The sequence below is a fragment of the Trachemys scripta genome, chromosome 6, assembly GCF_013100865.1.
Source record: "Trachemys scripta elegans isolate TJP31775 chromosome 6, CAS_Tse_1.0, whole genome shotgun sequence".
Classification (NCBI taxonomy): domain Eukaryota; kingdom Metazoa; phylum Chordata; order Testudines; family Emydidae; genus Trachemys; species Trachemys scripta.
The window spans coordinates 115,953,698-116,010,965 of NC_048303.1; the positions used below are offsets into that span (position 1 = coordinate 115,953,698).

Here is a 57,268-nt window from a genome sequence, read left to right on the forward strand (position 1 = left end):
AGTCTGCAGACAGCCTGAAAGAGTAGCTCTGAAAGGCATGAACTGATAGTATTCCTCTGAGTAGGACGTTGATTCTGAAGCGAAGCTGAATGATAAGTCAACTATTTTGCTGCTGATTAAAACATACCAAAAAGCAAAGGGGTGCCCATATTATGAGGATCTGGACAATTTATTGTGAGTTGCAACTTGCTTTGGCACTGCGTGTGAGTAAACCAGTGGGTTATCATCAAAATTCAGAAAAGTATCCCACCCTTTCAATTTTTTCCTTTTCCCTGATCCCTGATCTTTCAGAAGGGACAAACCCGAACCAAAACCTCAGATCCAAACTCTGGGGAAACTTGCACCCCGATCTGAACTTCTGTGGCTTGGGTCCGTGCAATGCTTTCATAACAGACGTGGCAAGCCCAGACGTGCCGGGGCTCTGAACTGCCAAGCCCAGATGTCCCACGGCTAGGAACTGCCAAGCCCAGACATGCCGGGGCTCTGAACTGCCAAGCCCAGACGTGCCGGGGCTCGGAACTGCCAAGCCCAGACGTGCCGGGGCTCGGAACTGCCAAGCCCAGACGTGCCGGGGCTAGGAACTGCCAGGCCCAGAGCTGCTGGAGCTCAGTCCTGACACAAATTAAACTCTGGGTCTGTGACCATCTATAACTCCAGAATCCAATATGCGACCTTTTTGTTCTGAGGATGTGCTCTGAAAGAAACCAAATTAGAGAGAGCCATTCATTGTGGCTTCAACACAAATGGTGAGTCCAGGGTCACGTCCCATATTAAAGTTATGTTGCTACAGTTAACAAAAAATGTTATGCAACTTACCCCAAAACAGAAAAGCTGCGGAGTAATAATAACTGGCAGAAAATGAATGACAGAACATGTAAGTGGCCTTCGTATTTGCTTGTTAATCAAACGTCAAGGGAGATTTTTCTCCAGTAAAGGGAATCGGTGGGGGGGAAATGGTGAATAACTCTTGTTTAATGGAAGCTGGCATCTCTTTCACTTCTCAGAAGCAAGGATTTACTGGAAAAGAATGCTCAAAGGTGTAATACAGGTCTTCATTTCCTGGCCCCCATCACATGATATGTTTGTTCTTTAGCAGCTAATAGCATCTCCGAAATCTATACAGGGAGCTGCATTCCTCACACTGCTGTGTGTCATCTAGGGCTTGTCTACACGAGCCTTCTTTCCCTAATGTCTCGTGCCAATAGCAGTCGCAGTGGGAGCACTAATCTAGACCCAGTGTTAGCAGCCACTGGTATTCTAACCACCCGGCTGGTCTAGGCCTGCTCTGAGCAGCTTTACATGACACAATGGTTAAATTGCCCCCAGCACCTTGTCTACACTAGAGCTCAGTTGGTAACAATGGTGGAAAACTTTAGCGAGAGGAAAGTTTAGCGTAGACATGGTCCTGTGGTCGCAAACACTGTTACCTTCGCTCACTTCTTAACAGATGAGTGCGGGAGGAACTGAGATCCAGATACTTTGCTTCAAAGTGTATATAGCTCTAAATGCTGGGTTTTATGTACGTGGCCTGTTAATTCTTTAGGCACCTGTGCCGGTAGAGCTGGCAGTCACCATTCCCGAACCATAATTGCTAGGGGAATGCTTTCTGCCCAGTCGGAGATGTCCTACAGCGTAAAGTCCAACATTTTCCAAACGCTTTTTCTGACAGTCCGTGGCAGACATCCTGTCTTCGCCTAAGGTTAAGTGTGAGTGAGTGATTCTGCTCCACTCGGACAGCCCGTGGCGGGTCAGTGACCCTGATAACATCTGCCATCTGGAACAAGGACTTGTGACTGTATCATTCGAGTTGCTGAGGTGGGCCCTGTGCTGCCTGTTTCTGCACTTTCTTCTTCATCAGCTTTGGAAGACCTTTCGGTTTGTGCTCGAGAATTCACTCCGCTTTCTCGCACTAGTGAAAAGCAGTCAGGATTCTGCTGCACACACCAACCTGCTCCACAGAGCCGCCTTCCCAGGTCCCAGCTCCTTGCAGGACTAACTAGAGCGTGTGAGACTTCGGCGTTTTCCTAATGTGGACACGAGAACGAATGGATATAAACTGGCGGTGGGGAAGTTTAGGCTTGAAATTAGACAAAGGTTTCTAACCGTCAGAGGGGTGAAATTTTGGAACAGCCTTCCGAGGGAAATGGTGGGGGTGAAGGACCTGTCTGGCTTTAAGATTAAGCTAGATAAGTTTATGGAGGGAATGGTTTAATGGGATAACAGGATTTTAGTCAAATGAACAGCGTGCCATCGCTGGTAAATAGTATCAATGGCCAATGAGGGTCTGGCTGGAGAATCTTGCCTACATGCTCGGGGTTCTACTGATCGCCATATTTGGGGTCGGGAAGGAATTTTCCTCCAGGGTAGATTGGCAGAGGCCCTGGAGGTTTTTCGCCTTCCTCCGCAGCATGGGGCGGGGGTCGCTAGCTGGAGGATTCTCTGCTACTTGAAGTCTCTAAACCACAGGATTTGGGGACTTCAACAGCAGAGTCAAGGGAAAGGGGTTGGGACGGCTTTGTGGCCTGCATCATGCGGGAGGTCAGACTAGATGATCATAATGGTCCCTTCTGACCTTAAAGTCTATGAGTCTATACTTGCAGCAAAATGATTTGCCCTCTTGGTTGCAGGGAGCCTGTGTCCTCAGATTCTCCAGCATTGTATCAGAAGCAGTGGAACAGCACGTTTGTGGCCATTAGAATGAGCAGCAGCAGAATCCTCGGAAGCAGAAGGTGGATTTGCAGCAGCACTAAGATTGGAAATGAGCTCTGGCAGAAGCCAGCAGCCCCTCCCAGGCTACATTGACAGGTAGCAGGATCAGGCCCCATTTGTTGCATATTTAATAAGCTAAACAGGAAGAGTTTCTCCAAATCTATACCCAGTCTCAACACAGGGAACTGATAAAAAGCCTTCTCCTGACCTGTAGGTGGTGGTATTGGTGCATCACAAATGGTGACAAGGAAGACTACCCCATATCTTGAGCCAGGCAGAAAATCCATGGCAAATACTGGGGAAATGGGCATGCAATGAAGAGAGATGAGAATAGGCTTGTTAGTCTCTAGAGGGTTATGCTCTCCCTCGTCCACCCCCTGCACTCACTGATTTATGAGTCTGCAATTGCAGTGGTCTAAGAGGCAGCCAGATGTCTGCATTCCAAGCTAAGGGGCGAGGCACAAACTCAACAGCTGCAGACAGATGCTCTTCTTTGCCCTAAACCCATTTTACATTTAAAATGGAATGTGTGAAAATTCACAGGTTCCCTTGAGTCAACCTTATCCCCAGTCACTGGAGTTCAGAGGCAGAGTTCTTGGGAGCGATGAGTTCTGTAACTCAGAGGAAAGCACCAATAAATAATAAGAAGAAAATCATCCCTCCATCTCCTCACTCTGGCAGGTTTACAGCGCTATATATGAGAGCACACTTGGTGGCAGAGGGGCTTTCATGCTGTAACATTCAATTTTCCAGCCAGCAAGCAGGAACTTGCTCGAAATTTCAGCTCCTTCAGGGGCAAAGGTTTGATCCTGCATTCCTAGCATACCCTCATCATCCCCCACTGACTTCACTGGGGTATTTTGATGCAGGATTAGGTCCCAAGTGAGAGTAGCAAAAAGGTGCTGTTAATATTTGCAATTGGATGTGCAGTGAAGGGACAGCTCGTTGAATGTCACAATAAAACACTGTGGCTACCACAATTGCAAATGTTGCAGATATTTAATAGACCTGTCAAAGAAAGAGATTTATTTTAAATAATGTGGTCCTGATTTGCAAGAGGGCTTCAATCCATTTTGGGCAGGTATGTCGCTAAGATTTATTTGAATGGATATCTAAAATTAATTAGGCACCTAAATAAGCACCAGCAGCTTCAGTGTTCAGTACAGTGTTCGGATAGAACTACAAAAATCTCTGAATATGACCTGAAATAGTTTTTCTATACCTAAAAAGTCACATCCTTAAACTCTCTTATGTCATGGCCTTTCAGAGCAAAAGGCTGGCGAAATTTTTCAAGGCACTGATACTATTAGCAACTTCAGGTCAAATTCACAAATAGTTTGGCCAGAAAAAACATTTTTGTTTTGGCCATTTTCATTTCAAACGGGTATTTTGTTTCAAAATGTAGCTATGTAAAAAAGTCAAAAAGCACTTGAGCATTTGCAGAACTATAAGAACCTGACTGGTCCTGCTGATTGCAGTAAGACTACTTCTGGGCTTAAACCCAAATGAAACCGGTGAGAAGTGAGAGTGCTTAGCACTTTGAAGGCGTCTCAAAGCAAGGAAGATTTGAAGTGTCCACGCTTCCTGTTCTTGCTCACAATGATATATAGCTCAATTGTGGGCTATTCTCTGACTGCTAATGACAGTGAAATATTACATTTTGATTTACATGGAATGGGAATATGTAAATCACAAAATCGTGGCTTGTGCCTCGTCTGAGTTTTGACTTCTTTTTCACTTTCAAATCTTTTACCTGGATCTGAATACAAAAGAATTAAAGACACAGTTACAATCCTGTATGTGAAAGACCAATATAATATGATACAGAAAAGTTAATGTTAGCGGGTAAATAATGTATTATAGTCCAGACAGGGACGATCCAACGGAGACTCACAGTGTTGGCTTTATGCCTCACAAAAACGTTCCTGGTTTGGAAAAGCTGACCTATTTACTGTGGGACTATAGGATGCCTTTTGCAACTCACTGTAATTATTTACAGCGATATTTCTGAAGTCGGTGTGGCTGTCAGATTAAGGACTACAATTTACACTACACTGCATGCATTAGGAAAGCCCTGAGGCATATTACCTTCTGCTACTTGAAATCAATACAGCAGGAAATAGATCAGAGGAAATAAATTTTTAAAAAAGTGTCAGGGGGAAAGAAGGATGGGGTATAGGCTTCCATTCTTAAGGTTATTTAAGAAAAGAGAGGGACAAAATATTCCCCGTAGTGTTTGCATCCTAGTGATGGATCTTTATAAGGACGTATATGCAGCGTATACTGAATAGACACAGAGGAAGTAGCATATAGTGAACCGTGATATAATGCAACTCTGCTTCTCGTGCAGGGGGTTGAAAGTCCTGAATTGGTTCCATGCTTAGCAATATTCACTTGGCAATGTGCGGGTGAAATTCACCCCTCCTTGCACAGAGCTGGTGTTATCAGGCTTTGTGTGGGGCACACTGTGGGGTAAGAGGGCTGAAGTTCACCACCCTTCCGGGCTATGGGATGGGGATGCCCTTATGCTGCCTGGTTCAGTCTATGAGATAGAGGAGCACGGCTGCCTCTGCCATCCCACCTCACACCCTGTGGGTTCACTGGATCCTGTGTAAGCCACTAGCTCACTTTACCCCTGGCTCCGCCCAAGTTGTCCCTTCGACGCAGTGGCACGCCAGGGGAAGGACAAGAGTGGGGCCAGTGGACCCATTAGTACATGAATCCACCGTCAATTGCCTTCCACTGAGCTGGGGAAGGAGAATGAGTCACAATACACCTCTACCCTGTTATAACGCCACCTGATATAACATGCTTTCAGATATAACGCAGTAAAGCAGCGCTCCGGGGGGGCGGGGCTGCGCACTGTGGTGGATCAAAGCAAGTTTGATATAACGCGGTTTCACCTATAACGCGGTAAGATTTTTTGGCTCCCGAGGACAGCGTTCTATCGGGGTAGAGGTGTAGCTACTGGGCACCAGGGAACAGCTTCTTCATGCTGCATGGCCTGTGGAGAAGGATTCCTCCCCACAACCAGCACAGAATTCTGTGTGCCAAGCCCGATAACTTATGCTCTGTGTAGGGGAAAAGGGAGGACTTGGGATCACGATGCATATAATAACTATTCCTACAAGAGACCATGCCTTTGTAATGACCGGAAGCGTTGTCGCTTTTACAATTGCTTCTGATTTATGGGAGTCGTTCCTCTGACTTCAGTGGTCTTTGGATCAGGCGCTATAAGAATCAGTCTGCATCTCTTTTTTCCTTGCTTTGCCAGGGTTTAGACTCTCAAATATAAAAACCTAACTGTTCATACTGAGCACTGCCAAAGACTAAATCTTCATCAGCAGCCCAGCATTAAGAATCTGGTGAGTTACCTTCCTGATTGTGTCATGAAACATTTCTGTAGCTGATCATACTTTAAATGTTCCCAAAAGGAAATTTCCTCTCCTCTCTGATCCTTGTCTTGACTATATCTCCTGAAATATATACGTGATCTCATTTATTGCTGTAATAGATCTTGTTTAATGCTCCTGGCATTTATCATTGGTGTCACAAACCAGCAAAAGTGGGAGTAATAAAAGAGTGAGACCAAGGTGAGAATGAGTGGAATTGAAAGAGAAATAAAGAACCACCTATGCGGCTCCTGCCTGAAACCGCTCCCGTTAAGGTCTGTCAAGGTCCCCAGCTCCAAAGCAGAGCAGCGTTAATAAAATGTGCAAGAAACTGCAGCATGAGGAAGTTGTACCCCAGAAAGCTTGGAGAAAGAGCTAAAAATAGACTATAAAATTAGAGAGCTAAAAGTACATGAGAAATAGGTTAGCTAGGAGGGGGAAGGGAAATAGACACATCACATTTGTAAGGGAGGGCTGAGCAATAAACCCATGCAAGGCTGAGAAACAGGTCAAGAGAAATTTTTGTTTCCATTGAGACCCCAATTCAGCAGTGCATCCCTAGGCAGGAAAGTGCCTAAGCACATATTTAAGTGCTTTGCTAAATAAGGACTGACACAAGCACGTTAAGCTTTGCTGAATTGGGGCCCGAGTGAATGAGCAACATCATTAGACATGAGATCTCCCATTTTCATATGGATTAATCCCTTGTGCTGTCCTAAACCTATGTGACTAGATTATATGGTCACGTGTTTTATCCCATGTCCCAAACCTACGATGAATAGACTGTTACTTATCTGGGTACTGAAACTCTGGCTAACTAATGCCAATCTTGTAATGTAGTTTAGAGGGGAGATTCTGCTCTGAAGTAATTGAAATCTATTACTTAATTAGCTCTCTGAACTGCTGTGTTTAGGAGTCTTCTTCAGATCCAAATTCCGTCAGACACAGGCTCAGACACTTTCTCTAGAGTGTCATGTTCGTCTGAACTACTTAATCCATCTTCTGCTCCTTTTCTCAGATGAAATGGAATATTCCTAGGGGACTGTACCACAGCCAGCCAATGGAGCTGAGTGCTGAGCTCCTCGGAAAACCAGGCCTCCTTTTAGCTGAGGTGCTTTGTAGTGGTGCAGGTAGCCCACTCCAGCAGGGGGTGGGGCAGAAGCAGCCAGGGAGGCTGTGGAAACCTGCAGCTCATTAGGGCGAGGCTCATTAGGACACAGACAGGAGGCAGCTGCTGGGGCAGCCAGATATAAGGAGCTGCCCAGCAGAGTAGGGGGGAGTCTCTCCCTGATAAGCAGGAAGGGGGACTGGCTCCCAGCAATAGCACCTGAGATAGAGCAGTGTTGGGCAGGCTCAGGGAGTGGAGGGTGAGCTCTGGCCCGTTACCTGTTAAGCTGCAGGCCCCTGCCAGAAAGAACCAAGAAGGTGCAAGGGGAAGTAGCTCAGGGACGATAGGCAGACAAGGGGAGCGAAGCAGGGCAGAGAGGCTGCCACTAGAGGGTCCCTGGGTCGGGACCCAGAGTAGCAGGCAGGCCTGGGTCCCCCCCTTGCACTGCACCTGGCTGTGGAGGAGAATGGCCGATACAGACTGCAACTTGCCCCTGAAGTGAGGGGCTAGACTTTGGGTTGTGGTTGCCCCTGTGGTGGGTGCAAGCCAAAGGACTGCCGTGACCCCCGGGAAGGGGGTGGGAATGGAGTAGTGGGCACCGCTGGAGAATAGTGTCCTGAAGAGGACACTGCCGAGAGGGGGAGCAATGAGGGTCTGAAACAGCAGTGCAGATAACAGGCAAGACACCATCTGCTCTGGAGCTGGGCTGAGCTAATTCCCAGAGAAACCAGCTGGAGGTACCGCGGTGGTGAGTCTGCAACCTGTTACATGCTTGCATGGGGTGCCTCACTTTAGGCCCCTTAACTTTGAACATTTTTTGCCTTCTTTTGACTTGCCCCAGGTTGCACCAGGAGCATAGCTGAGGGGGAGCAGCCGCTCCCCAACTGAGCATTTTCACCAAAGGTGGCGCCTTGCCGCCACCAACTTTAGGTGCTCTGTGGCTGGAGGGAGCACCCATGGAGAAAGCCCAGCCCAGCTCCCCAGTCTCTGCCCCGAGCCCCCGCCCAGCTCACCTCCAGTCTGCTGCCTCCTCCTCCCCTGAGCACCACGTTCTGCTTCTCCCCTGCCCTGGCTCCCAGCGCTTGCACTGTGAAACTGATTCGTGGCAAGCCTGGGATGTGGGGGAGGAGGGAGAATGTGGCGCACTGGGGAAGAAGTGGGGATTTGGGGAGGGGTCCAATAGGGGTGGGGAGGGGGTGGAGTCAAGTGAGGCAGAGATTTGGGGAGGAGTCCAATAGGGGCAGGGAGGGGCCTGGGGCGGGGCAGGGCAGTTCTTCGGTGACAGGACCTTGACTTGCTCCAGGTCTTCCAGGCACGTTGGTGGCAGGCCCGGAAGAGCCACCAAAGACCCGGTAGGGAATCGCCCAGTGAGTACAAACCTCCTCCCCGCCCCCCCATCAGAACCCACAACCCATCAACCCCCCCTTGTCCCCTGACCACTCCCTCCTGAGACCCCCCAGGACTGCACCCTCTACCCAACCCCTCCCTTCCCCAACCCCTGACTGCCCCCACTAGAACCTCTGCCCCTGCCAACCGCTCCCTGTCCTTTATCCAACCCCTCCTCCCAGGCCCGGCCCCCTTACCATGCTGCTCAGGGCAGCATGTATGGATGCCGCACGGCCTGCTGGAGCTCGCAGCCCCACCCCGTTACCATGCTGCTCAAAGCATCAGGAGCTGCAGAGCTGCCCAGGAGCGGTCCAGAGCGCTGGCGGCCTGGCACGCGGAGGGGTTGTGGGGGGGGGGGGGGGGGGGGGGGGGGGGGGGAGGATGGGGAAGGGGTCAGGAGAGCCTCCACAGCCAGGAGCTCAGGCGGGCTGGATGTGGCCTGCGGGCCAGTGTAACGACAGAAAAACCTCCCTCTCCCAACTGCCCACCGCTTTAACAACCGGTTCTAAACCAGCTTCTAAATTTAACAACCGGTTCAGGTGAACCGGCTCCAGCTCACCACTGGATACAGGTGCCTCCAAATAATTTTTGAGCTGTGTCATTTTCTTCTGGACAAGCTTCTGACACCCCCTCTGTGCACTTGAGTATTGAGTTTTCCTTGGCATTTGGAGTGGGGGCTGAAGGAGGGGGAACGATGACCCCTCAGGTTTGTTTCAGCAACACTAATGGGTGTGGAGGGGGGCATGCAGAGTTGTAGGAGAGCGCTTTATTGGGCATGCTGAGCCTGCAGAGTTTGTGCCAGGTGCCTGGCCCCCACTTGCATCCCTGAGCCCCTGGTGACACAGTGAACTAGGTCCTCCAGAAACATGGCCCTCTTTGGCCCAGGTCGGGGAGATACTGCTGTCTTGGGTCTGGACTAGAACAGTTCAGAAGCGTTCTGCCATTGCAGGATGTGTGTTATAGGAGCAGTCAGAGATGGTAACAAAGATCTGGACCCCCAGTATAGTCACGTGGAAAGAGACTGAGCCTGCAAATCTATGTGGGCAAGACAGGCCCAGGTTGGGAGGGGAAATGGAGGCACAGAGAGGGGAAGTGACTTGCCCAAGGCCACTTAATGGGTCAGTGGCAGAGCTCAGATCAGGGCCCAGCTCTCCTGATTCCCAAGTCCAGTGCCCCATCCACAAGACCCATGCCACCTCCCACATATGTATTGGGTTTGAGCCCTTCTTGTTCCACTCATTCGGGTCACCTTTATGGAAGGGGGCCTATATGGTCTGAAAAAAACCTTCTGGTATTAGGAAGGTAGCTCCTGGAGGCTCCAGCTTGATGAGGGCCCATTGTGCTAGTAAGAGACCGTCCCCTCACTCCAAACAGACAGAGGATGGAGTATTATCCCCATTTTACAGACAGGGAACTGAGGCCCAGAGAGATTAAGTGACTCATCCAAGGTCCCCCAGGGAGTCTGTGGCAGAGGCAGGAGCTGAACCTACATCTCCCAAGACCCAGTCTGTTGCCTTAGCTAGAAGCCCATCCCCTAAGCTGCAGATGCCCCCTAAAGAATGGGAAATGCTCTAAAGCTCATGTCTGCACCCCATGCTTTCCAGATGGCAGCTGAGTTTTCTAGCAGCAGCAGGATTGGCTGCTTTAAATGCTATATTTACAATACCCCCCGCCCCAGAGATTGTACCCTGGACCTGTAGCCCCACAAGTACCAACCCCCTTGAGCCAAGGGAACTACCTCATTGGCTGTGAGTAAGTGGAACCAGCCACTAGGGGGCACCGCACGCCCCAGCCTACCCAATGGTTACACCCATAGATGAGTGAATCTGATTCTCTCCCCCCCCCCTCACCAAAAAAACATCCAGGATCAGCCCCCCTCCCCCACGCCGGCACAGAAGATGGCCTGGTCCCCACTGAATCCCTCTCGCATATCATGCAGTCCCCCTGCATCTCTGGGTTGGTGGGGTGCTCCCCAGCACCCCTCGCCACAGGTTCTTTTATGCACAATGTAGGCTCCAGCAATAAAACCCAGACACCTAATCAGAGCTCTCAGGCATCTCTCTTGCCTCTCTGCACTAAGCCTTCAGCCACTTGGAATTGCTCACTGCCTTCCCGAATGGGTTTGTAGTTGATATTCTGCGCGTGTCACTGGTAATACCTTTGTCTAATCTTTTGAAGACATTTTGCTGCAGTAAATGAACTTGGGAGGGTTTTTTAAAGTTTTTATTAATTTGGACTGAATGGCGCACTGGAGAGAGGTGATGGATTGATGGCTCTGGTACCTAAGGTCACCTCTGTTCCTGTAGAACAGGAGAGCAGCAGGGCCAGCCAGCCCCACCATGATTCCCCAATGTTGGGCTTCCGTAGATAAATCTCTTATAATTTTCGTATGACTTTTACATTGTGCCTCTTCATATAACCTTGTAGTGAGTCTGCCCACGTGTGACCTCTGTTTTTGTGAAACTTTGTATCAAGCCTCCTATAGAAACCTTGTACTGATGAGCCTTGGTATATGGAAACTTTGTATCAAAGCCTCATGTAGAAACTTTGCATTGAACCTTGGTATAATGTTACAGCCCCTAAGGATAGAATAAGATAGAAGAAAAATGTCTCTTTGCTAAGAATAGACTAAGATTTCCCCTCACCCCTTAAGCAATTGCCCTGTTGAATGAATGCGGTGTGAATGTGGAAGGCAGGCACCTCCAGACAGCTGCAACAGTTGGAGAGGGGATGGAAGCCAGACCCAATGACAATAAAACTTGTCAAGTGGGCTCACGTACTTAAAATAAAAACACAAGAATGATATTGTTTTACAAGTACAAAATAAATATGTATAATTAGTAATTTGATATGTGGGGTGGTGTCTTTTTTTATGTGTTTGCTCCCCCTGATGTTAGAACCTGGCTATGCCCCTGGGTTGCACAGTGAATCAGTGATGGGGGCAATAGGGAAATGGAATCCCAGGAGTCCTGACTCTCAGCTCCATTCTCCAACTATCTGACAAACACTCCCCTTATAATTGGAAAGGAAAACAAGGTACAAACACTCTAAACCCGCCTTAGAGCTGTCTTGAACACAGCCGTGTGATCCTGGAGGCATGTTCTTGCTCTCCATTGTTGGTTGTTTGTGTTGCAGTAGAGATGGGAGCCCCATCACATGAGGCACTGCGCGCGCGCGCGCACACACACACAAAAAACAAGGGTCTCTATCCTAAAGAACTTGCAATCCAAGTACAAGACAAAGAGATGGAGGGAGCACACGGTAGCAGTGAGACGTTCATGATCAGGGTGATTAAAATATCTGCCATGGCTCCATGAGATCTCATCTGATGGCAAACACTAATACATAAGTCAGGCTAGAGGCATTACTATTATTAATTTGTATGCCTGTAATGACTAGGAGCCCCAGTCATACACTGGGTCCCCATTATGCTAGATATCCTGAAACCACAGAACCAAATGATGATTCCTGCCCCAATGAGCTCAGGAATCCTACTTCAGTACAGCTTGGTTCCAGGCTTGAGATGGGCAGTCAATTAGAACTGCAGCAATGCTGAAAGATAGAGGGAAGTGAATGGGGCAATGCCTGGCGGGATTGCAGAGCGGCAGAGCATTCAAAAGCAAGTCTGAAGAGAGCAGGGACATGGTTGATGGCCCTCCTTGTTGTATGTAGAGATGTTTTGCTGAAAGCCAGAAGCGGACAATATGTCTTAATTTGGATAAGATGACAACCACCTGGTGCTTGCAGAGGATGCTAAGAGCTCTTAATTCAGCAACACTCTGCCGGTTGTGCACAGTTCAGATCATGGCCATTCTGGTTCCCCGGGGCTGACAAACCATCTGTTAGGGCAAAATTTGAGACCTGTTTACCCTAACTGCCTCCGCTTCATACGGACTGTGATGATCCATGGTGGCAAACACCCAGGCCCTACAGTCCCCAGCTGGCTGATTATGGCTCCCACTGGCATGTGGAACAGAGGGCAGCTCTGACTACACAGGCGCTGACTCACCTAGTAGTAGCTCTAAGAGTTCACCCAGAAGTGGCCACCGACGGACAGTGCACTGAAAATCTGACATGATCCAACCAAGAGAGGGCACTAGTGCGCTGCTGCCTAATACATTACAAACTAGGCAGACAATATTATGCAGCCAGATCATTTTAGCTGTGCTGGCGTTACAGAGGTGTCTTTCTGCCGATTTCCCCCCCACCCCAGTGCCAGCATGGATGGGGTATCTGCTGCATCTGTGGCACCATCCTCCCTAGCCCACACCTCAACCATCAGAGTCCCAGGCTCTGCTCCCTGTTTTCTTGCCTTCAGCAACCTGGGCAAAAAGGTAATGACTCAAGAGCCAAGTGAGCAACTCTTGGAAACAGAGTTAAGAAGCAGAGAAATCAAAGAACCTTCGTTTTCTAGCCTGGAGGGGGAAGGTTATGCCTTGAACATAAAATGGAACGGAAGGAAGTGCTAGAGGATGAGGGATGCTGAGATCTAATAGCCCATCTCCAGATATGGGAACCAGCAGCTCCTGGGTTCTAATCCTGTCTCTGCTACTGACTTGCTGTGATCTTGCAGATGCCACTTGATCTCTCTGACTTTGCTTCCTTTTTTGCAAAATGGGGATAAGATAGTTACTTATGTGCCTCACATAGTTGTAATGAGATTCTCTGAAGATGCTACACAGATGTCTGTATGCATCTGATGAAGTGGGCTGTAGTCCACGAAAGCTTATGCTCTAATAAATTTGTTAGTCTCTAAGGTGCCACAAGTACTCCTGTTCTTTTTGCGGATACAGACTAACACGGCTGCTACTCTGAAAACGATACATAAATGATAGGTATTATATTTATTATTTATTATTATTAATGATGGCAAAGCATTTCTGTGGTAGGAATGAGTCCCTCTCTCCATTGGCCACTAACCTATATGTAGGCTCACTGGTCTTTAATTTACACTTTTTTAAATTAATATAACCCTTGGATGAGATCAGGCAAGCTTCAAACTGATTTTTACATATGAAGCTGGAGTCTACAAAACCTCCATGCCAACAGCAGCATCTGCTGTCACAAAAGCATCCAGATTACCGAGCTTAATGATAACAGATAGAACTCCATGTAGCTGCCTTGCATAATTCAATGCCTGGATGAGCTTGGCTAGGAGGAGTAACTGATGAGGGAGCGTAGGATCAGCAGCCTGGCATCTATTTCAGACTCCCACTGCAGCAATGATTTTTCACCCCAGAGTGACTGAAACTCTTTCCCCTGCTCTCATTCACACTCCCTGCATTAAAGGAAAGAGTAGAAATAATTTCCCCAGGGGAAAATTGTCATCTGCTGGAAGGGGCTTCCTTAACCGACAATAGGAACAAAGTGCCATCTACAGTACGCTGTAGTATTCTGTGTAAATCCAGCAATGGTGCAGAATCTTCTTGTAGGGGGCTTATTTCCTGGCCGTGTGTGAAATCTGCTTAGCCTAGTAGTCTTCAAATTGCCTTTGCTGGTTGTTACAGAAAGCTCTGTCAAGTACACGTCTGCCCTGAGAAGGATTTCCCATTGCCTACGTGAGTGTTTCACAGCTTATTACCTGCAGAATAACCTTACAGACGTGCTGGGTTTATTAGCAGTGTTGACAGGATTTTCAGCCAGCCTTTAGTGGAACATGCATCAGGCATGTTGACTTATTCTGAGCTCTGGATGACTTGAGCTTTTCCAGCGGGGTGAGGGCATTCCAAATTAGGAGCACCTCTGTAGCCACCAAGCCATCACAACAACAAAGGGGTGGGGTTTCCTGTCCCTCATTTAGCTTTTGCCCTGATGATCCATGGACCCACTCCGTTCTGCATCCGTAGTGGGATAAGGGAATTACCTTCAGCAGAGGTGGAACTACTCATTCAGGGAGCATGCCCAAGCTACTGCAGGAAAGCTGGTTGAGGAGCAATTATAAGGTCCATGACCTTGGCCTTCAGTACTTCCAACTGCTTGTCTTGTGTGGCCTTATTCAGCATGGGCTCCTGCTGGAGAATGCAGATTCTATCATCTGTCTCCACCACTCACTTCATAGAGGCTATATTGTATCTGGCACAGTCCAACAGTACTGTTAATGGCAGAAGTAGTCTCCAACAGAACCTTTCAGAGTGTTCAGTGCACAACAGGTGCCACACAGCCCCCCCCAGCGTCTCAGCCTCTGATACAGTCACCAATGCCCTCTGGGTTTTTTTTTAAGGGGATGCAGCATTTGCCAATGAGGAAGAACATCTTGTGGGCATGAAAGCTAATTTTAGCAAGTGGTTCTTGCTGGGTGGGACTGTCACAGCTGGGTACAGCTACCAGAAATGAGAGTGGAGCACTGCCAGGGTCCTGCTGCCTCTGTTGCTGCCCTGTGGCTCCATGTTTCACTATTCTAGAGTGACTGGTCTTTACTGAGGAATTGCCTTTGGTGCCTGATACCGTGCAGAAGCTAAGGAAAGCAAGGACCCTTTGTCTGTGATTAGACATTCCAAGCCACCCCTACTTATGGAAAAGCTTTCACAAGTGGTGACTCAGTTTCCCATAGCCTCTGGTCTACTGTCAATATCCTCCTTATCTTTGTTTTTTTTAATTAGGTTGACTTGATGTAATTTAGGCAGAAAATGCTGCAATCCAAAAGTGTATATAAGTAACTGGTCAAAGCATTTGTACGTGCTTCATCTTCGGAAACACAGCCAGGGATCTACTCAAATGGAATAGGTTCAGCACCTGTATCAATACACTTTGGAAATTTTTCTTCCGCTGCAAGTGTTCATGCAGATGAAGGGCTAATAGTTTTGAGCCACAACTAGACATGTCAGTTATTGCCAAATCTCTCATGCTTTCACACTGTTTTCAGCTTTTAAATTGTAGAGTATGGATCTGTTGTACCCAAGACAATTATCTGGCATTTACTTTGTTCGTTCCACTTCCAGTACATTGTCCTTGAGGAAATAGCGTGGGAAGTGAACCACAGAAGATATCAAATCATGGATGGCAGGCTGTGTGTGAGATAAAGAGCACGTCTCCATATTCCATTAACAACATCTATGGTCTAAAGACTGTTAGGGTTGCACAGTGAAGAACTCAATATCAGGAAATGCCAGGGTTAAGGCTGCACCTGTATAAAAGGCCATGGAATTTAGTTCAGCGATGGCATGATAGTCTCTTTGGAACTTTTCTGTGGTCTGAAGGACAGGATCAGGGCCAGCTCCAGGCACCATCAGAGGAAGCATGTGCCTAGGGCGGCACATGCTAAGGGGCGGCATTCCGTCCATTCTTGGGGCAGCACAGTCCAAGTGGTGGTGGTGGTTGTTTTTTTAGTTGGGGGTGGCAAAAATGGTAGCGCTGGCCCTGGACAGGATTCATCCCCTAGTTACTCAAGAAGACACGCACTAGCAGTACTAACTTCAAACTGATCCTGCTCTCAGGAATACCACATGAATGGCCATACTGCCTTGCTGCTGCATGGAGAAGGCCCCATGTGCTCACTTTCCCCTTTCTTTTTGTATCACCATGCAAGCCAGGGCACCACTAAAAACTAAGCTAGTGGTGGGCTGGTTTAAGTGCAATGCCTTGAGATGCTATGTATGGTAGGATACGTTTTTAAAAAGGTTAAAGCTTTCCTATGCTTGTATCTGGGTGATTACAATATCCGGTGCCAGAGAGGTGAACAGCCACCTACTGTGAAATATTGCTTATTAGAGCTCGGACCCACCAAAAGGGATCAAAGAGCCCTTGGCACTGGAAAAGTTCAGAAAAACTCTGAACCTCAAGCCCATCATAATTATATCTCCCCACTTCCCTTATGCATGTGGCCTCTGAGGAACTGATTTTTCAGAAGGACGGTGAAGGAGTAATTACAGTAGATGGGAGAAGGTCAGAGGCAGGGTGCAGCCAGATAGCCACCCAGGCCCTCTCTACAGCACACCTACCTGTTCAAACAGCTCTTCTTTTGCATTCAAAGCCCCACTCCAGTAGGGATGGGAGTGCACTCAGCACTCAAATCTTTAACAAATGCTCTTCAGGGAACTCTTTTGTATCAGTAGGTCAGTACTGCTGCAGCAGTGCTGGGGAGCAGCACTGTCAATAGAAAAGCATCTGGAAGGACTGCCCATGAAGAGTAAGACTACCTCCTAGGAAGAGCAGCTGAATGCTTCAGAAGAAACCGCTCCTGGCCTCAATGCCCTGGGTTTGTTGTCACACCCTCCCCTGAGATAATACACACAGGGAATCCTCCAGTCCTTCTCCATATTTATTCTCCTATTCCCTTTGGAAAGTGTCATGAGAAAATTGGCAGGGCTTCAGTACAAGAAGCCACTTTATGATGACATCAAAGGGAATAGAATGGCTCAGAGACAGGACTGGGTAGGTGGCCCCACACTCTAATGCAGGGGTCGGCAACCTCTGGCATGCAGCTCGCCAGGGTAAGCACCCTGGTGGGCCGGGCCAGTTTGTTAACCTGCCACGTCCACAGGTTCGGCTGCTTGCGGCGCTCACTGGCCACGGTTCGCCACCACAGGCCAATGGGGGCTGCGGGAAGTGGTGCTGGCCGAACCTGCGGACCGGCAGGTAAACAAACTGGCCCGGCCCACCAGGGTGCTTACCCTGGCGAGCCGCGTGCCAGAGGCTGCCGACCCCGGCTCTAATGGCTTGGCAAGGCTTCTTAAACCTTATTTGTGCTATGAGCCCTATAAAACCAGTTAAACATAAACATGAAAATAAATCTAGGCCTCACTAGGAAGAATAGATAATGATTTTTCCCCACACTACCTTTCCCTTTGAGGAAGGGTCACCTGGTTTTACTTACCTATATTTGTGTTGGACTTGATAAGACTGCATTTCTGAAGAGAAGCATGAAGGTAGCTATAGAAAGCTATTTTCTGCATATCACAGCAGGGTTGTCTTGTTTTGGTGTAAACATTTCTACTCAAGATCTGCATTGAGCAAGCAGTAAAGCCAAGAGAGACAGATCTTCAGCTGGGCTAAGTCAACAAAGCACTGTTGGCTTTGATGGAGATTTATCAATGTACACTGAGACTGGCCCTGAGAGGCAAACCTATCTGAGCAAGTTCTGGCCACACTGCCAAGGCACTGTGAGGGGAGGAAGTGATAGTGCTGCATGAAGTGTATCTGTCTGACTCCAGAATACCAGGTGACAAAACACAGGTACGGAAAATATACAATAGCCAAATTATAGAAGATCCCCAATGTAGATGGTCTAGAAGCTGCAGCAATCCTTTTGTAACTTTTCATTAGCAACTTTTGAGAAGCTCTAATTACTATGAATTTTTCTCCAACTATTATAATTGACTAGTGTCTGAAGAAAAGGAAGCATCAGAAAAAAGGGGAGAGATTTAATTGAGTTGAGAGCATGGAAAACAAAACCAGCTAAGAGAATTCAAGGCTGACATCGCCCTCTGACTCTGAGGGCTTGTCTATACTTATCACGCTGGTTCGGCGGCAGGCAATCGAACTTCTGGGTTCGATTTATCGCGTCTAGTCTGGACGGATAAATCGAACTCAGAAGTGCTCCCCGTCGACTCCGGTAATCCTGCTCGCCGCGAGGAGTACGCGGAGTCGACGGGGGAGCCTGCCTGCCGGGTCTGGACGGCGGTAAGTTCGAACTAAGGTACGTCGACTTCAGCTACGTTATTCATGTAGCTGAAGTTGCGTACCTTAGTTCGATTTGGGGGTTTAGTGTAGACCAAGCCTTAGAGTCCCAAACTTTTAGCACTGCGGCTACCTTACAGCTATTTTAAAACTTGGTGGCTCCCTAAAACCACATATTTATTTTATTTTTAACCAGCTCAGGACACTAGATTCAACACTCACACAATGCAGATGGTTTTGTGACTTTATTCAACTAAATACAGTTTAATTATATAATCCAATCTAATATGGGTTTTAAAAAATCTGAAAATATGGATTGTTTTGGTGTGTTCAGAAACAGCATGCAACTTTAGTGAGGATGGGCCTGTTTCGAACTCCATCATCATGCAATGTTTAGTTGAATCTCTGATAGCACCATCTGTAGTGGGCAGAATTGCTAATCACACAATGTTCAAGGTGAGGCTTATGCTCAGCCAGATTTAGCTCTCCTGTTGTTTTAAATCCAGTCCTGGCTGAGCATAAGCCTCACCTTGAACATTGTGTGATTAGCAATTCTGCCCACTATGTAAATGGTTCTTGTGAATGTCCAACTTTTTTTGTTAACAGTGGGGGAATTCTGTGTAGAAGTCACTCAGACATGAGATACATTTGTTTTTTAAATGATGGATCACCTGACCAGACATTGGGACTGCTCCCCTTTCCCCCATTTTCATAGACACTGTGGCCTAAAGTCTGATCTAGAGTAAATCTGAAGTAACGCTCTTGACTTACTGTCCCTGTATACCCACGTGAGGTCAGAGGTCAGGTCAGAATCTGTCCTGGGCATACAGGTAGGCAACTGGTATTGTAGAGAGTTGATTAACAGGGTTCTTGTGTAAATATCACTGTTCCAGGTATGTTTAAATACAGAGGTACATAATAGATGGAAAAACATGGCTTGTATGCATGAGTACATAGGTGAGCACAATAATAGATAGCAGCAGAACTCTGACCACTAGATTTTCCTCATGGATAGAGGCACCTTATGAAGCCCAAGCATGTGGTGTTGGTTGGGGTAATTACAACTGTTAATCATTTGAATTTGAACATACAATTTCAGTATGAGAGACTGCGGCTTAGATGACTGTACAGGTGATGTATGAATTAGTTTAATGCTGATTAATAGTGGAAAAGAAAAGGTAAGTGTGGTAAGACAAATTGAGGCATATGACACTAATTGCTAGACTCTGGTTTCACAGACAGAAGCTTCCACATACACTATTTGTATCATTGACAGTTAATTACACCTAGATGTATTACCAAGTCCCTTGCAATTACACAGCACAGTTATAAGTATTATAGCTTAAAAATACCCTTCCAGCTTCTCCACATTGTGAGCGTTTTTAAAATTCTTCCACCTTTGAGCCTAGGTTCTCTTCCTCCTATTGCAAATTCTTTTGTAACTAACTGAATGCATTGTTATCCCACAACATGTTGGGCCTGAGCCCCACCTAGTGTAAACAAGTATAGGTCCATCTTCTTCACTGGACCTATGCTGATTTAGACAAGGTGAGGGTTTTGCCTGTTTTGGGGCTTATACCACTTATAATCTGTAACCTGCATGAGACCACTGAAAAGTTATCTTTCAATTCTTTTCTATTGAGAAGCTGGTTGCTGGGGCAGGCCAACTCTCCCCTTCCCCTCCACAAAACCCCACTCCTAACTATAAAGCTAAAGCAGCAAGGAGTCCTGTGGCACCTTATAGACTAACAGATGTATAGGAACATGAGCTTCCACGTGCATCTGAAGAAGTGGGCATTCACCCACAAAAGCTCATGCTCCTATACATTTGTTAGTCTATAAGGTGCCACAGGACTCCTTGCTGCTTTTACAGATCCAGACTAACACGGCTACCCCTTTGATACTATAAAGCTAAAATCCACCTCCTTGTTTTACATTTCTGAATCCTGGATATTTGTGCCTGGTGGTTGCCATTTAAATAAGATTCTACATTTTGAGCATTTGTGATGAAATATTTGCTCTTCTGCACACTGAGATTCATGCATGTCAACTTTTTCAAAATACCCACAGCCATTTGGCTCATGTTGTAGAACAGGAGCTGGAAGTTTCAATTTGTAAAGTAAAGCAAGTTTTAAAGATAATCACATAATAGCCATCACCATGAGACGCATGTTTGGGATGGGGGTGGAAAAGGGGGATATTCTTCCAAGTTTTACCCTTAAAATAAACCCCACACATTTGAGTCATCAAAGTGAGAGTCTGCTCATCGTAGATTGTGCAGCTAGTCACAATATGACTGTACAGCTGAGTTCCACTGGGCTCCTGGAGCATGGTGTCACTTTGCTGGGACTTCAATATGCCCACTGCTTGTGCTATGTTCCTTGGCTAGGCTCCTCCTTCACGGAGATAAATGAAAAATGGTATTTCTTAGACACCACATTCTTGTGGCACCAATTTGAGGCGGCATTCGCTGCAAACTTTGCAGATCAGTGACTCTCCCTCTTCTTTCTCATACATGAAAAATGAAACATTGAGATTTAAATCATCATCACTGAAGCACCTGAGTTAACCCCTCCCTGAGATGAATAGAGCAGTTCTAAGCTATTGGGCCCAGCTCCCTGCACACTCACCTCTGCATCACTTATACTCAGTTCACATTTTTGAAGTTTTCTTTACAACCACAATAGCTACTGACTTTTTTTTTTTTTTTTTTTAATGAAAGTAAGCTGAGATTTCGGAGAATAAGATAGGCACCAGTATAGTGTATGGGAGTGTACCAGCAGATTCCAAGCCCAGATCTTCAACACACACACACACCTTCCTTGGCACCAATATCCCAGGGTTGGTCTACATGGGAAAACTGACCAGCAGAACTATGGCCGTATAACTATACCGATAAAGCTATACCAGTATTTTGCAAACTCTATTCCAAAATAAGTGTCTTTATTCCAGTATTGTTCGGCTTCCAAAATAATTTATCCAACCAATAGACTTCGTATGTCAAGCTTCAGCCTAGTGCTGAAATGGGATGCCAGAATTGAAATGAGCCTGGAAAAGAATTTACAGAGACAGAATCTAAACTTTGATTTGAGCAGCACAAACACACACTTTCAAAGGCACTGAAAGAATAACAAAACCCTAAAAGCGTGACATTTTGAATTCGAGGGCAGAACTTGAACTTTTATGGGTAACATTTTCAAAAGTGCCTAAGTAACTTGTGATAAGTTTCATGGGACTTAAATGCTTTGGGAATTTTTACCCCATATCACTAAGAAAGAGGAGGATAATTAGACACAAACAAGATTATTTGTTCACAAGGTTAATAATTAGGTTTTATATACTCAAACTGAGACAATGGCATAGTATCTCTAACTACCTGGGAAACCAGGATACTGTTACAAAGATTAACATAAAAAACATTAGGGTGCACTAATAATGTTCCTGCACAGAGTGAATGAAAGTGACTGATCTATCTAGTGAATCCATGTTTGTCTTAGGATAGACAAAGATGACTTTGTCTGCTTTCATTAAGGTCAAGTACAGTACATAGATACTATGCCAGATACTTTAGAAATGCAGATTAGAACAAACCTCTCAAATTCTGGGTGGGGCGTCCTTCCTTCCAACTGAATGAAAGAAGAGAGGAAATCAGAAAAATAAGATGTATGAATGATATGTCAGGCAAACAGTATTACTCTGACTGAGCTGACAAAAGAAATTAAGTACATAATAATCTACAGCACCTCTTCTCAGGTGAAGCCAGACTCAACCAGGGAAGACAAGCATATGAATCCAGAATGAAACAAGCTTTTTTTAAAATAAAAAGGTCAAATGTTTAAAAAACTTTTTTTTTTTTTTGAACAGCTCACAATCTGTTTTCCAAATCATATAAAGTAGTTCTGAAAGATGGCAGCTTCGACAATGGACAACATATTCATCTCCTTCATTCTGAGAAATAACATCCCTCATTCCGACTCTAGTCGAGGTAAGACAGGAAGAATAAGATTTCCAAATGCAGAGTCTTGGGTTATGAAATATCCTGAAGAATGTGCATGTGCATGCTGGAAAAAGGAAAAAACACTTGTTTAAATCATTAAACCCCCGCCAGCTCCATAATAATTCAGAGTTTAAACTTCATGTTTTGCATTTATTTTACATTTGTCTGAGCCTGCTCATAAGCTTTGGTATCAAACTTCCAAACAGATGAATTAGTCTGCTTCTAATATCCCACTGGGATTCCAATTGGGGACCAACTCCTGCTCCCATTGATTTGGGACCTCTATTGGTCTGTGGGAACCAAATGAGTCACAAACCATATGCCGAGAACTGTCAGTATAGATCCCCACTCTTGATTGTGCTTGTTATGTATGTGATGTTTCACTCCATATTCTTTATGAAAATGTGTTTATGATATGAATGAATAACTGAGATGCACCTTATGCAAGATGGGTCTTGCAAGACATCATTGGAAAGGTTATAGTTTACTGAATGTGATTATCCAATTTGCATGCCTGTATCATTTCTGATTCTGAAGTTAGGAATACTGACTACGTATCTGTATTTCAACTATGCTATTTTGGGCGATGCCCACTGCTAACACTTCAGGTACAACAATGGAAAAGCCAGACAGCGATAACGGCCCATCAGCGAGGACAATAGACTGTGAAAAGGTTGGCCTTCCTGTGGACACTCCATACTGCCACTGACTCATGGACGCTGTGATACTACAGAGTCAGGTGGTCTTGTCACCTGATACTAAACATTACCTAGGACGACTTGTAACCTTCCACTGGAAGGGAAGGGGAGTCAAGTTTGGGAAACAAAGGATTCCTGTCTTATGTAAATCCTATTTAAGGATGGGGAGGAAGGCAAATGGGACTCCTCCTCTCTATGGCCTGTCTGCGCACAAAGAAAAACTGCTAAAGCCACCTGAAGGGAAGGCCAGGCGGGAGTCCAGTCTGAGACAGAGGTCCAGTCTGAAAAGGAATATAACTGGAACTCAACTACAGAAACTTTGCAACCTGCCTAAAATAACATTTAGGGTGAGAATTTACATTTCGTAACCTTTCTTAAGTACAGTGAGCTTAGCTTGTGTATTTTGCTTTATTTGGTCAGAGACAGAACAAAGCAGATTTATCTCTTATATTCACTTAAAAGTCACCTTTTGTAGTTAATAAACTACTTTCTTGTTTATAACATAACCCAGTTTATATGATTTCTAACTGGGTGGGCAAGGAGTTCTGCATATCTCCCTCCGCATTGAGGGAGGGGGTGAATTTCATAAAACCTTTGGGTTTCATAGATTCTAGGACTGGAAGGGATCTTGAGAGGTCATCGAGTCCAGTCCCCTGCCCTGATGGCAGGACCAAATACTGTCTAGACCATCCCGGATAGACATTTATCTAACCTACTCTTAAATATCTCCAGAGATGGAGATTCCACAACCTCCCTGGGCAGTTTATTCCAGTGTTTAACCACCCTGACAGTTAGGAATTTTTTCCTAACATCCAACCTAAACCTCCCTTGCTGCAGTTTAAGCCCATTGCTTCTTGTTCTATCCTTAGAGGCTAAGGTGAACAAGTTTTCTCCCTCCTCCTTATGACACCCTTTTAGATACCTGAAAACTGCTATCATGTCCCCTCTCAGTCTTCTCTTTTTGTACCCCTTCAAGGGAGTGGGCACAGAGGGTTGGGGCAAGCCTCTAAAGCTGAATCGTTCCAGAGCAGATCTCTCTCTGTGCTTGGCTGGAAGAGGCTTGTGAGCCTAACCTAGCAAGACCAAGTAAAGGGAACCCAGGCTGGCAGAATAGTCTGACTCAGTGGTAACCCAGCACATCAGGTGACATCCCAAAGGGCCCAAACCTGTCAGTGTACTTAAGTCAGAGCTATCTAAAAAAGGCACAGGGCACCATGTGCATGCTTTCTTGGAGTACCAAGTGTTCCTAGAAGGTCAGGTTAGTCAAAGCCCCAAGCCCCCTTGCTACTTCCCACTGCCAAAGTGATGAGGCCAGAGATCTCTTAACTTCTCTCCACCGCTGCTTTTTTTTATTGTGATGCCAGCTAGAATTTTGCCTCGAGTTCATTTGTGCTGCTAGCATTTGGGGGCTTTTTAAATAGTTTTACAACAATGTAATGGGGTAACAGCAATTTGGTAGCACAGACCAACCTACTGATAGTGCATCACGGAAATAAGGAATTGGAGGCATGCTGCAGTTGTGATGGAGGGGTTGGAATTTCATTTATGTTGCCAAATATAGAAAAATCTTTCAGAGGAACCCTTCTAACGAGACTTTCTCTAAGCTCTGTAGATACAAGGTTGTTCTCTGCCTGGGTTAAAAACCAGAAGTAAAACCACATAGAGGATCCGGACACTCACCTGTAACGCTGCTTTTTGCTGTGCTGCGATGTGCTGCTGCTCGGCATGATCCCGGAAATCCTTGTTAAGGGAAGATCTTGCAAGTGCAACGCTGTAATAAAGACGAGGACGGTATAATGGAGCATCCGTAAGAAAAGCTGCATTTTTGTCATGTTGGGTCATGGGTATAATGGAGTCCAGGATTTTCTATGGATTTGGGATTTTGTTTTTAAATCCATGACTTGACATTTTGGATTTTTTTTTTTATGTGCAAGTGAGAAAATGCAATAGCAATAGGTGAACCATTTTGCTGAGAATACCAAATGTTGCCACACTAAACCCAGAAGCCTAACAGACTTGGAGCCCGATTCTGATCTCACTTTTCTTGGTGTAACTCCACTGATGTCAATCAAAATCCACTGGTGTCATGCCAGACTCATTTGACATTCAGTTGCTTAACTATAGCTTTTGCCCTTTTCACCATTGCCACCCAGTGACTCTCCTAAAATAGTATTTGTGATGAAACAATATATGTGATAAAACAATAGCACTAACCATGGGTCCATATTCTTCATGATGGGAAGATCAGATGTTTGGCAGAATGGCTGCAGAACTCTGCATATAGGAAAAAGGTTTCCTATTGATACAGAACTCAGATGAAGGCCCTTTTTTGCTAAAGGGTTAATAAGCTACAGAATATAAAATGATTGCTCAGATATCTGTGAGCAACAAATAATAATTTAGGCTTCAATTTGAAAAAATAATCATTGAGACATGAGTCCAAACAAAATATTACCTTTCCTTTATTTAAAAAAAAAAAAAAAAAAAAAAATTTAGAGCCCAATCCAGCTCACACTGATTTTGATGGGAGTCGGATAGGACCTGTAATGTCTAAAGTGCCAGATTTTTAAAAGAGCTCATCACCCGGCAGCTCCCATTAAGGACAATCAGAATTGCTTCATGCTAAACACTTCTACTGACTGGAGGGGGGGGGGAAAAAATCTCTAAAAGTAGCAGTTCTCTTGTTAAGACCTATGTGAATACTTGGAGCTAAGTAGTGACCCTCTGAACAGAAGGATTTATAACAAACACTAACCTGCACTTCTTTAAAAAAACTGGAATAGAATACTATTTTCACTTATTTTATTAGGGGAAGATATTGTTGTGCTATCTAGATTTAAAAGGGTAAATTTTGAAGCACAAGAAATAGCATATTAGCCCCAATTAACATTTTCTGGGAGCATGCTCCTTTAAGAGGGCTTGCTTAGCAGTTGTGAAGCACCCCTATTTCTCTCTCTCAAGTGGAAAGCATGTAGGTCAAGATTCAGAATCCAGAAACAAATACAATCAACATTCTTGCACTGGTTAACGGGGACATGCAACACACAATTCTAATATGTTTTTTGTTTAGATCTACAGATGATTACCTGTAAGGAAAGAACATACTTGTACATCAAAGAAAATCAAATATTGTCCAAACAGGTATATGAACATAAAGTACCTGGCTCCAGGGTGATTTGTGGAAGACTGGTTTTGCATAAGTAATTTTCTCTTCTCCTTGTCTAGTTCTGCCAAGATTGCAACCCTATTTTTATTCTGAAAACCTGGTAAGAATCAGAAAAATATTAGATTTGCCTTTTTACATGGGGCACCTATAACCTTATGGAATTAAAGTCCCTGCACAGTATGACATTATGATGAATATACTAATCTTCAAAGCTTTGCACCAATCTGAAAGGCTATTAATAAACAGGTTTTATTTTTCCTCTCCTCATTTTATAACATGACATGGCTTCCTAAAGATATCATACATATTAATATATTTTAAAATATATTAGCTATCATCTCTAGTTAGGTTTTCTTCAGGAACCAGTTTTACAGCTATAGCCAAGATGTGTATCCGTTAAATATTTGGCTTTTTGATAGTGTCAGAATACAAATTAAATTTATCTTTTTTTTTTGTGAATGGACATACAATTTTAAAGCATGACAAGAATGAATGAATGCATTCATAGGGCAGGATTCTTTATACCAGAGTCAGGGAGAACTCTGGAACTATAATGAGAGTTTTACTTGAATAATGAGTAAATGATCAGGCCTATTTGCTCTAAAATTAGACATATGACAAAATTCTCCTTTCCGATCCATCTAGTCTAGCTCAGACGCAAGTATCCTGCTTTCTCTACACCGCCATAACCTCTCACTGAAGTCAGGGAGTTCTGGCGTGACTGGTAATCAGAGTATTGCAGTTAAGTTCTACTGTATAGATCTACAAAAGTTTTGCCCTTGCTTGGTTCATTAAATGTTCTTAGGGAGCAGAAAGGAATCTTAGGCGCAAGGGATGGTTTCAGGTGACAGAATGGGTAAGGAGGGAAATATGCGTCTGATGAAGTGGCTATTCACCCACAAAAGCTTATGCTCCAATACATCTGTTAGTCTTAAAGGTGCCACAGCACTCTGTTGCATCTGTCTAGATGACTCAGTTGCCCCTGCTCTGGGACAGCTGAGCCTCGGGAGAGGAAAACAGCTGTAATTTTTGCACTCTGATCTTAGATATTTGCGATATCAGTACCATCCCAGGGACATTTTAAGTACCTCTACATATTACTCAAGCCCTGAGCTAAATTCAAAATGTCAACAGCCTATCTACTCCAGGCAGTCTTTAGCCACATGTTTACAAGTGAACACACTAGATCTGGTCAGTGGAATGGAGGCAGGCTTCGTATAGAGAACCACCCCCACTGCACTCTGATCTTTCTTAAAATACATGGACCAAATGCATACTTGAACATCAGAGCACCAGATGGGGTAAATGAGGGACACATTTTTAATTGGTATTTTTAGCTAAGATTTACATTATACTAGACCTTTAATAATTTTTGTTGCTCCTCTCTGGATTTTCTCCAATTTGTCCACATCTTTTCTGAAATGTGGCGCCCAGAACTGGACACCAGTTGAGGCCTGAGTAGAGCGGAAGAATTACTTCTCAAGTCTTGCTTACAACACTCCTGCTAATACATCCCAGAATAATGTTTGCTTTTTTTTTTTTTTTTTGCAACAGTGTTACACTGTTGACTCATATTTAGCTTGTGGTCCACTATGACCCCCAGATCCCTTTCCGCAGTACTCCTTCCTAAGCAGTCGTTTCCCATTTTGTATGTGTGCAACTGATTGTTCCTTCCTAAATGGAGTACTTTGCATTTGTCCTTATTGAATTTCATCTTATTTACTTCAGACCATTTCTCCAGTTTGTCCAGATCATTTTGAATTTTAATCCTATCCTCCAAAGCACTTGCAACCCCTCCCAGCTTGGTATCGTCCGCAAATGTTATAAATGTACTCTCTATACCATTATCTAAATCACTGATTAACAGAATCGGACCCAGAACTGATCCCTGCGGAACCCCACTTGTTATGCCCTTCCAGCATGACTGTGAACCACTGATAACTACTCTCTGTGAATGGTTTTCCAAACAGTTTTGCACCCCCAATTAATCTTGTTTTTATCATGAAACCGGTTATATGCTTCAATAGTTTTAGAGATGTAGGATAAAAATAAGCTATTTTAAACTGCAATCCAAATGTCTGAAAAGGATTATGAATTAAGTATGATTAGCAACATACTTGCCACAGTGGAAGGTAGTATTATATATTGGAAACACTACAGGGGAACATCAGGGATCTTTGTCCTTCCACTACCTCTTCTCTTTCCCCATCTCCCCAATACTAAAGCATAAAGTGATTGTTTGCTCTGAAATTATATAGTCAGGCACAGCAAAAAGGGAGGAATAAAGCATTGGCAAGGCTGCTGTCCATTAAGCAATTTGATTCAGTAATTGTAATTTTAACTGTAAGTAATCTGATTAACAGTATTCATGTAATTGAAGAGTGTTCTGTGGGGGAAAATACCCAAACATTTATACAAAATCACAGGAAAAAGGTCCTATTTAGAGAGAAACTGGCATCTTCAGTAAATCCATTCTTATCAGATCTGGCAATACTTAAGAGGAAGACAGTCTTGCTTAAAAGCACTTCATTAAAGACCAACTGAAGAAGCTAGAAAAATCCCATGCTGCAATTGTAATGTTTTTAATTCCTCTGTTCTGCCTTTATACAATTCCTATACCAAAATGTGGTTATACAAAGAAGCATATTACCACTGTCACTAAGGGCCTGATTTAAACATACAAATGCAAACGGCTTTAGACTAAGAATTCTTCTAATGAAGAACTTTCAATTCACACCTTCACTAATCCGGTAGTTTCCTTCTAATAGCACTTAGAATGTCTACACTTTACCAAAATTTAACCTCAGAACATCCCTGTTATGTAGATGGGCAAGAAGTATTATTCCTCTTTTGCTGACAGGGATGGTGAGATGAAATGATTTGCCCAAAGCCACATAACGAGTCAATGGCAGAGCTGGCTCTAAAACTCAGGACAAGATATTTACAGCTCAAATCTGCCCTTTTAAAGTTTGGCTTCTGTAACTTCAAGTGCCATGATCTGTACTCGGTGGGTGAGCTGAAAACCTACTTGCGTCAATGTGATTTTTCATATGCAAAACAAGTGTGGAACATACCTTGAATTGCATGAGAATCCACTTCAGAGAAGCAAAAAGCACAGTTTACCGAAATTGATGCCCTAGAGGGCTTAGCTTACACAAGGGGAGAATTCGTGTTCATGGAATTCTGGACTTTGGGCCCCAAAGCAAGAGAAAGCAGCATGGATTTCTTTACAAACTATCTCCTGCTTCCCCAATGCCTTTTCTTCTCCCAGAGCGAACATGACCCCTACCCCAAGGATACTTTACAAGAAAATCTGAAACAATAAAAGCAATGACCTATGAAGATTCCCCTCATAAGACTTACCAGGCTTGAACACCAAGTTACAGATTGTATAAATGTGACTGATGACCTAATTTGGCCCACAAAACCATGTTTCCCCTACTGATGAGGCTATGCAATGGGGTTGGGGGGGGGGGGGGAGGGGGATCTTGACTTTAAAAGGTGAGGTTGAGATAGCAGGCTTGGCAGCTGGAAGAATCTTTTTACTTGTAATCTAAGCACATGTGAACTGAAAAATCACTGAGAAACAATGAAACTCATAATGCCACTTTTTGGACCACTTTTCAGAACAGAGCCACACCTTGAACCCAGATGTAAATACATACTGTACACTTAGTCTCAGTGCATTTAAAACTATACCACCACCACACTGCTCGTTCTTTCTGCTCAATTCAGAATACGTTTCAAAGTAATTTCTCTATCAAAATACAAAATCATCATCATAATGGTGATCTTCATTTTATGAGGAAATATCTGAAATAGCAGAATCCTAACAACTTATGCAACATATTTTGGGTTTCTAGGCAATCTGTAAGTAATTACTCCACCATTTTTCATATGGCAATTGTGACTACTGCAATCGCAAAATACAATATAGCAGACTATAACACAATTTTTTGGTGGTAATTTACATTCTATGGTCTCACATATGTTCTGCAGCAGTTAAGCAAAATGAATATTAGTAACTCATTAAATTACACTTGAATTATTAAAGGATTATTAATATTTTATCTGTCCCTCATGACTATGACCACATATACAGATGAATATAATTTGTTCATTAGGTTATGGATGCAAAATCCTCCAGGGAATGTCAAATCTACTAATGCCCTCAAGGGCGAGGTTTTGCATTTGGATCTCTGAAGAGTTGTACAATTGCTAGATGACTCCCTCTTGATTACATCACCCAAAGCAAGAGTACAATTTTCTTTTTACACTGTATTGTGGCTTAAGGTGGATTAATGATTCACAAATTTCATAAGAGTGCACTTGGCTAACACACTCATTTTTAAACCGATCCCTGCACCCTCTATGTGAGGCTTTGTCAGCATGAAAGAAAAAATGTTTAACCAAAAATCGGTACTACTTAAAGTGAATAAATAGCAGCTAGAAGACATACAAGAGCACCTAACAGAGGGAGAATAACGGCACATAGAAAATTACACTTTTGGGCCAACATCAGTGCCTCAAAAGTTTATCTTATGTTAAATTGCAGAGCTCTGTTGTGAAGGTCAGCTGGCAGAATTTAACCCTGTGAGAGAAAAATAGGCAGAACGTATTTCTTCCATTTCTCTGAAGTGGGGCCTAGAGGAAGAGTACTTTCTCAGATAGTGCTACCATCACACTAATGCTTCCAGGAAGGTCACGTGTAGAATAAAACCTATGATGCTGTCACACAAGACAGATACCTTCTTTGTTCCCAGCTTTGTGCATGAGTATATCATCATCATCAGCAGCACCACTCCTATTAATACATGTAACAAATGGTTAAGAATGTATTACCATTTATTGCCAAGCACTCAGTTTATTTCTTGCTTTAAAAGCTTATTTTCCAAGTGCACCACAGTGGTCTGTAAACACTTCCTGAGGACACTGTACACCACACTAAAAGCTTTTCCTTTTCTTTATTAGAGGAAATTTATAAGTGCTCCATGATATAAAAGCCCCAAAGTAAGGCTTTTATTCAGAGTCCTATTTGGCTTTGCAGTCCTCCTACACATCTCACCTTTGGAACTCCAATAAAGGAGTGCTTTTATAACGTGTTCCGATGAAACTAAAATAAACCTGTTTAGCAAAACCTTAACATTTATAGTTTGAGTTCACAGCTGTAAGGACATGGAGTTACACTGCTGATAAAATACCTTTAAAAAAATGTTTGCTCAATTGCTTGGAGCAAAAATATACAAGACGATGTTTACTTATATAACGTATGCGTGTGTGTTTCTTTTGGTAAGTCTGAATAAGTTACCTGTTCAAAAATTTAGCAGAATGGGTGTGAAGTGAAGTCCTTAATCTTGTGCTTTTAATTAAGAAGCAAGGCATCAAAGAATAAATTCCCTGAATAGCACCAATATTGGTGCTATTCAGCAAGCCCGATAACAACAAGTGATGCATGAGCTAAGTGTGTCTATCAATCTGCATCTAGGCTAGTACTCTTTGGCTAGGCAGAACTAGGAGATCATTGCTGAATCCTTCTGACTCCCCATTTCTTCTTTTTGTCTTAGAATCCTGTTCTTTTGCCCATTTACCTTTTGGTTCTTTCAAGTTTTAAGAGGGTTTTTTGAATACTTTTGTTTATAATCTTTATACTATAAAATAAATATTCAGCCCCTTGAGTGATTCTTAAGGGAGTACTTGAGAAATAAAACTTAGAAAGGAAAACTGCAATTATTTAATTTTAAGCTACCTAAACTTTGGGGGAGGAGGAAGAAGAAATCATGTGGGTCAGACTTGTACATTTGTATTCAAATCTTTAGAAGTGAAGCTCTAAATTCAGCACTGGAATATTTGTTAAGTCTCTGTAATGTGGAGTTAAACTGATTTTTACAGCCAAAACCAAGGTTTATCATGTATTTACAAGGGATGGTGTTTGAGACCAAATCCTGCAAAGCTGAATCCCATTTGAAGTCAATGGGACTGTCCCGCTATCTTTTTTTTTTTTTGGTGCAGAATTCCACAAAGCTTTTTAAAAGTACTTTCTTCTCCAAATCACCGCATCTGCCCCCACCCCCAAATCCATCTATTTGATACAACAATCTTACTTTCATGTCCAATATTGGTCTGGGCTTATAAACAAGTCCTATGTTCCACTTCAGCGGTGGCAGAACTTCAGTGACAGGTGAAGCAACTTCTGTATTTAAAAGTCTGGTATTGCAAACACTTACGTGGGACAGTAGCCCCACTGCATTTAGGTGTACAGTTACTTGTGTGCTAGGGTTTACAGGTTTGGGGGCACAGGCCACTACCCTGGAAGACGTTCAGTGCAGAGGGCTGCTCTTGGGACTCTACCCACACAGGACAACTTGGAATTCGGGCCATACTTTTTAAACCACATTGGGATCACTGTGTTCAACAAACCAGTATTTCCCAATAACCAAGCACACTATTTTTTTGACTCCTGTCGCTGTTCTTTTAATTTCAATTTTTGCCATGGTAACATGTTAAAATAAGCCAGATTTTTCTTTGGGTACTAAATTGGCACTTAAACAAATTTAAATATACAACAGTTGTCATAATATAAACAAGCTTTAAAAAAATAGTTAGCATTACTTTGTTTTGTGTTTCGTTATGGTCTCGAGCTCTTGTTATCTATTCTTGATGGCTAAGATCTCCTCTCATCTTTTGTTCTCACTTGCAGAACTGTGCCTCTTTGGACCTTCAGTATGCTCCCAGATGCACAGCTTGGCAACCAAGAGTCAAATTCAGTGTACAAGAGCCGCTGAGAATAGCAAAATAATTGGAACTTAAAAAAAATACTACATCACTGTAAAGTCTCATTTGTTTTCTTTTGGGATCTGAGTTTAAAGAGACATGCACTAACTCTTTGCTCCCAGTATAATTAGTAGTTTTGTATTTCTCGTACCCCTTCCCCCCCACCCACACTTAAAAAAAGTTAAAACAAAAAAGGGAATCAAGTCCTATTGAGATCTTGCTTGTTTCCTAATCTACAATTTTGGAAACTGGATTCCTGCCTCAAAAAATGGCAGAAATTGTTTTCCCTTAAATTATACTTACAGGATGAAATCCTGGTCCCAATGACTTCAATGGGAACAGAACATCACCTCTAAATTTTCTCCTTAAACACACCTGAAAAATGAATGAATAAAACAAAAGCAAAGTGTCTGCAGTTGAATAGATATAAACAAGAATACCTAATTTAAAAATTACCTTGACCTGGAGGGTTTGCTGCCATCTTGCTACTTTCAGTAGTAATTACCCAATTACAGTTAGAACTCTCCACTTAATGCAAATCTGCAAAAATGGACAAAACATAAAATATTAACATATTCTTTGAAATTAAATCCTAGCTCTCATTCAATGTGAGTTATGAAAGAGACTACTTTTAGCACCTGTTACAATGTGTCACTCTGATTCAATGCCACAGTTGATCAAATAGTTGAATTCCCTATTACAGAAGCTCCCCGACTTACGCAAGCGTTCCGTTTTGGTACGCCTTATGTAAGTCAAATTTTGCATAAGTCAGGAATGTATCTCAGACAATTACACACACACGCGTGCACACACACACGCACAAAAAGCAGCTTACGGAACTTACAGAACTTTTTCCGTAAGTCAGGTTTGCGTAACCCGGGGAGCGTCTGTATTGTATTGTGGGCTGAGTGTTATTTTGAAATCTGAGTTTTTACAAGACAGCCTTTTGTGACAGGAACCAACAGTGTCTAATATTTGTTTCTCCTACTCCTGTCTTCTACAGGGTTTACACCAAGAGAATATTTAGGTTTATTAAATGGGGCATTAAGTTTCACTTATACACTTTTCTATTATTAACTCATTTAGAAAGATTCCAAAGTGTTATTAGCTAGACAACTAAGTTCCTAATCAACGCATCATATCCCTAAGACAGCCAGAACCACTTTCTGACTCAGTCATGAGAGACTTGATTTTGCTCCCAATGAGTTCCATGATGAGACTTGCATAGACTTCAGGATCTGTTCCATACTTTCAAGTCTGTTGTAGTACCTTAGCTGCATGCAGAAATTAATTTAAGAACTTGTACTATGTGATTTATTATTGTAAGTTATTTATGTAGCACCAAAAACATCTAACACACTTTATATTTATGATTTATTATTTATATGGGATGTCTCAGGCAACACAATAGGCACTGATCTCTTCTCACACACAAAATCCCTACCCTAAAACATTTTATTATCTAAGGTGCTGATTCTTCAAATCCTTATTACTAGGTTTAATGCTTATTATCTGTAGGGTAACAATGAGGTACTAGGGCTACACCTGGCAGTAAGTATTTGAAGTAGCAGGCCCTAAGGCTGTTTCATTAGACTTTATTCCCTAGCCCTGATGCCACTGGTGCAGCTCCACCAAGGAGGCAACAGTGGGACTGCTAGCACAGACTGAGCCTTAGGGCTTGATCCATGTTGTCTAATCCTGCAGGACTAGCTGCAATGGTAAGTAAGGTGCCAAGGACCCAGCAGTCACCTGATCTCACTGGTTGGTGCCGGTGATAGTAGCAACGGTGGGTTGTTTTAGGTAGAAATATTCATGCCAACAATGCCTAAGGGAAGGTAAATACAGAGGGGGAGGAGAGGGGCAGGTCAACCTGTGGCAGTAAGATCAAGTGGTTGCTTTGCTTATCAGGGCATGTAGTGGGAGAGCAAGTGGGCTTGCTCTGGTGTGGTTCAGAGGGGAAGCCTCTAGTATGGAGAGGGACTTGGGGAGGAGACAGGAGGTGGGGGCTCCAGGTGTAGGAGGGCTTGAGGCCATGGGGTAGGCCTGGCCTGGAGATGGCAGGGCAGGTACACAGAGGCTCCTGACACAGCCCCCCCTGCTGGCTGCCAGAGAACCATGGCGGGACTCATGTCCCAACAGTCCTGGTGGCCCGAGGGCCAGGAGCGCACATGGCCCATATCCCCCCAGCAGCCTGGGCACACCCACGCCGTGGAAGGCCAGTGAGTTCAGAGGCACCTACCCACAGGGCCAGCCACAGCCCCCACCCCCTGAGCTGAGTCCCCTCCAGCCACCCTGACACTGCTGAGGGGCAGGCCCCACTGGAGCTGGTCTGACAGCCCCTCAGGCTGAACTCCCCCCCCATGCAGCCTTGGACTCTTCCCCTTCCCTCCCGCCCCCGCTGTAGGCTTGGACTCTTCCCCTCCACCCCCCAGCTCCACATCACCCTGCTCTGCCGCCCCCGCTTCAGGCGCGGACTCGACTCTCTCTCCCCCCCCCGGGCTGCAGGCTTGGGCTCTTCCCCCTCCCTCCGCTGCACAGTTGGACTCCCCCAAAGCAGATGAACTCACCCCACACCCCGTTCATGACGCACAGCACGGGCGACGCTCACGCCCGGCCTCCGTTTTGTTTCCGGGGCGATACTGAAACACGTCACCGCTCCCGTGGGCGGACTCAAGCTTGGTTTGACGGGCAGCCTTTGGTGGCCAATCACCTTGGGCGATGGGAGGAGCCGTTCAAGTGGCGAGTCCGTTGCGCAGCGCCACCTTCCGAGCGCGTGGGGAGCTGGAGGGCGGGAGAGCGGGGTGGGCGGGGCCTGTGTCTTGGCAACAAAAAGGGGGCGGAGCGATCGCCACCTCGGCCGCTGATAGGGCGTGGTGGGGCGGGGCGGCTTCCTGGGGTAGTGGATGGGGGTGGGGCTCCTTGGGGAGTGGGAGGGGTTCCCACTGGGAGGGGTTCACTGAGGGGGCACCCTGGGGTGGGGACCTGGTCATAGAGCCTGAGGTGGCACCCTATACCGGAAACCTACTGACCGCTACACTTACCTACATGCCTCCAGCTTCCATCCAGGACACACCACACGATCCATTGTCTACAGCCAAGCTCTAAGATATAACCGCATTTGCTCCAATCCCTCGGATAGAGACAAGCACCTACAAGATCTCTATCAAGCATTCTTAAAACTACAATACCCACCTGCTGAAGTGAAAAAACAGATTGACAGAGCCAGACGAGTACCCAGAAGTCACCTCCTACAAGACAGGCCCAACAAAGAAAATAACAGAACACCACTAGCTGTCACCTTCAGCCCCCAACTAAAACCTCTCCAGCGCATCATCAGAGATCTACAACCTATCCTGAAAGATGATCCTTTACTCTCACAGATCTTGGGAGACAGACCTGTCCTCGCTTACAGACAACCCCCCAACCTAAAGCAAATACTCACCAGCAACCACACATCACTGAACAAAACCACTAACCCAGGAACCTATCCTTGTAACAAACCCCGATGCCAACTCTGTCCACATATCTATTCAAGTGACATCATCATAGGACCTAATCACATCAGCCATACCATCAGGGGCTCGTTCACCTGCACATCTACCAATGTGATATATGCCATCATGTGCCAGCAATGCCCCTCTGCCATGTACATTGGCCAAACCGGACAGTCTCTACGCAAAAGAATTAATGGACACAAATCTGACATCAGGAATCAAAATACTCAAAAACCAGTGGGAGAACACTTTAACCTGTCTGGTCATTCAGTGACAGACCTGCGGGTGGCTATATTACAACAGAAAAACTTCAAAAACAGACTGCAAAGAGAGACTACTGAGCTGGAATTGATATGCAAACTAGACACAATCAACTCCGGTTTGAATAAGGACTGGGAATGGCTGAGCCATTACAAACATTGAATCTATCTCCCCTTGTAAGTACTCTCACACTTCTTATCAAACTGTCTGTACTGGGCTAGCTTGATTATCACTTCAAAAGTTTTTTTTTTCTCTTACTTAATTGGTCTCTCAGAATTGGTAAGACAACTCCCACCTGTTTATGCTCTCTGTATGTGTGTATATATATATATCTCCTCAATATTTATTCCACTCTGTATGCATCCGAAGAAGTGGGCTGTAGTCCACGAAAGCTTATGCTCTAATAAATTTGTTAGTCTCTAAAGTGCCACAAGTACTCCTGTTCTTCTAGCTGCTGGGGGTTAGCTGGGGTAGATCCCAGGCAGAGGCACACCAGGGCACAGGGTGAGAGTGACCTCTGACCTGAGGGCAGCTCCCTTTCTCTCCTTGGCTTGGGGGAGTTGCTCCTAATTTTGAAAACCCCAGGCTGCTGATTTCCTTCTAAGTTTATGTCTTTGATTTTATTGACCCGACACTAAACCCCTTTTAATCCTTCCCTTCCCCCTGTTTCATCTAATGTGCCCGAGGCTGTCAGAACATTTAGGATACAGATTTTTCCTGTAACTGAAAATGAAATGTAAGGCTTTAGAGCCCTGGGCCTGCAATGTGCTTTGTGTGGTTCTGTGCCTGTGTGAACCCCACAGAATATGGGGTGCTATGCAGAATCCCAGGACACACAAACAAAAGGCAGACCTACAGACATTATGAATCATTGTTTAAAGGTATTGCAATGATTTCATAAATTCAAACTGAGAATGCAAGTGGCTTGTTGTTTGTTTGCTTGTTTGTTTTTCCTAGAAGGCACACAAAGGTCTTGAAGTGAAATAAATAGTACTGTGACTTTGCAAATAATAATGCAAGCCCCAGAAAAAAATATATAGAGGAACATACATTCAGGGGCTACAACACTAGGCCCTGATTTAGCACAGTAGTTAAGCATGTGCTTAATTTGTAAAGTGATTTTCCTTATTGAAGTCAATGGGACTACTGCTTAAATCCTTTGCTGGATTGAGGCTTTATTTAATGTTTAGAACCAGAGAATAGCTTACTTAGAGGAGGGTGAGTGGTTTCCTGGCTTACACTTACATACATTTACTTTTTTTTTTTTTTAATATGGCACTACAGAGTGTGACACTGGCAGACTAGGTGCCAGCTCTTGCCAAGGCTTTAGGCCTCAGCCAAGCACTGACAAATTCATTGCTGAAAACCAATCCAGCTCACCTGTGTGTTAAGGTGGGTATTGGACTTATAATAATGTGTTTAGACTTTATGAACTGCTTGTAAATGGCAATATGAACGCAGGAACAATTTATGGCAAAGTGCAAAGATCACACATTCTGAGCGTATTTGGGGCATGCTACTCACTAGCTAATTTTAAATGGGAAAAATGTGGTCAAGAATTGAACAGACCTGTTTAATTTTTAATGATAGCCATGGATTCTAGAAAGACTGTCTTGCATGAATTCCAGAAGAGTTTGTATATCCATGTTGTAAATCATTTTTTTAAATTTTTATTTATGAGCACCAAGTGACAGAATTGCGATAAGCACATCCTTTGGTGGGAGATTAATGCTACTGAAGAACAATCATCCCATCACCTACAGATTAATTGTTACATTACTTGGTACCTAAAATACTTTAAACCCATCAAATCAGTAATACTGTTATTTGAAGTGTGGTCCTTTATATGTGTAAGTTTGCTCACCTAAAAAAACCTCTCAAGAACAAATAATCCACTGCTAAAAATATAAATAAATATTTTACCCCTAGGCTGCAAACAGGTGTGGAAGGGAGGTTTAAATTTAGCAAACCAAAAGTAGTGGTTTTTGTATATTCAAAGCTCTTTTCAGGCTGATGCCACATAAACTCTATTTAAGTTTTTAACTCCATTTTTTTTAAAGCAACAGCAGGCTTTTTCATGAAGTAAGGAGGATGCATTTTATGCAAATCAAGTGGAAAATATAAGTACAGAAAATGTTACAATGTTAATAATGGCAAGTGTCAGATCAAACGCTCTGACCAGCCAAAGCGGAGTTTATTACTGGCAATCAAACCTTGTAATATTGAGTTTTAGGACTCAGGTGTTATGAGTTAATTTATATGACAAACATCTTAAGAGTTTACGAAAATGAGAGACTGTTACATACAACTATTTTCTATGACATCTTTTCTCATTTGAGTGATTTTAAAGTATTAACCAGTGGGCTGGATGCCCATGGCAACATCCAGAGATTTAAAAAAAAAAAAATTAACATTTTTCCCTGTTCATGTTGTCTTAACTTGAACAGGTGTTTTGCTCTGGTTCACAGGACAGTTATCATATCATTTGCCCATTGTTGCTAAGGTAGTCATGTGTATACCTGAAGCTTTGCCTGTTTGCTGAATTTGCCTATAATAGAGGCAGTTTATGGGTGGCGGCATAAGCAAATTCAACTCATGTGCAAATGCAACAGTAAAATTGTGCAATTAGGTGAAATAGAAAAAGTCTGATGCATATGCATGAATTAAAGCTGTGTAAGTCTAGAAATTCTCAGAAAGAAGTTCCAGGACTTTGTTATTAGGTAGGAAACAATTCTGTATGTTGCGGAGTGCCTCAACCAAAATGCTAGTGTCAACTCCCAGTCTGAATAGCATGTTAATGCTCAACACCTATCTACATTAAGTGTTTACAAGACTCTGGTTTTACTGTAGTATCTTACAATCTTTTTATGCATTTACTCTTACAGCACGCCTGTGATGTAGGTAAGTGCTATTATCTCTCTTTTATAGATGGGGAACTGAGGCTCAGAGAGATTGTGACTTGCTCAAGGTAACAGGGAATTGAACCTGATTATCATACCCTATCACTGTAGCATTTTTCCTCTCTATTATTTGTTAGTGCTCATTACCTTGATGGATCAGGCTCCGAACTGGAACAGTGGCCCTTTGGCCCTTATCCACTTGCCAATTTTACTTAAGATGGAGGTTACCTTGCTATCTATACTATTCCTTTGTACAGTAGTTCCCTATACTTACTATAGGAAATACCTTGAATATATAAAATACGGAGTTTATTTAATTGCAAATACTTATTTAATTAAGGTATATGGCAAGTTTTCAAGGTCCACCACTATAACCAGCTATGGAAAACAATGAAAAGCTACATATTTCTTGGTGCACAAATATCCTATCAATAATACAAATAAGTGAATTAAATTTATTTCAAACAAAATGCAGTCCAGTCCATACCAATTCAAAGTGTCACATGTGCATTCGGACTCTGAGAGGAGGAGAATACTGTATCCTATTAACCAAGGATGCCCTCTGCCAGGGACATTTGTACATACTTTTCAAAACTTCAATAAGGTTTAAAACTTGACAAGTTCCTCACTATCAATTCATAACTTTCAGGTTTATAATTAGATTATGCAACCAAAACCCACACCTGAACAGCAAATAAACATCTGGCAAATTTAGAGCTGCCTTGCTGTTTGTTTTAGGACAGTTTAAAAGTTATGCTAGTAACTTTCTACTATTGAAAGTAAATGGCTGACATTATTCTATGACTATCTAACTCCTGTTAAAGTCAATGGAAAAAACTTCCATTATCTGGGGAGCTGGATCAGTCCCTAAGGCAATAAGTTGACAATTTTTATGCTCCTCTCCCTTGCACAGCAGGGAGGGGAACAAAATTGCATTAGTGATTGTTCAAATGCAGTGGCATTCGGAGGGGAATGGTGGCTACATGGCACGTCTCTTCCATGTTCTTCTGCGTAACTACTGGCAGCTCCCCTGCGCCAACAAGGTACGATGGAGTTCAGTGCATACCCAGAGGCAGATGTAGGTGAAATTAGGGAAAAGCCTCTGTAAGTGTCATGTTCCCATAGGAAAGCGTTATAACATACAGAGCAAACTGGCAGTGTAAATTGATGCTGAAAGTTTAAACATTAACTACTCCTGCAAATTTCATATGTGCGCAGAGGGGTCAAGGGACAACCTAGATGGGAGAGCAACTGAAAGACAAACGTAGGGACAGATATTATTCATGGCTGTAATGAGATCTCTGCGGTTTGGCCCACATTTCCTTGCAGATCCTTTAGGCTAACATACTTCAGCCACTGTCTGTGGCACATTTTCAGGGCAAGGACTGCCCTCCTCTCCTTTCCTCTTCTAAACAAGTGTTGTTTTAGCAATTTGTCATCTCTTCCCTCATTTGTCAGTGCAATAGTTTGCTTTTCCTGGGGCTATCAGGTGCTCACTTGTTACCTTTGCTTTTGATTATTATTATGTTACTCTGTTACCTATACCCAGTGATCTAGATCAAAGTGTTTTTTGTTTTTTATAAAGGTAATGAACATCACCTACAATTGTAGCACTGAATATCTGGTTTTAAAGAGGACCTTATGGCTGCAGTTAAAATTAGCCTTCAGCATTAAAAATATTTCTTTTATCACTGAATCATGTGATGTATAAGCATGAAAGAATGTTGCTTCAAAAATATTGTTTAGGTGAAAGGTTAATATTAGATTCCTTAAAGATTTGTATTGATATTTGTCATATTTCATGCACTGATAGGATTTATCACAATATTGTTAAAATATAACCTTTTTTTTCTAATTTTCTATAACTTTTACAAAAATTCATGACAAAATCTTCAATTGGAAATGTCTTGAAACTCACCTAACCAATCTGACCATGTTTTCTGCCCATCTGCTCTATCTATCTATTTGTAAAGCTCCTGTCACCATAGTACTGAACATAAATGCAACACTCAAAGCTAATGAGCTACAGCCTTTCAGGGTGGGTTTGGCCAGCAGCATAAACATATTACCCACTGAAGGCTGCTGGTGGCTGGAGAAGTTAAGATACAGTTTAGGATAAATTTACATCAACAATTTACAGATTTCCTGGCATATGTCTAAATGGTATACATGATGGCTCACTGGGCTGTAAAGGGTTAGCAGGAGTTTGGGATGGATCCATTACTCATGACTTGCAAATCAGTGAGTTATGGAGGTCACTGCAAATACACCCTCTTGTGTTCTGTATTTGCCATGTGTATTACAAAACAAACTATTCTAGGAATGTTTTAGTGAGTTCTTAAACATTTTATGAAAGGTATTTTATATCCCTTTGCCTGTAAAGCCAGATGCCTTAGTTACCATGAATCCAACTGTGCAAGTTAAAGGCGCATAATCAATTTATTTCTTGCTTGACTGCCTTTTATCACAAGCTTCCATAATTTTTCACATGCTTATTAGCTTCACACAAGTGCATGTATCACAGCTTTAAAGGCTTTGGCCCAGCAAAGATTCACAAACAACAGTACATGCTTAACTTATATGTACATGACTAGCCCCACATACTTCAATGGAACTTCTCCCATGTATAAAGTTAAGCATATATGTCAGTCTTTTTAGTAGGGGGAGGGGAGCAAAACCATATCCTGCAATTCTGCAGGGCAAGAAACAGGAGCTGCATTCTGTTGCGAAGGAGATATTCTGTCCTTCCCAAAGGGACACATGAAGTCATTGTACCTTATATTCATGAGTCATTATGTATTATATATTTTATGATAATTTTATACATGCATATACGTGTGTGTGTGTGTGTGTGTGTGTGTAAAATACCTACATAGATACTATACCTCTCTGCAAATAGAACAAAAAGAAAAATGATGAATAAGGAAGCAGATAAGGGAGAGAGTCAAGGGAGGAGCATCAAAAAGAGGGGACAGTTTTCATTTGCAGACATGACCAACTGGCTAAACTTTAACGTTTCGGACACACTCCAACTCATCTTATCTACAGTACCTTTAGTGTAGGAAGCAGGGTGGATTTGATTTAAATCACTAGTCAGAAGGACTCGATTTAATCATGGATTTCTACATAAAAGTGCATTCTTGTTGGTTGTTATAACCTTAATACATATGCTTCATAACTCAGAGATAGATGTAGGTTTAATTTTTAGAAGGTACACACTATACATTTTTAAAGTGATTTATTTGGAAAACTTTTCAGATTTGTTTTACAGCTATATCAGAAAATGAATGATTGTTTGGTTATTTCATTTACCAAAGGTAATTGAAGCAGATATTTATGAAGTGATTGGGTGGTGAACTATCTCCAGTTCAACAGGTTAATCATTAATATTTGGAGGATTTTCTTGCCATGATGTATTCGGAGGAGAACATCACCAGACAGACATTTAAATTGTTTTATTTAACTAAAACAACAACGTTATGTATTCTGGAGTTTTTTCTTCAACAGCAAACATAATATTTTAACAAAACAAGTATATAAATGTTTGAATTTAGTTAAACAGTCAAGTTTTTGAAAATCAGGTTTGTTTTTCTTAAAATTGTTTTTAACTGAAATAGTTAAATAATTTAAAAAAATTAAATTGACTACGTCAGCTAGGTCAACATGAGAAACTTAAAATATTTGCTTCTGCAGCTCAGTCGTCTTCACTTTCATTTTCCTGTTTGTTTTTCTTTTCCAGATTATGAACAATCTTTTTTTCAAGTCCCAAATGATTTCTCAATTTGGAATGAATTAGTCCAAAGGAAGAAAATATTCTTTCTACACTGGCAGAAGAAGCTACTGCTGTTAAAAGTGAGATTATCACTTCAACAGTCTCTGAATCCAAGTGCTTAAGTGACTTCCACCAGTTCACTGCTGTGACTTTCTTTAAAACATATTCAAGAAATATATGTTTGCTGATTGGTTCTTATTCCCAAACTGGGTCTCTTTCATGGCCTGCTGCCATTATAGTTTTTCCCATCTAGTGAGAGAATGGTATGGTAGATCCCAAATCAATGAAGGCTACACTCAGAAAGACCTCAAGACTTCTGGAATATGCTGCTCAAACAGTTTCACTTTTGTTTCTACTGACTGTCCCTCCCTTCTCCCATTTATCTCCAGACTTCTTCTCCTTGTCCAGATCTATTCTGTCCCCAACAATCTATTCATTGAACTTTTTGAAACTTTGCACTTTTAGAGAGAGGTAAGGGATTGACTCTGTGTACACAAATTTGCACAGGGACAATAGGGTTGAGGTCTGTTATTTCCCACCTCTACATTATTTATTTAAAAACATTTTTGCTGTTAGAACATAAGAACGGCCGTACTGGGTCAGACCAAAGGTCCATCCAGCCCAGTATCCTGTCTACCGACAGTGGCCAATGCCAGGTGCCCCAGAGGGAGTGAACCTAACAGGTAATGATCTCTCTCCTGCCATCCATCTCCACCCTCTGACAAACAGAGACTAGGGACACCATTCCTTACCCATCCTGGCCAATAGCCATTAATGGACTTAACCTCCATGAATTTATCCAGTTCTCTTTTAAACGCTGTTATAGTCCTAGCCTTCACAACCTTCTCCGGTAAAGAGTTCCACAAGTTGACTGTGCGCTGTGTGAAGAAGAACTTCCTTTTATTTGTTTTAAACCTGCTGCCCATTAATTTCATTTGGTGACCCCTAGTTCTTGTATTATGGGAAGAAGTAAATAACTTTTCCTTATCTACTTTCTTCACATCACTCATGATTTTATATACCTCTATCATATCCCCCCTTAGTCTCCTCTTTTCTGAGCTGAAAAGTCCTAGCCTCTTTAATCTCACCTCATATGGGACCCATTCCAAACCCCAAATCATTTTAGTTGCCCTTCTCTGAAACTTTTCTAGTGCCAGCATATCTTTTTTGAAATGAGGAGACCACATCTATACGCAGTATTCAAGATGTGGGCGTATCATCAATTTATATAAGGGCAATAATATATTCTCAGTCTTATTCTCTATCCCCTTTTTAATGATTCCTAACATCCTGTTTGCTTTTTTGACCGCCTCTGCACACTGCGTGGACATCTTCAGAAAACTATCCACGATGACTCCAAGATCTTTTTCCTGATTCGTTGTAGCTAAATTAGCCCCCATCATATTGTATGTATAGTTGGGGTTATTTTTTCCAATGTGCATTACTTTACATTTATCCACATTAAATTTCATTTGCCATTTTGTTGCCCAATCACTTAGTTTTGTGAGATCTTTTTGAAGTTCTTCACAGTCTGCTTTGGTCTTAACTATCTTGAGCAGTTTAGTATCATCTGCAAACTTTGCCACCTCACTTTTTACCCCTTTCTCCAGATCATTTATGAATAAGTTGAATAGGATTGGTCCTAGGACTGACCCTTGGGGAACACGACTAGTTACCCCTCTCCATTCTGAGAATTTACCATTAATTCCTACCCTTTGTTCCCTGTCTTTTAACCAGTTCTCAATCAATGAAAGGACTTTCCCTTTTATCGTATGACAACTTAATTTACTTAAGAGCCTTTAGTGAGGGACCTTGTCAAAGGCTTTCTGGAAATCTAAGTACATTATGTCCACTGGATCCCCCTTGTCCACATGTTTGTTGACCCCTTCAAAGAACTCTAATAGATTAGTAAGACACGATTTCCCTTTACAGAAACCATGTTGACTTTTGCCAAACAATTTATGTTCTTCTATGTGTCTGACAATTTTATTCTTTACTGTTGTTTCGACTAATTTGCCCGGTACTGACGTTAGACTTACCGGTCTGTAATTGCCGGGATCACCTCTAGAGCCCTTTTTAAATATTGGCGTTACATTAGCTATCTTCCAGTCAGTGGGTACAGAAGCCGATTTAAAGGACAGGTTACAAACCCTAGTTAATAGTTCTGTTAACAAGCATGTTATATCTGAAGACACAAATCCACAGTTTGAGGACTGCAAAACTAAGCATCTCTGATGGTATCTTCTAGACTGAGCATTGAGTCCCATTGGGTAGATAGAAAGATTAACCTAAATAATCTATACAGAAGCCCCTGAAACTCCATAAGATTGGGTCCCCAATCCATGAACTATTGGAACTCATTTACAAAACTTTTCTTAAACATTACATGACTATATTGTCTCATATTATAGAATTAGAATTTATAATCCCTATTCCATGATGAGATACTTTTGAGCTGTAATGTATCTTAATTAAAACAATTTTTAGATAAAGTTTTTTCTTCAAAACCTATCAAAAATATCGGATTTAAATAAAAAATATCCGATTAAAAAAAAAATTGATTTTTATCCACCCTGGTAGGAAGTATGCACTGGAGTAGGCACCTAAACACTTACGTGTTAATGTTAATAACATACTAAACAAGAAGATGCAGAGCTATGGCAACTCCTGTAGAGCAACAGCTGTTCTGGAAAGTAAATTCAACCTCAGTCATTCCTCTCCCTGCTCTCTCCCTCTACGATCATTATAAGGCTAGGTGCCATTTTACATATTATCCTCTAAACAACAAGGTAAAGATAAAGGCAAAGATATATAATCAGAAGAGTTCTTACCATGTATTGGAAGCTAATTGAGGGACTCCTTGTCCCCCACACTGAGCAACTGTGATGCCATCTGCCGTGGTAAAGACATACTTGGAATAAATACTTGATTGTCTGCAACTCTAGGGACAAAATAGCAGTTTTGTATCAATGCCCATTTATGTGCCTACCCTTGGATCTGTAAATGGGCTATCATGCAGGTATTTTCCCATTACTCAATAAGAAGATTAATAGCAATTGCTACAATTCCTGCTGTGAATAAAAGCACCTTATTACCTAAATGTTGTATTGCTGACTTTGTCAGTGCTGGTGCTTGTTGCTGTTTTTATTCAGTCCTCTTTTCTCCTCCAACATATTTTAAAATTGTAATTATATATAGATATAAAAATGTGTAAACCTATTAGGGATTTTGATTGGCAGTAAACGAAAGACCAAATTCTGCCCCAAAGTCCCCTGTGTATCTAAGGGTGGAGTTTGTCTATACTAAGATTTTTGCATATAAATTCCCACTCTTGCTATCGTTGGCCCATTTCTAACTGTGGTAGGTAGCAACCATGGGAGCTGTGGTGAAGAGGAGGCTTCTACGGCGGTCAGTTTTTAACACTGTGGTTTAGACCTGCTCTGAGGAGGTTAACACGATATAGCATTAAACACCAAAAGCAGCACTACCTTGTCTACACTAGTGCTCCCACAATTGCTGCCACCAGTTGAAGACCAAGAATGGGACTTTTTTCCCCTAAAGATCCCTAGTATAAACACCCGTATATCCGAATAAGGCAAGATTTCCAAGAGTGCATTTTAAGCATGTAGTTGGGGCAATGATGTCCACATGCAAAGGATCAGAATTATGTTCAGGAGTTAATTGAATCATGTGCTGCAAATCATAATATAGGCTATAATCTGACCTGGTTGTACACTGATCCTAGAACCATCCACTACATGAAGAGCTCCCAATGAAGGCAAATGGAGTGGGTGCGGGGTCAGGGCCAGGCCCCTAACAGTCTGAACAGCTTCTCAGATTTTCAACAAATGTCAAGAAAAACGTAAGTGTCCCCAAGTGGACACCTGTCCATATCCACTTGCTCATTAACATAGGGGCCCTATTCACTTTGTGCTCTCATTTGAGCTGCATGTCAAATTGTGACATTTAGCCACATGTCTGAATAGAGGTAGTGCAGAGCTGAGCTGCCCCAAGGAGTTCGGGGCTCTTTGAACACTAGCCAGGCCCCTGTGTCCACACAGTATCTGTGATGGATGGTGCACTATCTAGACCAGACTGTAGTGGAGAGAGAAAGTCCTAGCCCCAGATTCTCCCTGCCCCCTTAGGGCCACACTGAGAAGCAATCCTTATGCTTCCCCAAGCACAGAGCCTACCGTCATGTGAGGCTCTTTGCTCACTCCCTCCTCATGCATCCATGTAAAGACCTATCACAGCCTGGCCCTGCTCAGACAGCTTCTATCAGATCCTTTCCTCTCCTCATTTAAGCAAACAACAATCCTTGCATTAAAGGAGGAAAAAAAACCAAAGTAGCATGTGAAAATGTATGTGAAGTGAATCAGAGATGAAAGGTCTTCTTGCAAAATAGTCATCGTAGTTAGTACAAATTATACGATATCTGAAATTCTTGATCCCCTGAACCAGCTCAAAAACTAACCCTTTGCCTGTTTACCCAATTATAGCAGCATAAAAATGTCCTCTGTTCTGTTTTGTTGTTTTTCAATAGGTATGATGGAAGAATGAAGAATTCTTAGGATTTTGCTTAGCGTGTTTGTCAGCTTTTCACTTGGCATGAGAGAGAGAGAAATTGAATTTGAGCCTCGCTTGAATAAGTTATTTGGCATGTTAATTACTTAATTTTCATCTCACATGCTGTATTTCAATAGGGTTGTTTGTTTGGCAGCTGATTTTCAAACTTGGTAACACCCTAATTCAAAATAAATTAAAAATAAAAAAAGCAATGAAAACATTTTCTACATATGGTCACAATCAGATTCATAATATGCTAATTTGACCTATAGGGAACAGAACAGAACATTGCAAACAGCACTTTTAAATCACAATTTCTTAAGTATGAGATCCCTAGACAAACTGTAGGAGCCAATTTCTGTACTCCTAACTATGTACAAAAAAAATACACTTCTTCTTCAATACTTGGCGGTCACTCCCTAGGCCTGCTTGCATAGGGCCAGATCTTGCAACTGGATCTTTATGAGACGATCCATGCATCCCAGTCTCTGATGTAATAGGAGTGCTGTGTGGGTTGAGGGGTCCTGCCACCTGGATTCAGGACCTGGCTGTATTTGTTTGTTCTTTTATTTAATGCACAATAGGTTTTGGGCTTCTCAGTGCTCCCTGTTGAAAAATGTTGAAGCCCACACAAGTGCTTCCAATCAAGATTAGAACAGTGTTGCCAACTCTTATGTGTTTAACACAAGTCTCATGATATTGTGGGGTTTTCCTCAAAGCACCAGCTCCTGGAGTCAAGTGATTACATGACAACCTCAGCTCCCTTTTAAAAAAGAAATTAAAACTGTCTGTTGCAATTCAGGAGAAAGCTGGAAAGTGTGACTTGAGTGTATCCCAAAGGCTCCGAGACCAGAAAGCAAAGAAAAAGAACCCAAGTGTTATTGTTATTTTTAAAAAGTCCCTGGATTTCTAAGCTAATTTAATGAATTTTTGAGGCCTGACTCCTGAGTTTTGAACTTTTTGGGTTGTCAATGCTATGTTTTGTACCTGCAACTCAACCGGCTATACAAACTTCATTGGAATAGGAGCGTAAAAATATCTTTGAGATCTGAACCCTTCACCTTTAAGAGACTCATGTTAATACTAATCAGTACAAAATTGTGGATATTCAAGGTTTTGCAGAACACAACTTATTAAGAAAAAAGTTATTTGGCAAAGGTTCAAAGTTAAATAACCCATGAATGATGCAGCAAAGCGAACTACTGTACAATTAAATTTCTTGGCATTATAGTAATGTGCAGAAAAATAAGAAACGTGTAAGTGAAGCACGAGAATAATTTCTGTCCCTCTGCACTGCAGGACATTAAGAACATAACAAGAACAAGATAAAAAGCAAAGTGTGGTTCATATAATCTGAGATTTGTATGAAGACTTGCAGCCTTCAATCTGGCAAAATTACCTGTGGTTTAAATGTGGTGGTGTTTGTTTGTTTTCCTTAGTATGAACTGCAGGATCAAGTGTAAAGTTATCTAAAAGGAGGAAAAAAACAAATTTTAACTTTGCATTTGATCTTTTCTAACAAACCCAGTACACTGCATGATTTTCACAATATGTAAATTTAACAAAGCATATTCATAGAATCATAGAACTGGAAGGGACCTTGTAACCGTGCCTTAGTGGGTCATAACTGAGAATGCCAAATTCAGGAGGAACTGCTGAGATATAGGGCAAACACAACCCAAAACTGGTGGTTATTCTCTTATAAAAGATATACCAAACCAGCCACAAAATTAAACTCCTGTTTCACCACACTGGCTAACAAGAAAACATAAAGGCAGTTTCCTCAGGCATTCCAGTTCTTATATCACCACCAAAAACATTGGATTCAGAGATGAGTGGTTCTTTACAACCGGTCTCATCAAAGAATAGGTTCTTCTGATCCCAAAGGACCAGCCATACACCCAGGTCAATATATAACTTAGATCAGGGCTAGGCAACCTATGGCACGCGTGCCAAAGCAGCACATAAGCTGATTTTCAGTGGTACTCACACTGCCCAGGTCCTGGCCACTGTTCTGGGGAGCTCTGCATTTTAATTTAATTTTAAATGAAGCTTCTTAAACATTTTAAAAACCTTATTTACTTTACATACAACAATAGTTTAGTTATATATTATAGACTTATAGAAAGAAACCTTCTAAAAACGTTAAAATGTATTACTGGCACACGAAATCTTAAATTAGAATGAATAAATGAAGACTCGGCACACCACTTCTGAAAGGTTGCCATCCCCGACCCCTGACTTAGACCTTACCCAAAAGTCACGCTGGTGCCAATCCTTTAGTAACTAAAATCTACAGGTTTATTCATAAAAAGAAAGATGAGAGTTAAAATTGGTTAAAGGAATCAATTACATACAGTAATGGCAAAGTTCTTGGTTTAGGCTTGTAGCAGTGATGGACTAAACTGCTGACTTAAGTCTCTGGAGTACATCCACAGCTTGGATGGGTCATTCAGTACATTGTTCAGAGCTTCACTTTGTAGCAAACTTGCTCTAGAGGTAAGAAGCAGGATTGGAGACAAAATGGAGAAGATGTAGATGCCTTTTATAGCTTTTGCCATGTGGAGGGCATCCCATTGTTCTTACTGTGGAAAATTACAGCAACAAGATGGAGTTTAGAGTCACATGGGCAAGTCACATGACCATGCATTTCACCTAGTCACAGCAGGAAATTCCATTAAGTGTAGATGGGCGTCTCCCATGGTCCATTGTCAGTTAAATGTTCTTTGGATGGGCCACTCAATTTGAATAGTCCCTCCAAGATGTGCTGGCTAATTACTTCGTGGGCATTACCCCAGGAGCAAACATTTGAAATCCAAGTATAGACCAAATACTTATAACTTCACATACAAAAATGATGCATGCATACAGATAGCATAATCATAACCAGCAAATCATAACCTTTTCATAGACACCTCACTCTATAACCTTTGTAAAATGTTCGCTACAAATATTTAACAGTGGTTGCAACAATGATCTATATGATCATATTTTAATCAGATAACCTCACAGACCTCAAGAGGTCATCTAGTCCAATCCCCTGCATTCAAGGCAGGACTAAGTATTATCTAGATCATCCCTGACAGGTGTTTGTCCAACCTGCTCTTAAAAATCTCCAATGATGGAGATTCCACAACCTCCCACGGCAATTTATTCCAGTGCTTAACCACTCTGACAGTTAGGAAGTTTTTCCTAATGTACAACCTAAATCGCCCTTGCTGCAATTTAAGCCCATTGCTTTTTGTCCTATCCTCAGAGGTTAAGAAGAACAATTTTTCTCCCTCCTCCTTGTAACAACCTTTTATGTACTTTTATGTACTTGAAAACGGTTATCATGTTCCCTCTCAGTCTTCTCTTCTCCAGACTAAACAAACCCAATTTTTTTCAATCTTCCCTCATAGGTCATGTTTTCTAGACCTTTAATCATTTTTCTTGCTCTTCTCTAGACTTTCTCCAATTTGTCCACATCTTTCCTGAAATGGGGCGTCCAGAACTGGACACAATACTCCAGTTGAGGCCTAATCAGCATGGAGTAGAGCGGAAGAATTACTTCTCATGTCTTGCTTACAGTACTCCTGCTAATACATCCCAGAATAATGTTTACTTTTTTTGCAACAGCATTACACTGTCAACTCATATTTAGATTGTGATCCACTATGACCCCTAGGTCTCTTTCCACAGTACTCCTTCCTAGGCAGTCATTTCCCATTTCGCATGTGTGCAACTGATTGTTCCTTTCTAAATGGAGTACTTTGCATTTGTCTTTATTGAATTTTATGCTATTTACTTCAGACCATTTCTCCAGTTTGTCCAGATCATTTTGAATTTTAATCCTATCCTCCAAAGCACTTGCAACCCCTCCCAGCTTGGTATCGTCCGCAAATTTTATAAATGTACTCTCTATACCATTATCTAAATCATTGATGAAGATATTGAACAAAACCGGACCCAGAACCGATCCCTGTGGGACCCCACTTATTATGCCCTTCCAGCATGACTGTGAACCACTGATAACTACTCTCTGGGAATGATTTTCCAACCAGTTATGCACCCAACTTATAGTAGCTCCATCTAGGTTGTATTTCCCTAGTTTGTTTCCTAGCTCATTGAGTAATGGGCCTATTCTGTCCTTGGTCTTCCTCTTGCTTCTAATGTATTTGTAGAATGTTTTCTTGTTTCCTTTTATGTCCCTAGCTAGTTTGATCTTATTTTGTGCCTTGGCTTTTCTAATTTTGTCCCTACATATTTGTATTATTTGTTTATATTCATCCTTTGTAATTTGACCGAGTTTCCACTTTTTGTAGGACTCTTTTTTGAGTTTTAGATCATCGAAGATCTCCTGGTTAAGCCAGGGTGGTCTCTTGCCATACTTCTTATCTTTCTTACGCAGTGGGATAGTTTGTTCTTGTGCCCTTAATAACATCTCTTTGAAAAACTGCCAACTGTCTTCAGTTGTTTTTCCCTAGACTTGCTTCCCATGGGATCTTACCTGCCAACTCCCTGAGTTTGCTATATTCTCTTATGCAAATAAAACTACCTGTCTCCTATGTCAAGAGCTACCCACTACCCAATACTAAACTCCAGGCACGGGACAGAGAGGAAGAGAAACAGATATAGCACAAATAGAAAGAACAATTGATTTTATTATACAATAGATGCAGAATGGACCTACAACTGAGTCTTACTATAGCTGGATTTGCCTGTTTGTCTGAGTCAGGGAGGCCCATGTTAAGTGCCTTTGCATTTCTTCCAACAAGACTTCAGCCTGTTTGTATCCTGGAGTTCATAAATCTTCTTGCATCTAGTGAGACAATTTATTACTTTAAAAAGTGGTTTGGATCTAAAAGACTCCTTTTCCTCAGTAGTTAGTGTCAGATAGGAGGATAAGGATGACATGTATCAGATCCAGTTAGACACAGTCCAGGCAACTTACAGAAATGAGATTAGTAAGCAGAGAGGCAGAAAAATACATTGCTTGCACATACTACATTCTCTAGACCAATAAATGAATCATTGCGATGGAGCTCTGAGTTTTAACCATGTGCTGGGGAATTATACTAAGTAGTGACCTCACAACATCATTCTACAAACCGGTTGCTCAGGCATAGTGGTGGAGGTGATTATTAAAATATGCCTAGATAGATGGGTATAAATGAGAATGGTTTTCTGGTGTAATTGAGAGCAGAATTTTGCCCCAGAGAGGCAAGTTCTGAAATCACTGCGTGCATGCTTCATTTGGAGATTTGGTCTGGAACTGGTAACTCTACTCAGTGACTGTGATTGAAGGAATGGATGAGAAGAACTGCTGCTAACTGGTAAGCCTATGGAGTCCAAGGTTGCCCAAATCCTCCTCTGAAGTCACCCGAAGGAAACTAATTCCCAAAAAGCATGCCAGATGAGAAAACCTGCCCAATGGGTGATCACAGTGGTTTCCACATCATCTGTGTAGATGTTAGTTACATAGGAAAATAATTTAGAGAGTCTATTAAGATATGTGTAAGATGATTCATGGTATTGGTTTTGGGTTTTTTTCTGAAACAGGTGTTTAAAAATATAGCTAGCAAGATATATAGTACAACACACATAGCATAATGGCAACTGGATTCTAACTGGGGCCTTTTGAGTGCTATCACAACAAATATTAAATAATAATAAAGTTATTAATAGTAGGAATTCAATTTAAAATAATAATACCTATTTCATAGAACTGGAAGGGACCTTGAAAGGTCATGGAGTCCAGTCCCCTGCCTTCAGTAGCAGGACCAATTTTTTGCCCCAGATCCCTAAATGGCCCCCTCAAGGATTGAGCTCACAACCTTGGGTTTAGCAAGCCAATGCTCAAACCACTGGGGCACATCTCCTGACCAATTAGGCCTGAGGACTGGAGATTTTTCAAGCTCTATCACTCAGCGGTTCTGTCACCACTAGTCAGTTTCACCATCAGGTAATGTATTTGACTTCCCTGCAAAGGAACACTTCCATTTTTTTTAAATTTGCATTTTTAAAGAAAATGTATTTCATAGCTTTTCCTTCACAAAACAGCACTTCCTTGTGTAATGAATGTGTATTGTGCTCCTATTCCTATATTTATACCTCTGCCATATTTATGTAGGCCCAAACCTGTGAACACTCACATGCTTAACTTTACACAGTCAGTATGTACTACTCACATGCAAAAAATTACATACCTGCATAAATGCTTGCAGAATCAGGAGCCTAGACTGTAAGATTTTAAAGGGATTATAATCAGAAGAGTTTTGCTTAATAGTGATCCTCTCTCCATAACATACTATTCTATTACATCTAATTAGTGCTGAACAAATAACAATTTATCCAACAAATGTAGCTTCTTTATCTGCTCAGGGAATATTTGAAAACAGACCGCAATTTCCCCCAATTTATTAATTATTCAAAAGCTTTCAGCACATTTTTAACTCTATGCATTGATAGCTAAATTCTCTCTGAATTTTTGACACAGGCTATCCAAATTGTGTTGGTTAGTTATGAAAGTTCACACAAATCTCTTATGGGTAAAGGTGCATAGACATATAAAAAAGGCTGAGTTAAATAGCCCCAATTTAAGTTTGTTCTAAAAAGAAAAGTTTTTACAAAAACTAATATAAATGAAAAATATCAAATATATTTTCTTTAAAAATGCAAATTTTAAAAAAACATAAGTGTTCCTTTGCAGGGAAGTCAAATACATTACCTGATGGTGAAACTGACTAGTGGTGATAGAGCCACTGAGTGAGAGAGCTTGAAAAGTCTCCAGTCCTCAGGCCTAATTGGTCAGGAGATGTGCCCCATTACTAGGCCAGAGTGGCGTTTGGAAGTCAATGAGCTAATTAGCCAATTAACAGACAAGGGGTTTCAAAAGAGCACAGGAAGAGGAAGGAAGTGAGTGAGGAAAAAGGGGAGAGTGAGACAGTTAACAGAGTCTGACAAGGGGTGCTCTCTAGCAAAGGCCTCAGCAAAGATATGCTGATATGTATTGGTGGAGGGAATTAGACACTGTAAATAAAGTATATACTGATAGTTTCAGAGCCATTTGTGTTCGTGGAAGAGGTAGGGGCATAGTGGATGTACCCTGTCATGCTAATCTAGTATCAATGTTCAAGTTGAATGAAAGTAAACAAAGGAGAAATATTGAAAAGGGCATTATTTTATTTATTACAGAAACACCTAGTGGCCCCATTTGTGTAAGGCTCTGTACAAATACACATGTCAGTGTTAGATACTCTACAGATACAGAGCTGGTTACAACACTTCAAAATCTGGAATTTTTAGTGGAAAAAAAGGAGAAACATTTTGCTGGTTTTTAATACCAGCTCCATTTATAGTCTAAGGCCCAGATACTGTATATTAATGGAGCTGCTTACAGTGCATAAAGTTAAGCACATACATAAGTCTTTACAGAATCAGGGGTTAAATAAACAAGATGGAGAAAGGAAAATTGAGGGGTGAAGTGACTTGCCTGAGATACTATAGTAACTCAGTGGTAGAGTCTAGGAGTGAAATCCTGGACACACTGAAGTCAATTGATTTCACTGAGGCCACCAGGTCTCCTGAGTCCCTGAGCAGTGCTCTATCCACTGGACCACATTACCTGTAAGGGGTCCTATTGCTACTCCCATTAAATTACATGGGATTTTTATTGAGCAGAATTGAGTTCAGGGTATCATATATTTGTTATGTTTTAGGAATCTGAAATTTTATCCAAAATACAGAAAAGGCATTTGTTAAATATATGAATTTACCTTGATAGTGTCTCTTTTACAATTACTGGTGACCATAGATTAACATAATTTGTTGGGAAATAGTCAACATGTTTTTTGTAAAGGGAAATCATGCCTCACCAATCTACTAGAATTCTTGAAGGGGTCTACAAGCATGCAGACAAAGGAGATCCAGTGGATATAGTGTATTTAGATTTTCAGAAAGCCTTTGACAAGGTCTCTCACCAAAGGCTCTTAACCAAAGTAAGCTGTCATGGGATAAGAGGGAAGGTTCTCTCATGGACTGGTAACTGGTTAAAAGATAGGAAAAATAGGGTAGGAATAAATGATCAGTTTTCAGAATGGAGCGAGGTAAATAGTGGTGTCCCCGAGGGATCTGTACAGGGCCCAGTCCTATTTAACATATTCATAAACGATCTGGAAAAGGGGGTAAACAGTGTGGTGGCAAAATTTGCAGATGATACAAAACTACTCAAGATAGTTAAGTTCCAGGCAGACTGTGAAGAGCTACAAAAGGATCTCACAAAACTGGGTGACTGGGCAACAAAATGGCAGATGAAATTTAATGTTGATAAATGCAAAGTAATGCACATTGGAAAACATAATCCTAACTATACATATACAATGATGGGATCTAAATTAGCTATTACCACTCAAGAAAGAGATATTGGAGTCATTGTGGATAGTTTTCTGAAATCATTCACTCAATGTGCAGTGGCAGTCAAAAAAGCGAACAGAATGTTGGGAATCATCAAGAAAGGGATAGATAATAAGACAGAAAATATCATAATGCCTCTATCTAAATCCATGGTACGTCCACACCTTGAATACCGCGTATAGATGTGGTTGCCCCATCTCGAAAAAGATATATTGAAATTGGAAAAGGTTCAGGAAAGGGCAACAAAAATGATTAGGGGTATAGAAAGGCTTCTGTATGAGGAAAGATTAAAAAGACTGGGACTTTTCAGCTTGGAAAAGAGGCGACTAAGGGGGGATATGATAGAGGTCTATAAAATCATGACTGGTGTAGAGAAAGTAAATAAGGAAGTGTTATTTACTCCTTCTCATAATACAAGAACAAGGGGCCACCAAATGCAATTAATAGGTAGCAGGTTTAAAACAAACACAAGAAAGTATTTTTTCAGGCAACACACTGTCAACCTCTGGAACTCCTTGCCAGAGAATGTTGTGAAGGCCAATACTATAACGGGGTTCAAAAGGGAGCTAGATAGATTCATGGAGGATAGGTCCATCACTGGCTGTTAGCCAGGATGGGCAGGAATGGTGTCCTTAGCCTCTGTTTGCCAAAAGCTGGGATTGGGTGACAGGGGATGGATCACTTGCTGATTACCTGTTCTGTTCATTCCCTTTGGGGCACCTGCCATTGGCCACTGTCAGAGGACAGGATACTGGGCTTGATGGACCTTTGGTCTGACCCAATATGGCCATTCTTATGTTCTCTGAAATTCAGATTCCCCTTACAAAGATTTGTGCACATCCTTAACAGTTATTCACTGTGAGTATTCCCACTGAAATTTTGAAAATACTTATGTGCATAATGGTCCTGATATGGTCTCCAGTTGGGCAAAGATTTATCTTTAAGTATGTGAGTAGGCCCCATTAAGCCCAGGTGCACATTTTTGCTAGATTGGGGCCCTAACCAGACAGACGATGACTGGCTTCAAAAGGGCTTGCTT

General features: G+C 42.3%; 1 protein-coding gene across 9 annotated transcripts; it reads right to left on the minus strand.

Moving 5' to 3' along the window:
• Positions 1–20,924: 20,924 nt before the first annotated feature.
• Positions 20,925–35,563, minus strand: INIP (INTS3 and NABP interacting protein). 9 transcript variants are annotated; one of them, XM_034774005.1, is made up of 9 exons: positions 35,410–35,538; positions 33,299–33,382; positions 33,146–33,217; positions 32,681–32,849; positions 30,820–30,875; positions 26,066–26,168; positions 25,120–25,179; positions 24,586–24,676; positions 20,925–22,271 (listed from the first exon to the last, which is right to left on the minus strand). In XM_034774005.1, exons 5-9 carry the CDS (start codon positions 30,842–30,844, stop codon positions 22,176–22,178), a joined length of 375 nt encoding a protein of 124 aa, XP_034629896.1. In that variant the 5' UTR covers positions 30,845–30,875; positions 32,681–32,849; positions 33,146–33,217; positions 33,299–33,382; positions 35,410–35,538; the 3' UTR covers positions 20,925–22,175. The 9 variants fall into 9 exon arrangements, with proteins under 9 accessions (XP_034629896.1, XP_034629894.1, XP_034629900.1 ...); XM_034774003.1 differs by lacking the exon at positions 33,146–33,217; XM_034774009.1 differs by lacking the exons at positions 25,120–25,179; positions 33,146–33,217 and having other exon boundaries at positions 35,410–35,502.
• Positions 35,564–57,268: the final 21,705 nt, after the last annotated feature.

Excerpts from the sequence above, each read along its gene's own strand:
- INIP (XM_034774004.1), bottom strand. The coding sequence starts at position 33,323 with ATGGCAGCAAACCCTCCAGGTCAAG. Across the intron at positions 26,169-33,298 it reads AGCAAACCCTCCAGGTCAAG|GTTTTCAGAATAAAAATAGG; the intron begins GTAATTTTTAAA and ends GATTCTTACCAG. Across the intron at positions 24,677-25,119 it reads ATGAAGAATATGGACCCATG|CGTTGCACTTGCAAGATCTT; the intron begins GTTAGTGCTATT and ends TCTTTATTACAG.